The sequence below is a fragment of the Phyllobates terribilis genome, unplaced genomic scaffold (assembly GCF_046119375.1).
Source record: "Phyllobates terribilis strain yellow unplaced genomic scaffold, ASM4611937v1 Scaffold_1__5_contigs__length_1240528914, whole genome shotgun sequence".
Taxonomy (NCBI): Eukaryota; Metazoa; Chordata; class Amphibia; order Anura; family Dendrobatidae; genus Phyllobates; species Phyllobates terribilis.
The window spans coordinates 596,886,083-596,958,171 of record NW_027362761.1 but is presented as its reverse complement, the minus strand read 5'-3'; the positions used below and the strand labels follow the sequence as shown (position 1 = coordinate 596,958,171).

Here is a 72,089-nt window from a genome sequence, read left to right as displayed (position 1 = left end):
CTTCCTACTCCTGTCAGTCTGTCTATGGACCAGCTTGGCCGCTCACCTGGGAGCGCACATCTGCTACCTGCCTGCTAGCCTACCTGGAGGCTCCGCCGTCACGTGCTGTGACCACCTGCTATTCCAGAGACTCCTGCCCGCTCACCTGGGAGCGCTCCTCCGCTACCTGCCTGCTTGCCTACCTGGAGGCTCCGCCGTCACGTGCTGTGACCACCTGCTATTCCAGAGACTCTTGCCCGCTCACCTGGGAGCGCTCCTCCGCTACCTGCCTGTTTGCCTACCTGGAAGATCCGCCGTCACATGCTGTGACCACCCGTTCATCCAGAGACTCTCGCTTGCTCACCTGGGAGCATACATCTTCCATCTGCCTGCTAGCCTACCTGGAGGTTCAGCCATCACAGGTCGTACCTACCCTTTACCCAGAGACTGCCCCGGTCACTTGCCGTGACCTCCAGCCCGTTCATCCAGAGACTGCCCCGGTCACTTGCCGTGACCTCCAGCCCGTTCTTCCAGAGACTGCCCCGGTCACTTGCCGTGACCTCCAGCCCGTTCATCCAGAGACTGCCCCGGTCATTTGCCGTGACCTCCTGCCCGTTCACCCAGAGACTGTCCCGGTCACCTGCTGTGACTGCCTGCCCGTCTTCCCTGGTCGCCACCCGCTCCCTTACAAGGACCGCCCCCTTGTATAGTAGCTCTGAGGTTCCGTCTCCCAGACCCGTTACAGTTTGCTCGGGCCATGGAACCCGGTGGCACCCAAGCTCCCTCGCTCTCGGACCTCTGTCATGAACTGTCCCGTCAGAGGTCCCAACAGGAGTCCATCCTGGGTCACCTGCGGAATGTCAATTCTCGCCTGGACACTCTGACTGCTCCACCAGCAACCACCGCCAGTGCCATGACTCGCAACCCGGCAGCTCCGCTGCCCACCAATACCATGGTATCCTACCCCGGACCCCGGCTTTCTGCACCTCCTTGCTTCGGAGGCGACTCCGCTCAGGCTCGGGGCTTCATAAATCAGTGCACCCTGCACTTTGAACTCCTGTCCCACCAGTTTAACTCCGACCGGGCCAAAATTGCCTTCATCATGTCCCATCTCACCGGGGAGGCCCTGGCCTGGCTAAATCCTCTATGGGAGAGAGGAGACCCCCTGGTGTCCGACTTGCCTGCCTTTCTCACGGCTTTCCGGAAAGTCTTCGACGAACCCGGACGGAAGACCTCATCCGCATCATCTCTGCTACGCCTCCACCAGGGAAATCTCACCGTGGGCCAATATGCCATACGGTTCCGTACCCTTGCCTCGGAGCTGGCTTGGGATAACGACGCTCTGGTGTCTGTCTTCTGGGAGGGTCTGTCCGGCCGTATTAAAGATGAACTTGCCGGTCGAGACATTCCTACCACTCTCGATGACCTAATAACTCTTGCCACCCGGATTGACCTACGGTTCCAGGAGCGTGCCAAAGAGGTCACCCGTGAGAGGAGGTTTCCACGTCTAGCTCCTACTTTTCAGAAACCCGTCACTCCCTCCGTTTCTCCCCAGGTACACTCTCCTGAGCCTATGCAGGTCGACCAGACCAAGATGGTCAAAACCCGTCAGGACTTACGCCGTGCCGAAGGGAGCTGCTTCTACTGTGGCAGTAAGGAGCACCGGATCCGTACCTGCCCGGAGAGGTCGGGAAACGCCTGTGTCTAGGTTCGCTCAGAGAGGTCGACCTAGACAAGAATAAATCCTCTCCATCTCTGCTACTGTCAGTCTCTATTATCTGCGGGGAGAATCATTATTTCGAACTAGCCTAACTTGACTCTGGAGCGGCCGGGAATCTTATTTCACAGTCCCTGGTAGAAAAATACCGCATTCCCACCAAACCTCTGGCTGTACCATTATCTGTCGCTGCTGTGGATGGGGGCCTCTTACCACGTCCCATCCAACTCATCACCGAATCCATAACTCTGCAGGTGGGAATGCTGCATTCTGAGAGCATCTCTTTTCATGTTCTGCCTGGACTCTCTCACGCCCTCTTACTAGGTCTACCTTGGCTCCAGAGACATACACCCGTGCTTGACTGGCAGACCGGAGAAGTCCTTCGCTGGGGACAGGACTGTCATAAGACTTGTTTGGTTCCTGTTCATCCCGTCCTCCTACCCCAACTAATCTACCTGGACTTCCGATTCCCTATTGGTCATTTGCTGATGTCTTTAATAAAAAGGAGGCAGAGACATTACCCCCTCATAGACCATACGACTGTCCTATCGACCTGTTACCCGGTACTACTCCTCCCCGTGGGCGTATTTACCCATTGTCCGCTGCTGAGACCCGGTCGATGTCCGAATATATTGAGGAGAATTTGGCCAGGGGATTCATCCAGAAATCTACCTCCCCGGCGGGAGCAGGCTTCTTCTTCGTAAAAAAGAAGGGCGGCTCTCTCCGTCCCTGTATAGACTATAGAGGCCTTAACCAGATCACGGTGAAGAATAAGTACCCCCTTCCTCTCATTCCAGAATTATTTGATCGCCTGAGGGGGGCTAGAGTCTTCACCAAACTGGACCTCCGTGGGGCGTACAACCTGGTCCGTATCCGTCAAGGGGATGAATGGAAGACTGCATTCAACACCCGGGACGGCCACTATGAATATCTGGTAATGCCCTTTGGTTTCTGTAACGCTCCTGCCGTCTTTCAAGAGTTGGTCAATGACATCTTCCGGGACCTTCTCTACTCCTGCGTTGTGGTGTACCTGGACGACATCTTGGTCTTCTCTCCGGATCTCCAGACTCACCGGAGGGACGTTCGTCAGGTCCTGCTCAGGCTCAGGCAGAACCACCTCTTCGCTAAATATGAGAAGTGCCTCTTTGAGCAGACCTCGCTTCCGTTTTTGGGCTACATTATTTCTCAGACCGGCCTACGAATGGATCCAGAGAAACTGTCTGCCATCGAGAAATGGCCCCGACCGGAGGGGTTGAAGGCCATTCAGCGGTTCCTGGGCTTCGCCAACTACTACCGCCTCTTCATACCACACTTCTCTTCCCGGACTGCCCCAATTTCCGCGCTCACCCGTAAGGGTACTAATCCCAAGGAGTGGCCGTCCGAAGCAGAGGAGGCCTTTCTTTCCTTAAAACAGGCCTTCTCTTCCGCCCCGGTGCTGCATCGTCCGGACGGCAACAAGCAGTTCTTTCTGGAGGTTGACGCCTCCTCCTCTGGAGCCGGAGCTGTACTTACTCAAAAATCTTCTTCCGGGAGGATGGTAACTTGCGGCTTCTTCTCCAAACTCTTCTCCTCTTCTGAGCGCAATTATTCCATAGGAGACCGAGAGTTATTGGCCATCAAGCTGGCATTGGAGGAGTGGCGTTACCTACTCGAGGGGGCTCTTCATCCGGTAATAATTTACACTGACCACAAGAACTTGGCTTATCTCCAGCATGCCCAGAGACTTAATCCGCGCCAAGCCCGGTGGTCCTTGTTTTTTGCTCGCTTTGATTTTGTTCTACATTTTCGCCCGGCTGACAAGAACATCAAAGCGGACGCCTTGTCCCGATCCTTTCTGGTATCTGACCTCGAGGAAGAACCTAAACATATCATCGATCCCGCCAGAGTAATGCAGGTGGCTCCCGTGAGTCTAAATCGTCTCCCTCCCGGTAAGACGTTCGTATCGGTACCTGATCGGGAGAAGGTCCTACACTGGGGTCATTCGTCTAAACTAGCTGGCCACGCCGGTCAGAAAAAGACCCTCCAGCTTATTACCCGGCACTACTGGTGGCCTAACCTGCACAAGGATGTAATAGACTTTGTTTCTGCCTGTGTGTCCTGCGCCCGCAACAAAGTTCCGAGACACCTGCCAGCCGGTCGCCTCCTTCCTCTGCCAGTACCTGCTGCCCCCTGGCAGCATATAGCGATGGACTTCATAACTGATCTTCCCGTCTCTGCCGGTTGTACGGTCATTTGGGTGGTCGCTGACCGCTTTTCCAAGATGGCTCACTTCATTCCCCTGCCAGGCCTCCCGTCTGCACCCGAGCTGGCTAAAGACTTTATCCGCCACATCTTCCGTCTTCATGGCCTGCCCCGTCACATCGTGTCGGATCGTGGGGTACAGTTCACTTCTCGTTTCTGGAGAGCCACTTGTAAATTGCTAGACGTCACCCTGGACTTCTCCTCCGCTTACCACCCACAGTCTAATGGTCAAGTGGAGCGGATCAATCAGATCCTGACCAGTTACCTCCGGCACTTCGTTAATGCCCACCATTCTGACTGGGTGGATCTCCTGCCATGGGCCGAATTCTCGTACAACAATCACGAGAGCGAATCTTCCTCCAAATCCCCGTTTTTTGTAGTCTTCGGTCAGCATCCTCGGATCCCGTTTCCCGTCTCCACCTCGGTGGACAATCCGGCTGCGGAATCTCTTGTTAACAAATTTTCCTCCATATGGGAGAGTACCCAGTCCGCACTCCTTCTGTCATCCGAGCGTATGAAAAGACATGCTGACAAAAAACGTCTGGATCCTCCTCAATTCCGTCCAGGGGATAAGGTCTGGCTCTTGTCCAAGTATGTCCGGCTCAAGATTCCTTCCTATAAGTTAGGGCCTCGGTTCATCGGTCCTCTGGAGGTCATCAGTCAGATCAACCTGGTGGCCTATAAATTGAAACTCCCGGCCAACTTGCGGATCCCTAACTCCTTCCATGTATCTCTCCTCAAGCCTGTGGTACTTAACTCTTTTTCCAAGTCTACAGGCACGCCTCCTGCTCCGGTTTCCGCTGAAAACGAATTTGAAGTAGAGAACATTCTGGCCACCAAAAGGGTAAGAGGGAAGACCTTTTTTCTAGTAGATTGGAAGGGGTTTGGTCCTGAAGAGAGAACGTGGGAGCCCCGGGAGAACATCCATGCCCCTCTCATCCTTGCTAAATTTCTGTCTGGCCTAAAAAAGGGGGGGCCTAAAGGGGGGGGTACTGTAGCGTCGGCGTCCCTGCCCTCTGCTAGGCAGGGACGCTGTTCCCCTCACCTCTCTGCTCCGAGCCCGGCGTCCTCCTCCCGCTCTGCTGGCAGCGCGCGCTCCTTCCCGGCCACTGTGCTTAGGGCGCGCGCGTGCTCCCTCCCTCTTAAAGGGGCCGCGCGCGCCGTCCTAAGGAGTCCCCGGCCAATGGCCGGAGGACTTCACCATATATAAGGCACCTCCTCCAAAATGGAGGTGCCCGAGCAATGTTGTTGCACTGTTCACTACTCTGCTTCAGCCCTCAGGTCCCGTTGCCAGTTACCTGTCAGTTACCTGCCTGATTCCTGCCAGAGTCCTGCCAGTTTGCTGTCTGTTTCCTGCCTGATATTCCTGCTACCTGCTTGCTAGCCTGAGGTCCGACGGTCTGCCTTCCTACTCCTGTCAGTCTGTCTATGGACCAGCTTGGCCGCTCACCTGGGAGCGCACATCTGCTACCTGCCTGCTAGCCTACCTGGAGGCTCCGCCGTCACGTGCTGTGACCACCTGCTATTCCAGAGACTCCTGCCCGCTCACCTGGGAGCGCTCCTCCGCTACCTGCCTGCTTGCCTACCTGGAGGCTCCGCCGTCACGTGCTGTGACCACCTGCTATTCCAGAGACTCTTGCCCGCTCACCTGGGAGCGCTCCTCCGCTACCTGCCTGTTTGCCTACCTGGAAGATCCGCCGTCACATGCTGTGACCACCCGTTCATCCAGAGACTCTCGCTTGCTCACCTGGGAGCATACATCTTCCATCTGCCTGCTAGCCTACCTGGAGGTTCAGCCATCACAGGTCGTACCTACCCTTTACCCAGAGACTGCCCCGGTCACTTGCCGTGACCTCCAGCCCGTTCATCCAGAGACTGCCCCGGTCACTTGCCGTGACCTCCAGCCCGTTCTTCCAGAGACTGCCCCGGTCACTTGCCGTGACCTCCAGCCCGTTCATCCAGAGACTGCCCCGGTCATTTGCCGTGACCTCCTGCCCGTTCACCCAGAGACTGTCCCGGTCACCTGCTGTGACTGCCTGCCCGTCTTCCCTGGTCGCCACCCGCTCCCTTACAAGGACCGCCCCCTTGTATAGTAGCTCTGAGGTTCCGCCTCCCAGACCCGTTACACGGAGCTACTACACGTGCAGGGAAACCAACCCAATCTTATGGAGCATCGCGTTCTGGTGTTTGTTGTAGGATGTGTGAGGACGTAGGGCTCTGTGTCTCTCACTGATTTCCCTGATTGCCAGGCAATGCAGGATGGTGCTGTGTCTGGCACTAGGCAGTGGTGGGATTGTTTCCAGTCTGCTGTTCAAGCTAGCAGGGAGTGGCTGTTTGGGGATGATTGGGAGGTATTCAACACCTGATCATTAGGTGAGCTATTTAATCCTGTTCCCTGCTCAGTCCTTTGCTGTTTATTGCAGTTCCTATGTGCTCTGGTGTTGAGTGGTGCTAGCATTAGTGTTGCTATCTTTTCAGGGGTTTTCTCATTTTCTCTTCTGGTTACACTTCCTGGGGTTCTTGCAGAAGTACTCACCTGGTTTTTAACTAGGCACCAGCCGCGACAGTGGTCCTGGGAAGGGCTCTGCCAAAGTCCCCCTTCCATTTACTGGGAGCTGGGTGAAGAGTATTCCCGCCCCTCAAGGACTCGCCTAGCTGGGCTGCTTGTGCCAAGTTCATCTGTCGCTGCACCTTTGCTGGTTTGGTGTCAGTCTTTCAGGGTCCCTCTGCAAAGCGCATAACGCACAGACAAAGAAGTCAAAACATAGATGTCCATAAATTATGTGTAACAACGAGAAATGACACAGGGAAAAAATATTGAACACATGAAGAAAGAGAGGAGCAAAAAGCCATGGAAGTTCTTACACTAGATGAAATCTATCAGTAATTAGAAAGCAATTCTGCCACTTAGTGACAAATAATATCAGCTGATGGCTTATAAAAAGGTGTCTCATTACCAAGGTGCCACACAAGAAATATCTCATGATGGGTAAAACCAGTGAGCTGTCTCAAGACCTTTGCAACCTTATTGTTTATTGGTTACAGAAGAAATTCTAAGCTACTGAAGGTTCCAGTGATCACTGTTGGGGCCATAATCTGAAAGTGGATACAGCATAATTTCACCATAAACATTTCAGACAGAGGAGTGAAAATATTTATTATAAGAGTTGTACAAGACCCAAGGACCACATGTGGAGAGCTACAGAAAAATCTGGAATCAGCAAGTACAATTGTTTCAAAGAAGATTTTAAGTAATATACTCAACCTCCATGGCCTGTATTGAGGTGGCCACTCGCATGCCTACTAAGCGCTGTCACACTCACTGCGTATTTCACTCGGCTACACCCAGTACCTGTTCATCATTCTGAGCTGCCCTGTGCTATCTTCCAGCTCGGCTGTTTGTGAGTCATAGGGGGGCAGCCGAAGTCTGCAGGAATTGTATCCATTCTGTCCTGCAGAGATCTGCTTCCCCAACCTATTACCTGCCAGCAGGTGATATATCAGGTGACTCCACCCTCCATTCCTCACCTGAACTTAGGTTCTTAGTAGCTCTGTCTCTAGTTCCTGTAGTGCCTTATTCCTGTTTTGTCTCACCTATTATTGACCCGGCTTGTGTTCTCATTTATCCTGATCTGTCCGCTCCTGAACTCAGCTATGAATTCTGCACTTGTGCTGCCGGCCCCAATATCGGACAGTGTGAATTCACTTTTTCTCGCCCACCTGTACCCAAATACCTGAGTCTCTGACCCTCCGGTCAGCTGCTGCAGTACCGGGGACTGCACTGGAGGGGTACCTAGTGTCTACCGGTGGCCCAGCCTGTTACCACTATCAGAGGCTCTAGTGTATACACAGTAGACACTTAATCACTCCCCTCAAGGGTAAGCCCGGCCCATGGCACAGTGAGTCTACACCCACCAGAGTTACAGCCTGTATGGACGCTCATCAAGCAAGACCGGAGAATCCAGTGAAGCGGTGTAGGAAGACCGGCTTCTTCTATCTGGGGGAGTCTGTAGGTGGGCATTTCGGCTGGAACCGCCACCCACTGCCACAAGAGAAGGGAATTGTGAGAGCAGGAGTTATTTATCTATCCTGACTCCATCTTGGATATTCTAAGTCCATCTTCTGCTTTCCGAAATGCAGTTTGAGCCATCATGTGTGTTTTCAGATAAGGGGTCCCTTTGGAATTTCTTTGTCTAAAGACTTAGAGAAAACATAGGAAAGAGAAATGAAACCTAAGAAGTAGAGTTGCATCTAGACTTCAGCTGGGTGTAGACAGAATTAACTTTACCCAATGAGATGTATGTATGCTAATGCCAGCATATGTTTAGAGATAAGCTGAGCCAGTTATATTGTTATAAAGTATGAATAATAAAAACCCATATAAGATGATGTCATGAGAAAATATAGAGAGATATGCCCTGTTGCTCAATGTATCAGTGTGGCTCTTCCGTGCACGTATTTGGATTTTACATTTTAATTTGGAATAGGCACGTCATCTCAGAACATCCCACATTATGTGGCGACGATAATAGTCGGGTCGTATGAGACTAAAATGTAACTCTTTAGATGTCAAAATACACACCATGTTTGGAGAGCAAAAGGCATTGCTTATTACCCAAAAAACATCATACCAACTGTGAAGTTTGGCGGTGGGAACATCATGGTGTGGGGCTGTTTGTCAGCATACGGCACTGGCACAATGTACCAAAGCAATCTGCTGCCATCTACTGGGATGATTAAGATGAAACATTTCAGCAAGACAATGATTCTAAAGCTACAGCCAAGAAAACTCTCGATTAGTTACAGAGAAAATAAATAAAGCTGCTAGAATAGTCGAGCCGATCACCGGACCTAAATCCAATACAAAATGTATGGAAGGAACTAAAGCTATGAGTTCTTAGAAGTAGCCCACCAGACCTTCAGGACGGGAACAGTGTTTGTGTGGAAGAATGTGTCAAAACTCACACTTGAGCATTGCCTGCGACTAGTTTCTCCATACAGGAGGCGTCTTGAAGCTGTTATCACCAACAAATGCTTTTGTACAAAGTATTAATTAAATTTCAGTAAGCATGTTCAATACCTTTTCCCAGTGTCATTTCTCATTATTACACATAACTTAATTTATGGACATCTATGGTGATTTCTTTGTGTGGATTGGATGGGTGGTTAATGACATCTGGTGAGAATTTCATGTCAATAGCACCTTTAGAAATAGATTTACTTAGAAAATTGGTGACGACGTGTCCAATAGTTATTTTACCGGCTTTGTACTGTATATTCATGAGTACCTATGTATTAATGACTATTTTGTCTGTATACATTGAGCAAACCTCTGCCTACTTTTTAATTTGTACTGTAATTATTTTACATCTTTATGTATTTATTTCATAGCCCGTAATCAAGGTCCGATGTGGACCAAAACATTGGTCACTATATGTTTTTGGAGTTATGTGTGTGGTAGATCAGCTCACTCAGATGTTCATGGAGGTAGACACGGGAACACTGTCTCTAAATTCTTCCCAGGTTTATTTTACAGGCGGCATAAACTGTGGTGAAGTAAAAATAAACACGGCCCTTTGGGCAAAAACAGGAATACATCCGGGTATACTGGAAGCACCCATCAGGTGTATAGAAGGCCGTCTTCTTGGCCTCTCAATAAGCTCATCAACCTGGGGCATCAGATATGCGTCAAACTTGGACACCTCATTTAGCTTCCTGTAGTTGTTACAGAAACGGCATCCGACTTCGGCACTAGGGCAATGGGGCTGGACCAGCCGCTCTTTGACTCCTCGATGACGCCCAGGCTCAACATTCTCCTCACCTCCTTGGAGATCACCTCGCAGCAGGCTTCGGGAATCTGATTCTGCTTTTGGTTCACCCTCACATGCGGTTCCGTCAGGATTTCATGCTCGACCACCTGCGTACAACCTGGCAGCTCTGAAAACAGGTCATGGCACTACTGAAGCAGCTCTAGGCACTGTTGCTTCTGGACCGGTGACCGTGTCTGTGCTACTGTGAAATCCTCAACTCGGGCTTCAGGATGGGCCCCCAGGCACGTAGCTCCCAACGGTTCCCTGTCTCGCCAAGGTGAGCAGGTTAATGTGGACACCTGATACAGCTTTCTTCTCCCTGGTTGTGGACCTTGTAGTTTACGTCACTCAACTTTTCGACCACCTCGTAAGGCCCTTGCCACTTGGCCAGGAACTTACTCTCCACCGTGGGGATCAACACCAACACTCGGTCTCCTGGACTAAACCGTCTCAGTCTCGCCAACCGACTGTAGACCCTTGCCTGGCCCTCTTGTGCTTGAAGGACGCTCTCTCTCACAATCGATATCACCCTCGCGATCTAGTCCTGCATCTGGCTCACATGTTTGATGACGCTTGGGTGATGTGTTACCTCCGCTTCCCAGGTCTCCTTTGCAATGTCCAGAAGTCCCAGAGGGTGCCGTCCATATAGCAGCTCAAAGGGTGAGAACCCCGTAGAGGCCTTTGGGACTTCTCTAATGGAGAACAGTAGGTACGGTAGTAGGCAGTCCCAGTCTCGGCCATTTTTCTCCATGACCTTCTTAAGCATAGACTTCAGGGTCTTGTTGAACCGCTCTACCGGGCCGTCCGTCTGCGGATGGTACACCAACGTCCGGAGTTGGGTAATTTGGAGAGCCTTACACAAATCCCTCATTAGCTTGGGCATAAAAGGAGTCATAGAATCATAGAATGGTAGAGTTGGAAGGGACCTCCTGGGTCATCTGGTCCAACCCCCTGCTCAAAGCAGGATTCACTAAATCATCTCAGACAGATGTCTTTCCAGCCTCTGTTTCAAAACGTCCATTGAAGGGGAACTCACCACCTCTCGTGGCAGCCTGTTCCGCTTATTGATCACTCTAACTGTCAAAAAGTTTTTTCTAATATCTAATCTGTGTCTCCTCCCATTCAGTTTCATCCCATTGCTTCTAGTCTTTCCTTGTGCAAATGAGAATAAAGATGATCCTTCTAGAATGTGACATCCCTTGAGATATTTGTAGACAGCTATTAAGTCTCCTCTCCGTCTTCTTTTTTGCAAGCTAAACATTCCCAAATCCTGTAATCGTTCCTCATAGGACATGGTTTGCAGACCGGTCACCATTCTGGTCGCTCTTCTCTAAACTTGCTCCAGTTTGTCAATGTCTTTTTTAAAATGTGGTGCCCAAAACTGAACACAGTATTCCAGATGAGGTCTGACCAAAGAGGAGTGAAGTGCGATAATGACTTCATGTGATCTAGACTGTATACTTCTGTTAATACAGCCCAGAATTGTATTTGCCTTTTTTGCTGCTGCATCACACTGTTGACTCATGTTCAGTCTATGATCTATTAGTATACCTAAGTCTTTTTCACATGTACTGTTGCTTAGCTCTATTCCTCCCATTCTGTATATGCTTTTTTCATTTTTATTGCCCAGATGTAGTACTTTGCATTTTTCCCTGTTAAAAACCATTCTGTTAGTTGTTGCCCACTGCTCCAGTTTATTTGGGTCTTTTTCAATCCTCTCTCTCTCTTCTCTAGTATTAGCTATCCCTCCTAGCTTTGTGTCATCAGAAAATTTAATCAGTTTACCCTCAATTCCTTCATCTAAATCATTGATAAAGATGCTGAACAATACAGGTCCCTTGATCCATGAGGATCCCCTTCGGCAGGCCAGTCCGGGAGAAGATATGGACTAGCTCTCGCGCTATTCTCCTGGTGGAGAAGTTTCTCAATGGTACCACCTCTGGGTATCATGTTGCATAGTCCAACACCACTAGGATGTACTGGTGGACTTAACTAAGGGTCTTACAAGGTCTTTGGCAATTCGGTCAAATGGGGCCTCTATATTAGGTAACGGGACCAGGGGACTGCAGAACTGGGACACCGGAGCAGTTAACTGACACGTAGGACAAGACCGGCAATAAATAAACTCCCGGTGGCACGGAGGCCCATAGAATCTTTAAAAGACCCGCTCTTGGGTTTTGTCTACGCCCAGATGCCCCCCCAAGACATGAGAATGGACTAGGTCTAGTACCCTACGCCAATAAGGTTCTGGTACTAACATCTACTCTAATATATCCCCTCTTTGTTTAGTGACCTGATATAGCAAATCCTCATTAGCTGCAAAATAAGGAAACCTGGTGTCAGCCCCTGGCTCTTGGGCAACCCCATTCATCACAGTCACATTGTTCCATGCCCCTTTTAACGTAAGGTCCTCCATTTGTGCAGTTTCCAAATTTCTCCCAGAAACCGAATTCAGGAATCTCATCTCAAAGGTCACTGTCTTGTCAGCAAGGACACACAGGAGGAACTCATCCGCCTCTGACTGTAATGGGTGTCTTTCATGGACCAACCGGCTCCGGTCTGAGTTAGTGGGCACCCCCGCCTTTCCCCACAAGTCCCAGAACAGCCTGAAGTCCCGCTCGATTATCACTGGGTGTAGCTAGTCTTTGACTACTCAGACCTCATGGGACTCAGTGCCACGGTTCGTTTTGATAGTCACACTGGCGACGGGGTAGTATTTGGTGTCCTCGTGGATACAGCAGATGCCCACGTGTTTCCCTGGGATCAACTGGTGGGGGAGTGTGGCCCTGACCAGGGTTACCTAACTTCCTGAGTCCAGAAGTCCTGACCCTAATACTCCTCCTATGGTCACGGGACAAGCCTGTGGCCCCTCACCGGGCTGATATTCCACGCTGCAGGTGGGATAGGCATAGTATGAGCACTGCCTCCCTATGCTGCAGTCCATTTGTTTGGAGGATATAGGACAATCGGAGGCTATGTGTCCAGGACCGAAACATCTCCAGCAGAGCAAGTCTTTCCCAGCGTTTTTTGGCAAACCATTGGGACCTCAGACTTCCCCCAGTGGTGGGTCTACTACCCCTCTTTTGGGACTCTGGCTCCCTCTGGGTACCCCAGTATGAGGATGCAGCACCAACCGGCTTCCCTAGGGACCTCTCGACCACCTGGTATCTTGCTACAAGGCATTCTGGGAGTCTCCCTGCGCAACCCAGGTCTGCACCAGCCTTGGGAGGGAGTGAATACATCTGTCCATCACGACCCACTCTACCATCTCGGCTGGGTTGGAGGACTCCGACTGCAACCACTTCAGTACCAGATGCAGCCGATCGAACATTTTGGAGCAAGAGGGTTTATCACTGCAATGTGCCCAGTGGTGGACCCTTTGAGCTAGGACAGACATAATCACCCCTGAGCGTGCCAGTGTCTCAGTCTTTAACTTTGAATATTGCTGGGTATCGTGTAAGGCCAGATCACAATAAGCCTTTTGGGGCTCACCAGTCAGATAGGGGGCCAGCACATCCACCCACTGCTCCGGCAGCAGCTTTTCCCACTCTGATACCATCATGAACACAGTCAAAAACGCCTCAACATCATCTAAGGTAATTTTCTGCATGGTTTGTGTTATCGCCTTCCGGATATAGTCATCACCTGGAGTTGGGGGAGGGGCTGCCAGCCTCCCACGAACCGCCTCTGCGAGCACCTCCATCTCCTGCTGCTGTCGGAGCTGGTGTTGTTGCTGCTGTTGGTGGATCTTTTGCATAAACAGCTTACTTGTCTCCTGCTGGGCTTTCACAAGGTACTTGATCAGGTCCTCCATGCTGTCTGTCATTATTTCCTGGCTTATAGAAGACTTTAGCCAGGACATGTGGTTTGTCCTCAGCCACTACACGTGCCTCCTGGGGATCTTGTCCACTTTCTCCACCACCTGTGGTAGATCAGCTAACTCAGCTGTAAACGGAGGAAGACACTGGAACACTGTCTCTTTAAATTTTTCCCAGGTTTATTTTACAGGCGGCATAAACCGTAGTGAAGTAAAAATAAACAAGGACCTTTGGGCAAAAACAGGAAAACAAACAAAACTAAGTGGTAATACCCAGTACAGTTTGGTAGCGGGGATCTACCCACTCAGGGTTCAGCAAACACACTGTTCAGGTTTAGCTCAAACCAAACATCTCCTGTCAGGAGCTAACCTCTCCAGACCTACTGAACACTGAAGGCCTCAGCGGGCCACCTATTTAAACCCCAGAGCACACCCTGGAGTTGAGATATGGTGAACGACCTCCCACCCGCTCTATGGTCGTTCACAAAAAAACAGCCCTTTTAAAAAGGCTGCTTAACCCATTGCCCCATTTAGTGTGCTGGAGCAAAACGTCTGGGTTTCAAATCACTGAAGCTAATAGCCTCAGTGAAACATACCTCCCTTACAGCACATTGCCAGTGACTTTGTTACAGCTGATGATTCAATAAATCAAGTAAAGCCTTCTCATTAATTCAAATCTGCAAAAACAGTGACATAATAGCTGCCAACCTTTAAAAACATAGAATACTGATTGAGTAATATAATAACAAAACCGGAGAAATCAAATAGGCAAGAAAGAGTTTAATGGCGGATAGAGAATCTATTAAACTCCATTAATTGCAGGAGAAATGCTGGGGAAGCTAGAAGAACCTGTCTCTTTAAGCAGACGGGAACCTACATACATGGCATAGGAAGTGGCAACCAATTTTCAGGGATACAGCAGCTAAATTTTTCTATACACTGATTTGCACATTTAATGTTTGTCACCAATAGTATTAAATAAGAACACGTTGTCTGAATGTGACCATTTAACCCATTAACAATTGAAGACAATTCAAAAATATTCTTAGCTTCTTCATTACCTGCATTACATCCAATTTTCACTTACTGAAATCCGCCCTTGTTTAGGAGCGCTAATTTGGGACAGGTCAGATACTGCTGTGGTGCTTGGTTTAAAGTCTAATTTCACCAAGATGAACCACTTCATCTAAATCACATTGTGGGTGTTTATATGTACGTCAAGCTGCGATTCCCAAGTAAAACATTTTCCACATTCTTTACACAAGTATGGTTTCTCTTTGTGAATTATCTCATGTGAAATTAGAGCTGACTTTTGAGTAAAACACTTTCCACATATAGTACATGAGTACGGCTTCTCCCCTGTGTGAATTCTTTGATGTCTAACAAGATCTGATTTATGGGTAAAACATTTCTCACATTCTGAACATGAAAAAGGCTTCTCTCCTGTGTGAGTTTTTATATGTGCAACAAGCTGTGAGTTCCGAGTAAAACTTTTCTCACATTCTGGACATGAGTACGGCTTCTCCCCTGTGTGATGAGCTCTTACATGTACATCAAGACTTGATTTACTGCTATAACTTTTCCCACATTCTAAACATAAAATAGCCTTCGTGCCTGTGTGAGTTTTCTGATGATCAACCAAATATGAATTCTGACTAAAAGATTTCCCACATAGATTACACGAAAATGGCTTCTCCTCTGTGTGAATTCTCATATGCCTGACAAAATTGTATTTGTGAACAAAGCGGTTTCCACATTCTGAACAAGAGAACGGCTTTTCCCCTGTGTGAGTTTTTAGATGTATAGCAAGCTGTGCTTTTCGATTAAAACATTTCCCACATTCTGAACATGAAAAAGGCTTCTCCCCCGTATGAATTCTTTCATGGTTAATGAGACCTGATTTCCAAATAAAACATTTATCACATTCTGAACATGAAAATGGCTTTTCCCCTGTGTGAGTTCTCTGATGTACAATTAGAGCTGTCTTTTGTCTAAAACACTTTCCACATAGGGTACAAGAAAATGGCTTCTCCCCTGTGTGAGTTTTTTCATGCTTTACAAGATCTGATTTCCAAATAAAACTTTTGCCACATTCTGAACATGAATATGGCTTCTTCCCAGTGTGAAATCTCTGATGTACAATTAAAGTTGTCTTTCGTCTAAAACACTTTCCACATAGGGAACAAGAAAATGGCTTCTCCCCTGTGTGAATTCTTTCATGGTTAACAAGTTCTGATTTATGGGCAAAACATTTCTCACATTCTGAACATGAAAATGGCTTCTCCCTTGTGTGAGTTCTTTGATGTACAATCACAGCTGACTTTTGTCTAAAACACTTTCCACATAGTGAACAAGAAAATGGCTTCTTCCCTGTGTGAATTATTTGATGTCTAACAAGATCTGATTTATAGGTAAAACATTTCTCACATTCTGGGCATGAGTACGGCTTCTCCCCTGTGTGAGTTCTTAGATGTTCAGCAAGAGTTGATTTTCTGCTGTAACATTTCCCACATTCTAAACATAAATTAGGCTTTGCTTCTGTGTGAGTTTTCTGATGGTCAACCAGAGATGAATTATCAGTAAAACATTTCCCGCATTCTGAGCATGAATACGGCTTCTCCCCTCTGTGAGCTCTTTCGTGTTGAACAACCCTTATGTGACTTTCATTTCGCTCAACATTCTGCAGTGAATCAGGAGATAGGACTTGTATAAAAGCATGAGATGACAGATCTTGGGTGTGAAAGGCTGAAGTTATATCTGGGATAATGGCATGCTCTTCATATGTACGATGTATACCACAACTACCTGTAAAAAAATAATGAAAAAAAACTTTAAAATCTGCTTTTCACTGGTAAACTCAGGCTCTTGACAGCAGTATCATTGTACTTGCCAAATAATAATGGTCTTATTACCAAGATGACTCTTCTATAATTCCAAAGTGAATTCACATAGAAAAGTAGTTGATAATAATATAGATTAATATCTCACAGTCAGTATCACAAGAACAGTGTCCATGACTGCTCTACATGCGGCCATGTAAGTGGAATAATATTTTATGATGCCAAAAACTAAGTGTCTAAAGACTCTATAATGATGGAGGAAGCAACAGAAATGTTTAACCAAGAACATATTTCCCACATTTGGCCCATTGGGATTTAAACAAAAAATACCAACATCTGTACATTTCCTGTACAAAAAGAATGTCAAAAAAATGTTAGGTTATCTACTTTCAAAGATGATATCCTGTGCTTTCTCCTGATGAAATGACTTTAGCAGAAGCATCATCCTAGAACCCCCTCAGCCCTAATTTCATTAATTTCATCACATTTCTGGACCCAAACATACTGACAGCAGATAATAGGAAACAGAACTAGGCCTTATTCACATGGACAGAATTCATATCCATCTATAATATAAAGGCGCTACCTGTGTTATCACCTGTATCGGTATCACATTATCATTGAGGTTTATTTTGTATTCTTAATGAAGGAATTAATATTTTTAATTTAATAAAATTTAATTTGGTGACTGAGAGGAATCTGTGACTTCTCATCTTTTCCCGCGGTCACCACTCACCTGGGCGGTTATCTGTAGGGGGCTCCTCTTTACACTGCTGATCGCCCCTCACATTTCTCTCTGGAGCATTAATATTGTTCAGATCTTTATCCCGATCCAAAAGCTGCAAAACAAATATTGTAAAAGTCCCCGATGATTGGAGAAGTCCCCGGGAATAATGGTGAGAAGATCCGGCCATGTCTGTGGTCAGCTGTGATCCTGCCGTCTCCACCGCTCTCATTACACAAGTATAAAACATCTAATACTGGAGGAGAAGACAAGACTGAACACAAGGCGGTCACAGCCATCTACACATCATAGGGGAGATCTCCATCTACCTGATGGTCCTGTGCAGGAGGAGGAGCGGGACATCTCTCTGGGGTTGTCCTCTTACTGGAGAGACCTGCAGGAGACACAGACAGGACTGACATCATTATTACATACAGAGAATTATAGGCCGTGTGGATTTAGTCCTGTCTATTACCTGGTGATGTGCGGGGCCGGTGCTCCTCCATCATCACCTCCTTGTACCGATCCTTGTGTCCTTCTAGATACTCCCACTCCTCCATGGAGAAATAGACGGTGACGTCCTGACACCTTATAGAAACCTGACACACACAATGATACCGTCATCACCCAGAATCCTCCAGTGCCGTCCTGTATAATGTCCCAGCATTCCCAGCAGTGTCACCTCTCCAGTCAGCAGCTCAATCATCTTGTGGGTGAGTTCTAAGATCTTCTGGTCATTGATGTCCTCATGTATCCGGGGGTGAGGTGGAGGCCCCGGGATTGGGCTCAGGGTTCCTCCCCGTCCTTCAGACACAGGGGCCTGACAGCGATCACTAGAGGTCTTCTTCACTACTGTGTAATCCTGAGTGTGGAGACATTAATAATATCACTACAGACATTTCCAGAGTCCATCACCTCTCCGGTCATATCACCTGTTATTCCCATAGATAATGATGTCATGTGATGACATCACAACCTCTCACCTCTCCGGTCATATCACCTGTTATTGCCATAGATAATGATGTCATGTGATGACATCAGAACCTCTCACCTCTCCGGTCATATCACCTGTTATTCCCATAGATAATGATGTCATGTGATGACATCACAACCTCTCACCTCTCCGGTCATATCACCTGTTATTCCCATAGATAATGATGACATGTGATGACATCATAACCTCTCCGTCATATCACCTGTTATTCCCATAGATAATGATGACATGTGATGACATCAGAACCTCTCACCTCTCCGGTAAGATGGAAGATTATCTTCAGGGTGAGGTTTATTATCCTCTCCGCCATCTCGTCTCTGTCTTTAGTCATCTTTGATGGGTCAAGCAAGGAAAATCTCCTATTTAGAAAAAATCAACAGAAGATCCTTTGTTCTAAAGAGGATCAGAAGATCTTAAATATAAACAAGTAAAAACACAAAAATTAACTGGAGATAATAAATGGAAACATTTGAGAGGATAAAGTGGTGCTTGAAAGTTTGTGAACTATTCAGAATTTTCAATATTCCTGCATACTTTTGCCTTAAATTTATATTAGATTTTAGTCCTAAAAGTAGATTAAGAATCAAATTAAACAAATGAGTCAAAAATATTAAACTTTGAAAATATTCCAGTATCTCATATCTGTGAGTAGCTAAAGTATGTGAAAATTTAGGATTAACAACTAATTTGAAGGTGAAATTAGAGTCTGATGTTTGCAATCAATGGGATAAAAATCAGATGTGAGTGGCGGACGTCTTCAATTTAAATATCAGAGATCTATCAAAGTCTGATCGTCACAACATGTTTGTGGAAGTGAATCATGGAACAAACAAAGGAGATTTCTTAAGACATAATAAAAAGAGATGTTGATGCTCAGACTGGAAAACGTTGCAAAACCATCTCTATATGGTTTGAACCAATCCACCGTCAAACAGATAGTGTACATATGGAGGACATTCAAGGCCATTATTACCCTCCCCAGGAGAGGACGGCCAACAAAGATCACTCCAAGAGCAAGGTGTATAGTGGTCCATTGTTGCAAAGGAACCCAAGGTAACCTCTCAGCAACTAAAGGCCTCTCTCACATTAGCTAATGTTAAAGGGGTTGTCCACTACTCGGATAACCCCTCCTCAATTACGATACTAACGCATGTAAAATAAAATTAACCTGAACTCACCTCAAGTTCCGGCATTGGGTGCTCATGTCACATGAGCTCTGCAGAAGATCAGCGGCCGCTAATGAGCCACTTCACTCATTTCCAATAGACTAAACTGACATCTAGAGGTAGTCAAGACTGCTGCTGCTCTCTCATTTTCTCCGCATGTCAGTTTCGTCTGAAGGAAGTGAGAGCATAGCGGCCCGTTAGCGACTGATGACTGGCTGCAGTCAAAGTTTAGGAATTGCCAAAGTCAAAGTCCTGACTTTATTTTTATAGAACGTCATGTGTTCAGTTCTGTAAATTTTTCCCTGGCGGCATTAGATCATCGTATGACTTTAGGATGTGCGGTCCATGTCTTCTCTACAGCTATGGGATATTTACCAACTGTTTTTGTTATTTTTTTAACACATATTCATCTTACGTAATTGTTTACAGAGAAACAAAGCAATTACATGGTCATAAAGAGCGAGATTTATGGAATAGACCAGCAGAAAAGCCGTGACGACTTGTGTTAGACATATTGTATTAATCTGCTGACCTGTGACACTTGATAAAATATGTCTTCTATAGATTCACACCGCAGATGTGATCACAGGACTCCAAGAGACCGTGACTTTTTGATCTACTGAGAAACAATGATTTCTTCTTCTTCATCACTGGAATCAATTGTTGCATGTGAATTACTTTGTAAAGACGCCCGAGGGTTGAGCTGCCGGGTATAAATAACCGCTGACTAATGGATTGTCCCAGTGCTACAATACAGTATTACTAATCAGACATGATATTATTCAGCATGGAGGCCGCTCACAATATACAACCTCTTCACCAAGGTATAATATAAAGAACCGTCACTTTGGACACCTCCTTTCCCTGCTCAGTACGGTCAGCATCCTGCCCATGTCCTTTACCCGAACTCCACCACACACTGGAAAAAGAACAATCCCGGAGCCTCCATGTATATTGTGTCATCCTGATAAGGGACTGCAAATAATGTTCAACGGTAGAAAGGTTCCTCCCCGTAATGGGTCACTACCTGAGCCTCCATGGGTAGTGCAGGGTCTGTCGCTCTCTCTCCTCCATGTGTAGTGCAGGGTCTGTCGCTCTCTCTCCTCCATGTGTAGTGCAGGGTCTGTCGCTCTCTCTCCTCCATGTGTAGTGCAGGGTCTGTCGCTCTCTCTCCTCCATGTGTAGTGCGGGGTCTGTCGCTCTCTCTCCTCCATGTGTAGTGCAGGGTCTGTCGCTCTCTCTCCTCCATGTGTAGTGCAGGATCTGTCGCTCTCTCTCCTCCATGTGTAGTGCGGGGTCTGTCGCTCTCTCTCCCCCATGTGTAGTGCGGGGTCTGTCGCGCTCTCTCCCCCATGTGTAGTGCGGGGTCTGTCGCTCTCTCTCCCCCATGTGTAGTGCAGGGTCTGTCGCTCTCTCTCCTCCATGTGTAGTGCAGAGTCTGTCGCTCTCTCTCCCCCATGTGTAGCGCGGGGTCTGTCGATCTCTCTCCGCCATGTGTAGCGCGGGGTCTGTCGCTCTCTCTCCTCCATGTGTAGCGCGGGGTCTGTCGCTCTCTCTCCCCCATGTGTAGCGCGGGGTCTGTCGCTCTCTCTCCCCCATGTGTAGCGCGGGGTCTGTCGCTCTCTCTCCTCCATGTGTAGCGCGGGGTCTGTCGCTCTCTCTCCTCCATTTGTAGCGCGGGGTCTGTCGCTCTCTCTCCTCCATGTGTAGCGCGGGGTCTGTCGCTCTCTCTCCTCCATGTGTAGCGCAGGGTCTGTCGATCTCTCTCCTCCATGTGTAGCACGGGGTCTGTCGATCTCTCTCCTCCATGTGTAGTGCGGGGTCTGTCGCTCTCTCTCCCCCATGTGTAGTGCGGGGTCTGTCGCTCTCTCTCCCCCATGTGTAGTGCGGGGTCTGTCGCTCTCTCTCCTCCATGTGTAGTGCGGGGTCTGTCGCTCTCTCTCCTCCATGTGTAGTGCGGGGTCTATCGCTCTCTCTCCTCCATGTGTAGTGCAGGGTCTGTCGCTCTCTCTCCCCCATGTGTAGTGCAGGGTCTGTCGCTCTCTCTCCTCCATGTGTAGTGCAGGGTCTGTCGCTCTCTCTCCTCCATGTGAAGTGCGGGGTCTGTCGCTCTCTCTCCCCCATGTGTAGTGCAGGGTCTGTCGCTCTCTCTCCTCCATGTGTAGTGCAGGATCTGTCGCTCTCTCTCCTCCATGTGTAGTGCGGGGTCTGTCGCTCTCTCTCCCCCATGTGTAGTGCGGGGTCTGTCGCGCTCTCTCCCCCATGTGTAGTGCGCGGTCTGTCGCTCTCTCTCCCCCATGTGTAGTGCAGGGTCTGTCGCTCTCTCTCCTCCATGTGTAGTGCAGAGTCTGTCGCTCTCTCTCCCCCATGTGTAGCGCGGGGTCTGTCGATCTCTCTCCGCCATGTGTAGCGCGGGGTCTGTCGCTCTCTCTCCTCCATGTGTAGCGCGGGGTCTGTCGCTCTCTCTCCCCCATGTGTAGCGCGGGGTCTGTCGCTCTCTCTCCCCCATGTGTAGCGCGGGGTCTGTCGCTCTCTCTCCTCCATGTGTAGCGCGGGGTCTGTCGCTCTCTCTCCTCCATTTGTAGCGCGGGGTCTGTCGCTCTCTCTCCTCCATGTGTAGCGCGGGGTCTGTCGCTCTCTCTCCTCCATGTGTAGCGCGGGGTCTGTCGATCTCTCTCCTCCATGTGTAGTGCAGGGTCTGTCACTCTCTCTCCCCCATGTGTAGTGCAGGGTCTGTCGCTCTCTCCTCCATGTGTAGTGCACGGTCTGTCGCTCTCTCTCCTCCATGTGTAGTGCGGGGTCTGTCGCGCTCTCTCCTCCATGTGTAGTGCGGGGTCTGTTGCTCTCTCTCCTCCATGTGTAGTGCGGGGTCTGTCGCTCTCTCTCTCCTCCATGTGTAGTGCAGGGTCTGTCGCTCTCTCTCCTCCATGTGTAGTGCAGGGTCTGTCGCTCTCTCTCCTCCATGTGTAGTGCACGGTCTGTCGCTCTCTCTCCACCATGTGCAGTGCAGGGTCTGTCGCGCTCTCTCCTCCATGTGTAGTTCGGGGTCTGTCGCTCTTTTTCCTCCATGTGTAGTGCAGGGTCTGTCGCTCTCTCTCCTCCATGTGTAGTGCGGGGTCTGTCGCGCTCTCTCTCTTCCATGTGTAGTGCAGGGTCTGTCGCTCTCTCTCCTCCATGTGTAATGCGGGGTCTGTCGCTCTCTCTCCTCCATGTGTAGTGTGGGGTCTGTCGCTCTTTTTCCTCCATGTGTAGTGCGGGGTCTGTCGCTCTCTTTCCTCCATGTGTAGTGCAGGGTCTGTCGCTCTCTCTCCTCCATGTGTAGTGCAGGGTCTGTCGCTCTCTCCTCCATGTGTAGTGTGGGGTCTGTCGCTCTCTCTCCTCCATGTGTAGTGCAGGGTCTGTCGCTCTCTCTCCTCCATGTGTAGTGCGGGGTCTGTTGCTCTCTCTCCTCCATGTGTAGTGCGGGGTCTGTCGCTCTCTCTCTCCTCCATGTGTAGTGCAGGGTCTGTCGCTCTCTCTCCTCCATGTGTAGTGCAGGGTCTGTCGCTCTCTCTCCTCCATGTGTAGTGCACGGTCTGTCGCTCTCTCTCCACCATGTGCAGTGCAGGGTCTGTCGCGCTCTCTCCTCCATGTGTAGTTCGGGGTCTGTCGCTCTTTTTCCTCCATGTGTAGTGCAGGGTCTGTCGCTCTCTCTCCTCCATGTGTAGTGCGGGGTCTGTCGCGCTCTCTCTCTTCCATGTGTAGTGCAGGGTCTGTCGCTCTCTCTCCTCCATGTGTAATGCGGGGTCTGTCGCTCTCTCTCCTCCATGTGTAGTGTGGGGTCTGTCGCTCTTTTTCCTCCATGTGTAGTGCGGGGTCTGTCGCTCTCTTTCCTCCATGTGTAGTGCAGGGTCTGTCGCTCTCTCTCCTCCATGTGTAGTGCAGGGTCTGTCGCTCTTTTTCCTCCATGTGTAGTGCAGGGTCTGTCGCTCTCTCTCCTCCATGTGTAGTGTGGGGTCTGTCGCTCTTTTTCCTCCATGTGTAGTGCAGGGTCTCTCGCTCTCTCTCCTCCATGTGTAGTGCAGGGTCTGTCGCTCTCTCTCCATGTGTAGTGCGGGGTCTGTCGCTCTCTCCCCCATGTGTAGTGCGGGGTCTGTCGCTCTCTCTCCTCCATGTGTAGTGCGGGGTCTCTCGCTCTCTCTCCTCCATGTGTAGTGTGGGGTCTGTCGCTCTCTCTCCTCCATGTGTAGTGCAGGGTCTCTCGCTCTCTCTCCTCCATGTGTAGTGCGGGGTCTGTCGCTCTCTCTCCCCCATGTGTAGTGCGGGGTCTGTCGCTCTCTCCCCCATGTGTAGTGCGGGGTCTGTCGCTCTCTCTCCTCCATGTGTAGTGCAGGGTCTGTCGCTCTCTCTCCTCCATGTGTAGTGCAGGGTCTGTCGCTCTCTCTCCCCCATGTGTAGTGCGGGGTCTGTCGCTCTCTCCCCCATGTGTAGTGCAGGGTCTGTCGCTCTCTCTCCCCCATGTGTAGTGCGGGGTCTGTCGCTCTCTCTCCTCCATGTGTAGTGCGGGGTCTGTCGCTCTCTCTCCTCCATGTGTAGTGCGGGGTCTGTCGCTCTCTCTCCTCCATGTGTAGTGCGGGGTCTGTCGCTCTCTCTCCTCCATGTGTAGTGTGGGGTCTGTCGCTCTCTCTCCTCCATGTGTAGTGTGGGGTCTGTCTCTCTCTCTCCCCCATGTGTAGTGCGGGGTCTGTCACTCTCTCTCCTCCATGTGTAGTGCGGGGTCTGTCGCTCTCTCTCCCCCATGTGTAGTGCGGGGTCTGTCGCTCTTTTTCCTCCATGTGTAGTGCAGGGGCTGTCTCTCTCCCCCATGTGTAGTGCGGGGTCTGTCGCTCTCTCTCCCCCATGTGTAGTGCGGGGTCTGTCGCTCTTTTTCCTCCATGTGTAGTGCAGGGGCTGTCTCTCTCCCCCATGTGTAGTGCAGGGTCTGTCGATCTCTCTCCTCCATGTGTAGTGCAGGGTCTGTCGCTCTCTCTCCTCCATGTGTAGTGCAGGGTCTGTCGCTCTCTCTCCCCCATGTGTAGTGCAGGGTCTGTCGATCTCTCTCCTCCATGTGTAGTGCGGGGTCTGTCGCTCTCTCTCCTCCATGTGTAGTGCAGGGTCTGTCGCTCTCTCTCTTCCATGTGTAGTGCAGGGTCTGTCGCTCTCTCTCCTCCATGTGTAGTGCAGGGTCTGTCGCTCTCTCTCTTCCATGTGTATTGCGGGGTCTGTTGCTCTCTCTCTCCTCCATGTGTAGTGCGGTGTCTGTCGCTCTCTCTCCTCCATGTGTAGTGCGGGATCTGTCGCTCTCTCTCCTCCATGTGTAGTGCAGGGTCTGTCGCTCTCTCTCCTCCATGTGTAGTGCAGGGTCTGTCGCTCTCTCTCCTCCATGTGTAGTGCGGGGTCTGTCGCTCTCTCTCCTCCATGTGTAGTGCAGGGGCTGTCTCTCTCCCCCATGTGTAGTGCGGGGTCTGTCGCTGTCTGCTCTATGTCTTGTGCTGCGATTATGAAGGTTAACCCTTTCACCTAGCATTTTTGGCGTGCTTGACAACACGAGCTGGTGCGGCTGCATGTGTCGCAGTTTACAGCCGCGGCAGCTCAAACATAGTTGTCGAACACGCCAAAAATGCTCGGTGAAAGGGTTAACCAAGCATGTTCGATCATCACTATCCTCCATTATTATTATTATCTTCCTATATCTCACAGGGTGATGGGGTGACAGTGGCTATAAATAGGGCGACTCCCTGTAGATCGGGGTGAGGAGAGCCCACACATACCTCCACCTGCAGAGCCGGCACCGCCGTGTGCTGCCAGGACCTGTGTGACGTCACCATCATGTGATCAGTCACATGATCAGGGGCGGAGCTCCAGGGTTCTCTGCTCAGTGTCTGCAGGACTCTGCTGTGCTGGATGATGTATAGCAGGGGTCCTCAAACTTTTTAAACAGGGGGCCAGTTCACGGTCCCTCAGACCATTGGAGGGCCGGAATATAGTTTTTTAAAAAAACTATTTACAAATTCCTATGCACACTGCACATATCTTATTTTGTAGTAAAAAAAACAATACAGGAACAAATACAATATTTAAAATGAAGAACAAGTAAAGTTAAATCAACCGGTATTTCAATAGGTAGGTAAATATCCCCAATAGGCAGCATAGGTCCCCAATAGGCAGGTAAATGTCCCCAATAGGCAGGCTGTTTCCCCCTTATAATGCCCTATGCAGGATTTCCCTTTCTCCCACCATAGAATGCCCCGTGCAAGATATCACTCCCCTGTCTTTATAATGCCCCATTCAGGATGTCAGCCCCCCCCCATATAATGCCCCATTCAGGATGTCCCCCCCCCCTATATAATGACCCATGCAGGATATCACTCCCCTGTCTTTATAATGCCCCATTCAGGATGTCACCCCCCCATATAATGCCCCATTCAGGATGTCACCCCCCCATATAATGCCCCATTCAGGATGTCACCCCCCCATATAATGCCCCATTCAGGATGTCACCCCCCCACACCCATATAATGACACATGCAGGATATCACTCCCCTGTCTTTATAATGCCCCATTCAGGATGTCACCCCCCCCCCATATAATGACCCATGCAGGATATCACTCCCCTGTCTTTATAATGCCCCATTCAGGATGTCACCCCCCCATATAATGCCCCATGCTGGATGTCACCCCCCATATAATGCCCCATGCAGCATGTCAACCCCCATATAATGCACCATTCAGGATGTCACCCCCTCCATATAATGCCCCATGCTGGATGTCACCCCCCATATAATGCCCCATGCAGCATGTCACTCCCCCATATAATGCCCCATTCAGGATGTCACCCCCCCATATAATGCCACATGCAGGATGTCACCCCTAATATTATGTCCTATGCCTCCATACATAAAAAAAAAAAAATACAATACTCACCTCCCTCCTTGCCTGCTGCCGCTGCTCACGTCCGGACTCCAGCGTCTCCGGCGTTTTCCCTCTCTGCGCTACATGTGATGGCTCAGGGGAGGGCGCGGTGAAAAGACGTCACCGCACCCTCTGACCTGAGACGTCACAGGGAGCGCAGACCAGGAAGACAGCGGATCTGCGAAGGCACGGGGAGAGGTAAGTATCGGGCTGCCGGGGCTCTGAGAAAGCGGGGGGAAGGGCGGGCGCTGACACCGCTCTCCTCTGCCCACAGCCCGGCGGGCCGGATAAAAGTCCTCCGTGGGCCACATGTGGCCCGCGGGCCGTAGTTTGAGGACCCCTGATGTATAGTATTAGGCCGCAGCCCCACTATCAGTATTCGGTCAGTATTCAGTCAGTATTTGTCCTCAGGAGTGGGTGATAAATGGAGAATTGGTGACTTGTCTCTATTAGACCTTTTCTCTGATTGTTCCTCTCTGGGTGAAATGCTGGCAGGGGGACATTCAGGCAAAATCAAAACTCTGCTTGACTCCTTGTGAGGGTGAATATTTGTTTGGACCTGCCCTGGATGATATTCTGGAGAAGGCAGGTGACAACAAAAAAGGATTCCCCAAGCTGTCCATTCCATCCTATAAAAAGTCCTTTTGGAGAAGATTTGACCAGAGGAGACCCCCCATTGATCAGGATAGATGGGAGGTTGAATGGAAAAGGGTAGAGGCTTTCTGTTTGGAGCTCCCACCCATGGCGGCAAAAAAATCTTCCCAGTGACTCGTGTTCCTGGGTGGGAGGGAAGGCTATTCCCCCTTCTTCCTTGCCTGGGAAAAATTTTTTACAGAAGCAACTGGATTCTCAGCCTAGTAAAAACAGCCTTAGGGTTCTCTCTCACTTGCGATTAAATTGGACCGATGCAATCCGATAAAAAATCAGATTGCATTCGTACCAATTTAATCCTATGATGGTGTGCACAGTGGCGTTTTTTTTTTCTAGCTCTGATTGGATTGTGACCGGGCTGAAAAAAAATCGCAGCACGCTACGATTGCATGCTGGATTCGGATCGCACGCATCCATATAAGCCTATGGGTGCGTGTGAAACATCGCACTGCATTGGGATATCACCCAAGTGCAGTGCGATTCCCACCGACGCCAGCAACAGAGGAGATGGAGAAATTAATTTCTCCATCCCCTCCGCAGCTGTGTTGCGATCCTCTCTGTGCGAGAGGATCGGAGCACAGCCCACTGACACTCGGCTCCCTAGGAACCTAGTCTTATTCGCATATGGCATCCGATGCTGTCGCTACGGATGCCATATGCTAGTGGGACCCCGGCCTTAAAGCTGAAACTCTAGTCAGTTCCCCAAACAAAGTTTACCCTGACTCCCCCACGGTCCTCTCCAGAAGACCAGCTGGCCTAAGAATCCAAAGTTCTGTTTTTAGTGGAAAAAGTGGTCTTTTTAGAAGTCCCCATACGAAAAAGAGGCGAAGGATTTTATTCCCCTCTTTTTTTGGTAAGAAAGCCAGATGTGACTTTCAGGACTATAATCAGCTTGAAAGCTTTGAACAAATTCCTAAAAATTCAGTCTTTCAAGATGGAGTCAATAAAATCAACTATAAAAATACTCCAAATACTTCCAAAATTGTTTTATGGCTGTCTTGGACCTGAAATATGCGCCTATTATCACGTGCCCGCACACAGGGATCACCAGAAGTTCCTCAGGGTAGCTGAATCCAGGCACTTAAAATATAGAACCCTTCTGTTTGGCCTAGGAGTGGCCCTTTGGATATTTCCAAAACTAATCGCAGAGTTAATGGAGCACCTGCGGGAAAAAGACGTACTGATTGTCCCTTATCTGGATGACTTCTTAGTTGTAGGCCATTCTATCCACCACTGCAGGATTCAGCTAGAATGGATCATGGCTTCCTTAAAAGACTTAGGTTGACTCTTAAATCTGAAAAAGTCAAGACTAGAACCAAGGATAGTACAGGAGTTCTTAGGTCTCAGGGTGGACAGGAGTGTCTTCTTCCAGAAAACAAAATAGAGAAAATTGTCTGTCAGATAACACAGGTATTAAGGACTCCCACCATGTCACTCAGGAAAACCATGTCCCTTCTGAGTTTCTTGACCTCATGCATCCTGGCAGTATTGTGGGCCCAGTTTCATTCCAGGGAATTACAATGGGACGTCCTGAGAAATGAAATCACCCTGGAAGGGCATCTAGAAGGAAAGATGACACTATCTCCAATGACAGCACATTCCCTCAGTTGGTGGCTAAGGATAAAGAATCTAGTCAGGGGAGTGCCTTGGGTGAATAAAATTACTCGTGTTGTGACTACGGACACAAGCCCCAGGGGATGGATGCTCATCTAGGAGATATCATAGTCCAGGAGGTCTGGGCAGGGGACAAAAAAGAAGGTTGATCAAGCTTGCAGGAGTTACTAGCAGTGGGGCACGCTATGGGAAAGCTCTTATTGTCCCTTTAGGGTCACCATGTAAGAATCCTTTTGGACAATCAGGTAGTGGTGGCCAATATAAATCACCAAGGGGGAACCTGGTCCAAGCCTTTGATGGAATTGGCAAGGAGCATTTTTCAAGTAGCAGTAGACCATCTCCTTTCACTAACAGGTCTCCACATAAAGGGCAAAGAAAATTGCAGAGAAGATTTTCTGAGCTGGAATCAGCTAAAATAGGGAGAATGGGTGTTGAATCTGTCAGTTTTCAACCAGATTGTGAGTATGTGGGGCTTCCTGGACATAGACCTGTTTGTGAACAGACAGAACTGGAGGATGAAAGAATTTTTTTCCTTAGGTCACTCTGCTAGTGGATGCCTTCTTGATTGCTTGGGATTACAATCTGGCCTATGCATTCCCCAGTTATTCTACTCCCTGTCGTCCTGAGGAAGATCAGAGAGGACAGGAGAAGAGTTATATTAATTGTTCTCTTTTGGCCCAGAAGGCCATTGTTTTCCAGGTTGAGGGTTATGTCTGTCACCGATCCTTGGGTGCTTCCAGAAATTCCGGATCTTCTCTCCCAGGGGGCGGTGCACCATCCCCAACTTGACAGTTTGCATTTGACAGCATGGAATTTGAGATGGCATTATTGAGAGACAAAGGATTTTCTCCTAATTTAATTTCTACCTTACTTCAGAGAAGGAAGGTAGTCACTATTAAGATTTATGGTAAGGAGGAAATTTCTAACCACCTCAGGAGGAAAGGAGGAAGCCTGGGTTCAAATTAGTGCCATCTTAGAGTTCCTAGAAAAAGGTCTAGAACGGGATCTTTCTACCAGTACCCTTAAGGTCCAGGTTTCTGCTCTATATACAACCCCTGGCAAAAATTATGGAATCACCGGGCTTGGAGGATGTTCATTCAGTTGTTTAATGTTGTTGAAAAAAAGCAGATCACAAACATGGCACAAAACTAAAGTCATTTCAAATGGCAACTTTAGGGCTTTAAGAAACACTAAAAGAAATCAAGATTAAAAATGTGGTACTCAGTAAGGGTAATTTTTTTCAGACCAAGCAGAGGGAAAAAATTATAGAATCACTCAATTCTGAGGAAAAAATTATGGAATCACCCTATAAATTTTCATTTCCAAAACTAACACCTGCATCAAATTAGATCTGCATCTAAAAAGGAGTGATCACACCTTGGAGAGCTGTTGCACCAAGTGGACTGACATGAATCATGTCTCCAACACGAAACAAAGGAGAGGATTATCAAACTCTTAAAAGAAGGTAAATCAATTAATTTTCATTGAGTAAGGCCACACATGTCTAGTCAGCTTGTAAACGTATGTATGTAAATCGCTGGCATGAGAGAATCCTGACAGTGTGCAGTGCGCACTGTGAGAATTCAGAAGTCTGCAGTCACATAAAATGACTACAGACTCATCACAAACGTTGACAACCCCTTTAATAAAAACATGAGCATTAGTCAGCATCATAAAAAAATATTTACATCTAGGTACCTTATATATGACGTTGTCTCTGATTGGAGTCGTTCGCTTTATTTTCTTCCTCTTGTCCAGATTCCATGATGACTTTTCATATCCACAGCTATTCTCTGCAGACTTCCATCTTCTCCAGTCTTCTGCAGCAAATCCCCACACGATGGCCTTAAAGATAGCAGTGTCCTTCTAATGCTCCTGAATGCTGAGCCGCTGAATAAATGATTGCCCCTAACTATATTCCCTACACAAAATATCACCCCCACACTGAAAGACGCGAGTACAATTGAACACTGGGAGCCAGTGCCCTGCAGCTTCTGTGAACTGGCTGTCAGCTTGACAGCCGGCTCAGAGAACTGCTGGCTCACAGTCCGGGGGGTGGCAGAATTCAGCAGCCGGGGAAGACACTTCGGATAGACGCATTAGGTGGCCCGACACCGGCCCCCTGCCGGCTGCGCACAGGGCAAAAGCCCTGGCTGCCCCGCCCTAGATACGCCACTGGTCAGCAGGCCCCCCTTTCACACAGATCCTGGAAGATAAAGTCATTCTAAAACCATACGCGGCTTATCCGCCCAATGTAGCTTTCAATAGGTCTCAGGAGGTCCTCGCATCTTTTTGTACCAGCCCAAAAAATTCTAAAGAGGAAAAGCTTCATAGGCTGGACGTGAGGAGATGTCTGATTAAGCATCGGTCAGTCACACAGGCCTGGAGAAAGGTCATTATTTGTTTCCTTTCAGGGAACTGGCAAGGGTTTAAGGCAAAATGAAGGTTAGCTAGGTGGATTAGGAAGGCCATCGATTTAGCCTGCTCGGTGAGTGGGAATATTATTCCAGAGGGGTTAAAGGCTCACTCCACAAGAGCTGTGGCGACCTCCTCAGTGGAAAGGTCGGATGTGTCCATCGAACAAATTTGTAAGGCAGCAACATAGTCTTTTCCCTCAACTTTCTATAGACACTATAGGTTGGATTTGGCTTCCTCATCTGAGCTCACCTTTGAGATTAGGGTTCTGCAGGCTGTGGTCACTCCCTGAATACTTATTCTCTGTAATTCTCTCCATGGTGCTGTCATGTGTGAGAGAAAAAGACGTAATTAAGTAGCAGTAATGGGATTTTTCAGAACCAATGGCAGCACCCTTCTATTCACTCCCGTCACTTGTGGATGACCAAGCTTTTGACTTTGGTGCCAGGTCACGCATTGCTTAAGGTATTATGGTGTTGATGTTTGAATTGTTATAATAACCATTGGAGGTCCTATTGTACTGTGCAATCCAAATAATGCGGGGGTGGGGGGGGGGGGGGAAGTACCGCCCTTTTATCCTGTAGGTTTCCTGTCCTGGAAGGGCAGATCCCCTCTCTCCTTGGTGCTGTCATGGATTCTGAAAAATCCCATTAACGGTAAGTAATTATAACTTTTCAGAATACGTTGATTTTCTATATCACAATGTAATAGATACCAGATATACACTGACTCTAGGGATCAGATATTGTCCTGTCGCAGTATCGTTCCTTTTGGACACCTTCTTTCTGAGGTTGACAGATCTCCAGTACTAGCTACCCCCTGGGATATAACTACTGATTCTTCTTGATGAGACACAGCGACATCATCCTTCAACCTCAGACTCTTTTGCTAGTAGGCAAAACTAAGGATCATTTTCAAAAATAGTAAGTGTTCTAAAAATATTAACAAAGTTGTATATTTATACACAATATGCCAACAAGCTAAATCTCAACTCCTCGGGTTCTGATGCAATATCGTACCATAAAAAGGAAAAGACAAAAATACACCCACATATACAGTAAGTACCGTATTTTTCACTTGATAAGACGCACTTTTTCCCCCAGATTTGGGGGGGAAATAGGGGTGCATCTTAAAAAGCTAAATGACCTTACCGGCTGCAGTGGAGCAGGTCCCGGAGATGCAGACGGGTTGCTGGAGATGCTGCAGGGTCAGGACAGAGTGTTCAGAGGCGGCTGCGGGCCCCATGCTGTCTCCCAAGTTCTGTGCTGGAGGTGTCTGGTGGTGCGAAGGCTCCGCCGGCATATTGTGGCAGCCTTAGCCCCGCACCTTCCATACGGCGATGGACTCTGGGAAAATGGCCGCCGGAGGCATCGCATAGGACAGTATGGAAGGTGCGGGGCTCCGGCTGCCACAAGATGCCGGCGGAGCCCCCGCACCACTGGACACCTCCAGTTCAGAACTTGGGAGACAGCATGGGGCCCGTAGCCACCTCCGAACACTCTGTCCTGACTCTGCAGCATGTCCGGCATCCCGTCTGCATCTCAGGGACCCCGCAGCATCTCCAGCCTCAGCCAGCGGCAACCCTGGAACTCCGCTCCACCAATGCCGCCCCTCAGGTATGCTGATTAAAACATTTTTTTCCTATTTTCCTCCCCAAAATTTGGAGTGCGTCTTATAAACCGGTGCGTCTTATAATCCGCAAAATACGGTATACAAATTTTAAAACAAAAGCTTATTGTTAACAAGTTTTAGGATACAGTTATACATTAATGTCCAATAATCTGTGCACCAGGTTGATATATCAATGTTATCTGGTTTACACTTGCTGTTTAGATTCTAGATGTTTATTGACAACTGCATACAGATTCATCATCTTTTTTATGAAATAGGACTTTACCTTAAAAGTAACTGTTGTATTATTTCTTGCACTGTTTCTCAATGAAATAGTTTAAAAAAATGCGAGAATTCATTAATGATTAAAAAGATTTGATTGGTGGATATGTTTTTTCCACGTGAGTTCTCTGATGTGAAGTCAGAAGCGACTTTCACTTAACACACTTTCCACGTAGAAAACATAAAAAATAGCTTCTAACCTAGATGAATTCTGAGATGTCTAACAAAAGCGGATTTGTGAACAAAACATTTCCCACATTCTGAACAAGTAAATGGTTTCTCCCCTGTGTGAGATTTTTGATGTACATCAAGCTGTGATTTCCGATTAAAACATTTTGCACATTCTGAACATGAGTACGGCTTCTCCCCTGTGTGGGTTTTTATATGTACATCAAGCTGTGATTCCCAAGTAAAACATTTTCCACATTCTGGACATAGAAATGGTTTTACTGTGTGAGATATCTGATGTGAAATTAGAGAGGACTTTTGGTTAAAACACTTTCCACATAGAGTACATGAGTATGGCTTCTCGCCTGTGTGAATTCTTTGATGTCTAACAAGATCCGATTTATGAATAAAACATTTCTCACATTCTAAACATGAAAATGGCTTCTCCCCTGTGTGAGTTTTTATATGTGCAACAAGCTGTGAGTTGCGAGGAAAACATTTTGCACATGCAGGACACGAGTACGGCTTCTCCCCCATGTGATGAGTTCTTATATGTACATCAAGATTTGATTTACTGCTATAACATTTCCCACATTCTGAACATAAAATAGCCTTCGTGCCTGTGTGAGTTTTCTGATGGTCAATCAGATATGAATTCTGAGTAAAACATTTACCACATCGATTACATGAAAATGGCTTCTCCTCTGTGTGAATTCTCAGATGTCTAACAAATGTATATTTGTAAAGAAAGCATTTTCCACATTCTGAACAAGAAAACGGCTTCTCCCCCGTGTGCGTTTTTAGGTGTACAATGAGCTGTGATTTTCGATTAAAACATTTTCCACATTGTGAACATGAAAATGGCTGCTCGTCTGTGTGAGTTTTTTGATGTTTGAAAAGATATGATTTGTGGATAAAACATTTACCACATTCCTGACATGAGAATGGTTTTTCTCTGTGAATTCTTTGATGTACAATTAGACTTGTCTTTTGTCTAAAACACTTTCCACATAAGGTACAAGAAAATGGCTTCTCCCCCGTGTGAATTCTCTCATGGTTAACAAGATCTGATTTCTGGGTAAAACATTTCTCACATTTTGAACATGAATACGGCTTCTCCCCCGTGTGAGTTCTTAGATGTTCGGCAAGAGTTGATTTACTGCTATAACATTTCCCACATTCTAGACATAAAATAGGTTGCACCCCTGTGTGAATTTTCTGATGGGCAACCAAAGTAGAATTCTGAGAAAAACATTTCCCACATTCCGAACATGAATACGGCTTCTCCCCTTTGTGAGTTATTTGATGTTCAACACTCCTTAAGTGACTTTCATTCTGTTGAACAGTCTGCGGTGAATCAGGAGATAGGACTTGTTTAAAGGCATCAGATGACGGATCTTGAATGTGAAGGGCTGAGTATATATCTGGGATAATGACTTGTTCTTCATATATATGTTGTATAACACCACAATCATCTGCGTAAAAAAAGGATTATGTAAATTTTAAAGCTTGTTTTTCACTTGTAAACTTGGTCCCCTAACTGCAGTATCGGTTGTACTACCCAGATAAACATGGTCTTATTATTAAGACGACTCTTCTAAAATTCCCAAGTGAAAACACAAAAAAATTAGTTGATAATAATATGAATTATGGCCTCAGTAGGTACCACAAGAACAATATCCATGTTTGCCATAAATGCGGCCACGTAAGTGAAAAATACTTTATGATGTGAGAAACGAAGTGTCTTAAGAATGTATAAAAACAAAGGAGTCAGCAACAGAAATGAACAACCAAGCAGATATTCCACACATTAAAGCTTCTTGGGATTAAAAAAAAATCCCCAAATCTGTACAATAAAAAATTCAAAATGCTGGAAATACTGTATCCTTTTTCCTATTTTCAAAGCTGATAGTCTGCACATTCCCCTGATAGTCTGCACATTCCCCTGATAGTCTGCACATTCCTCTGATAGTCTGCACATTCCCCTGATAGTCTGCACATTCCCCTGATAGTCTGCACATTCCCCTGATAGTCTGCACATTCCCCTGATAGTCTGCACATTCCCCTGATAGTCTGCACATTCCCCTGATAGTCTGCACATTCCCCTGATAGTCTGCACATTCCCCTGATAGTCTGCACATTCCCCTGATAGTCTGCACATCCCCCTGATAGTCTGCACATTCCCCTGATAGTCTGCACATTCCCCTGATAGTCTGCACATTCCCCTGATAGTCTGCACATTCCCCTGATAGTCTGCACATTCCTCTGATAGTCTGCACATTCCCCTGATAGTCTGCACATTCCCCTGATAAAATGACTCTAGCAGAACAATCCCTCTAGAAAACCGTCACCAATTTCAACACATCTCTGGGCCCGAGACATCCTGCCAAACCGAGTGACTCGTCTTTCATGTAACCATGAGCTTTGTTATCTAATGTATACTTACCTGGATCTTCACATCCTGTTTCGTCCAGATGTGTCCGGATCCCAGAATTCTAAGCGGCGGAAGTTCGCAGACCGCCATATTGACACACTCAAGTGATGGGTGTCTCAATATGGAAACCGCTGGTGGTACCTGCCTCTTGCGTGGTACCACCAGCGGAACATCGTCGCACCACACACACACTGTATGCGACGTACTCACCACACACACACTGTATACGCCGTACGCACCACACACACACACACACTGTATACGCTGTACATACCACACACACACACACACACACTGTATACGCCGTACGCACCACACACACTGTATACGCTGTACATACCACACACACACACTGTATACGCCGTACGCCGTACACACACACACTGTATACGCCGTACACACCACACACACACTGTATACGCCGTACACACCACACACACACTGTATACGCCGTACACACCACACACACACTGTATACGCCGTACACACCACACACATACTGTATACGCCGTACACACCACACACACACTGTATACGCCGTACACACCACACACACACACTGTATACGCCGTACGCACCACACACACACTGTACATGCCATACGCACCACACACACACACTGTATACGCCATTCGCACCACACACACACACACTGTATACGCCGTACGCACCACACACACACACTGTATACGCCGTACGCACCACACACACACACTGTACATGCCATACGCACCACACACACACTGTACATGCCATACGCACCACACACACACACACTGTATACGCCGTACACACCACACACACACACTGTATGCACCACAGACACACACACACTGTATATGCCGTACACACACACACTGTATACGCTGTATGCACCACACACACACACTGTATACGCCATACGCACCACACACACACACACTGTATACGCCGTACGCACCACACACACACTGTATACGCCGTACGCACCACACGCACACACTGTACATGCCATACGCACCACACACACACACACTGTATACGCCGTACACACCACACACACACACTGTATGCACCACAGACACACACACACTGTATATGCCGTACACACACACACTGTATATGCCGTACGTACCACACACACACACTGTATACGCCGTACACACACACTGTATACGCTGTATGCACCACACACACACTGTATACGCCGTACACACCACACACACACTGTATACGCCGTACACACCACACACACACACACTGTATACGCCGTACACACACCCACTGTATACGCTGTATGCACCACACACACACACTGTATACGCAGTACGTACCACACACACCCACTGTATACGCCGTACACACACACACTGTATACGCCGTACGCACCACACACACACGGTATACGCCCTACGCACCACACACACACACTGTATACGCCGTACGCACCACACACACACACACTGTATACGCCGTACGCACCACACACACACACACTGTATACGCCGTACGCACCACACACACATTCTGTATACACCGTACGCACCACACACACACACTGTATACGCCGTATGCACCACACACACACACACACTGTATACGCCATACGCAACACACACACACACACTCTGTATACACCGTAAGCACCACACACACACTGTATACGCTGTACGCACCACACACACACACTGTATACGCCCTACGCACCACCACACACACACTCTGTATACGCCGTACACACCACACACACACACACTGTATACGCCGTACACACCACACACACACACACTGTATACGCCGTACGCAACACACACACTGTATACGCCGTACGCAACACACACACACACTGTATACGCCGTACGCACCACACACACACACACTGTATACGCCGTACGCAACACACACACACACACACACACACACTGTATACGCCGTACGCAACACACACACACACACACACTGTATACGCCGTATGCAACACACACACACTCTGTATACGCCGTACGCACCACACACACACACTGTATACGCCGTACGCAACACACACACACACACACACTGTATACGCCGTACGCACCACACACATACTGTATACGCCGTAAGCACCACCACACACTGTATACGCGGTACGCAACACACACACACACTCTGTATACGCCGTATGCACCACACACACACACTGTATACGCCATACGCCGTACGCAACACACACACACACACACTGTATACGCCGTACACACCACACACACTCACACACTGTACATGCCATACGCACCACACACTGTATACGCCATACGCACCACACACACACACTGTATACGCCATATGCACCACACACACACACACTCTGTATACGCCGTACGCACCACACACACTGTATACGCCGTACGCACCACACACACTGTATAAGCCGTACACACCACACACACACTGTATACGCCGTACGCAACACACACATACACTGTATACGCCGTACGCAACACACACACACACACTGTATACGCTGTATGCACCACACACACACACAGATTGTATACACCGTACACACCACACACACACACTGTATACGCCATATGCACCACACGCACACACTGTATACGCTGTATGCACCACACACACACACAGATTGTATACGCCGTACGCACCACACACACACTGTATACGCCGTACGCACCACCACACACACTGTATACGCTGTATGCACCACACACACACACTGTATACGCCGTACGCACCACACACACACGGTATACGCCCTACGCACCACACACACACTGTATACGCCGTATGCACCACACACACACTCTGTATACACCGTACGCACCACACACACACTGTATACGCCATAAGCACCACACACACTCTGTATACGCCGTACGCAATACACACACACACACTGTATACGCCATACACACTGTATACGCTGTATGCACCACACACACTGTATACGCCGTACGCAACACACACACTGTATACGTTGTACGCACCACACACACTGTATACGCCGTACGCACCACACACACACGGTATACGCCCTACGCACCACACACACACGGTATACGCCCTACGCACCACACACACACACACACACTGTATACGCCGTATGCACCACACACACACACTGTATACGCCATACGCACCACACACACACTCTGTATACACCGTAAGCACCACACACACACTGTATACGCTGTACGCACCACACACACACTGTATACGCCGTACACACCACACACACACACACTGTATACGCCGTACACACCACACACACACTGTATACGCCGTACGCACCACCACACACTGTATATGCCATACGCACCACACACATACTGTATACGCCGTACGCACCACCACACACTGTATACGCCGTACGCAACACACACACACACTCTGTATACGCCGTACGCACCACACACACACACTCACACTGTATACGCCGTACGCAACACACACACACTGTATACGCCGTACACACCACACACACTCACACACTGTATACGCCATACGCACCACACACACACACTGTATACGCCATATGCACCACACACACACTCTGTATACGCCGAACGCACCACACACACACTCTGTATACGCCGAACGCACCACACACACACTCTGTATGCGCCGTACGCACCACACACACTGTATACGCAGTACACACCACACACACTGTATACGCCGTACGCACCACACACACACACACACACTGTATACGCCGTACACACCACACACACACTGTATACGCCGTACACACCACACACACTGTATACGCCGTACGCACCACACACACACACACTGTATACGCCGTACACACCACACACACACTGTATACGCTGTATGCACCACACACACACACTGTATACGCCGTACGCACCACACACACACACACACTGTATACGCCGTACGCACCACCGCACACACTGTATACGCTGTATGCACCACACACACACACTGTATACGGTGTACGCACCACACACACACTGTATACGCCGTACACACACACACACACACACTCTGTATGCGCCGTACGCAACACACACACACACTGTATACGCCGTACACACACACACTGTATACGCTGTATGCACCACACACACTCTGTATGCGCCGTACGCACCACACACACACTGTATACGCTGTATGCACCACACACACACACTCTGTATGCTCCGTACGCAACACACACACACTGTATAAGCCATACACACCACACACACACACACACTGTATACGCTGTATGCACCACACACAAACTCTGTATGCGCCGTACGCACCACACACACTGTATACGCCGTACGCACCACACACACACTGTATACGCCGTACATACACACTGTATACGCTGTATGCACCACACACACACACTGTATACGCTGTACACACACACACACTGTATATGCCGTATGCACCACACACACACACTGTATACGCCGTACACACCACACACACACTGTATACGCCGTACGCACCACCACACACTGTATATGCCATACGCACCACACACATACTGTATACGCCGTACGCACCACCACACACTGTATACGCCGTACGCACCACCACACACTGTATACGCCGTACGCAACACACACACACACTCTGTATACGCCGTACGCACCACACACACACACACACACTGTATACGCCGTACGCAACACACACACACTGTATACGCCGTACACACCACACACTGTATACGCCATACGCACCACACACACACACACTGTATACGCCATATGCACCACACACACACACACTGTATACACCGTACGCACCACACACACACACACTGTATATGCCGTATGCACCACACACACACTCTGTATACGCCGTACGCAACACACACACTGTATACACTGTACGCACCACACATACACACACACACACTGTATGCACCACACACACACACACTGTATACGCCGTACGCACCACACACACTGTATGCACCACACACACACACACTGTATATGCCGTACGCAACACACACACTGTATGCACCACACACACACACACTGTATATGCCGTACGCAACACACACACTGTATACGCCGTACACACCACACACACACGGTATACGCCCTACGCACCACACACACAAACTCTGTATGCGCAGTACGCACCACACACACTGTATACGCCGTACGCACCACACACACACACTGTATACGCTGTATGCACCACACACACACACTGTATACGCTGTATGCACCACACACACACACTGTATACGCTGTATGCACCACACACACACACTGTATACGCCGTACGCACCACCACACACTGTATATGCCATACGCACCACACACATACTGTATACGCCGTACGCACCACACACACACACTCTGTATACGCCGTACGCACCACACACACACTGTATACGCCGTACGCACCACACACACACACACACACTGTATACGCCGTACGCAACACACACACACACACACACACTGTATACGCCGTACACACCACACACACTTTATACGCCATACGCACCACACACACACACTGTATACGCCATATGCACCACACACACACTGTATACACCGTACGCACCACACACACACTCTGTATACGCCGAACGCACCACACACACACACTCTGTATACGCCATACGCACCACACACACACTCTGTATACGCCATATGCACCACACACACACTCTGTATGCGCCGTACGCACCACACACACACACTGTATACACCGTACGCACCACACACACACTGTATACGGCGTACGCACCACACACACACTGTATACGCCGTACACACCACACACACACTGTATACGGCGTACGCACCACACACACACACTGTATACGCCGTATGCACCACACACACACTCTGTATGCGCCGTACGCAACACACACACACTGTATACGCCGTACACACACACACTGTATACCCTGTATGCACCACACACACACTCTGTATGCGCCGTACGCAACACACACACACACTGTATACGCCGTACACACCACACACACACTGTATACGCTGTATGCACCACACACACAAACTCTGTATGCGCCGTACGCACCACACACACTGTATACGCCGTACACACACACACTGTATACGCTGTATGCACCACACACACACACTGTATACGCCGTACACACACACTGTATACGCTGTATGCACCACACACACACTGTATACGCTGTATGCACCACACACACACACTGTATACGCTGTACACACACACACACTGTATATGCCGTATGCACCACACACACACACTCTGTATACGCCGTACACACACACACACTGTATATGCCGTATGCACCACACACACACACTCTGTATACGCCGTACGCAACACACACACTGTATATGCCGTATGCACCACACACACACACTCTGTATACGCCGTACGCAATACACACACACACACTGTATACGCCATACACACACACACACACTGTATACACTGTACGCACCACACACACACTGTATATGCCATACACACACACACTGTATGCACCACACACACACACTGTATACGCCGTATGCACCACACACACTGTATGCACCACGCAACACACACACTGTATACGCCGTACGCACCACACACACACACTGTATACGCCGTACGCACCACACACACACACTGTACATGCCATACGCACCACACACACACACACTGTATACGCCGTACACACCACACACACACACTGTATGCACCACAGACACACACACACTGTATATGCCGTACACACACACACTGTATACGCTGTATGCACCACACACACAAACTCTGTAAACGCCATACGCACCACACACACTGTATACGCCGTACGCACCACACACACACACTGTATACGCCGTACACACACACACTGTATACGCTGTATGCACCACACACACACTGTATACGCCGTACACACACACTGTATACGCTGTATGCACCACACACACACACACTGTATATGCCGTATGCACCACACACACACACACTGTATACGCCGTATGCACCACACACACGCACACTGTATACGCCGTATGCACCACACACACACACACACACACTGTATACGCCGTATGCACCACACACACACACTGTATACTCCATACACACACACACTGTATACGCCGTACGCACCACACACTGTATATGCCGTACGCAACACACACACTGTATATGCCGTACGCAACACACACACTGTATACGTTGTACGCACCACACACACTGTATACGCCGTACACACCACACACACACGGTATACGCCCTACGCACCACACACACACTGTATACGCCGTATGCACCACACACACACACTGTATACGCCATACGCACCACACACACACTCTGTATACACCGTACGCACCACACACACACACTGTATACACCGTATGCACCACACACACACACTGTATACACCGTATGCACCACACACACACACTGTATACGCCATACGCACCACACACACACACACTGTATACGCCGTACGCACCACACACACACGGTATACGCCCTGCGCACCACACACACACACACACACACACTGTATACGCCGTATGCACCACACACACACACTGTATACGCCATACGCACCACACACACACACTGTATACACCGTATGCACCACACACACACTGTATATGCTGTACGCATCACACACACACGGTATACGCCCTACACACCACACACACGTACACACCACACACACACTGTATACGCCGTATGCACCACACACACACTGTATATGCCATACGCCCCACACACACACTCTGTATACACCGTACGCACCACACACACACTGTATACGCCATACGCACCACACACATACTCTGTATACGCCATACGCACCACACACACACACACACTGTATACGCCATACGCACCACACACACACACTGTGTACGCCATACGCACCACACACACACTCTGTATACACCGTACGCACCACACACACACGGTATACGCCCTACGCACTACACACACACACACACACTGTACACACCGTACGCACCACACACACACTGTATACGCCATACGCACCACACACACACTGTATACGCCGTACGCACCACACACACACGGTATACGCCCTACGCACCACACACACACACACACTGTACACACCGTACGCACCACACACACACTGTATACGCCGTATGCACCACACACACACTGTATACGCCATACGCACCACACACACACACTGTATACGCCATACGCACCACACACACACTGTATACGCCATATGCACCACACACACACACTGTATACGCCATACGCACCACACACACACACTGTATACGCCATACGCACCACACACACACACACTGTATACGCCATACGCACCACACACACACACACTGTATACGCCATACGCACCACACACACACACTGTATACGCCATACGCACCACACACACACTCTGTATACACCGTAAGCACCACACACACACTGTATACGCTGTACGCACCACACACACACTGAATACGCCCTACGCACCACACACACACACTGTGTATACGCCGTACACACCACACACACACTGTATACGCCGTACGCACCACCACACACTGTATATGCCATACACACCACATACATACTGTATACGCCGTACGCACCACCACACACTGTATACGCCGTATGCAACACACACACACTCTGTATACGCCGTACGCACCACCACACACACACTGTATACGCCATACGCACCACCACACACACACTGTATACGCCGTACGCACCACCACACACTGTATACGCCGTAATCACCACACAGACACACACTCTGTATATGCCGTACGCACCACACACACTGTATACGCTGTACGCACCACCACACACACACTGTATATGGCATACGCACCACACACACACACTGTATACGCCGTACGCAGCCTCTTGCGTGGTACCACCAGCGAAACACCGTCGCGTACATGCTGCACAAGCCGCCGGGATCAGCCGAATGCTCTCCCCCTTGTCTGCTCTCTCTCTCCACCCCTGTGCTGTCTTCTTCCCTCATGTGTTCTCTCGTTTGAGCTGTCTCCCCGCGTAGTAAATCAGACCGCCGCCATCTTTGTACAGGAGGAGCGCATGCGCAGTTTTAATGTGACCGCCACTATCTGCCTGCACAAAGATGGCGTCAGTCTGATTTACTGCGCGGGGAGACAGCTCAAACAAGAGAACACATGAGGGAAGAAGACAGCACAGGGGTGGCGAGAGAGAGAGAGCAGACAAGGGGGAGAGCACATGGGGTAGACAGGTCAAAGAAGAGATCACATGAGAGGAGAAGACAGCAGGCGGGGGAGAGAGAAAGCGCACATGGGGAGAGAGACAGAGCACAGAGGGGAGAGAGACAGAGCACAGAGGAGAGAGAGACAGAGCACAGAGGGGAGAGAGACAGAGCACAGGGGGGAGAGAGACAGAGCACAGGGGGGAGAGAGACAGAGCACAGGGGGGAGAGAGACAGAGCACAGGGGGGAGAGAGACAGAGCACAGGGGGGAGAGAGACAGAGCACAGGGGGGAGAGAGACAGTGCACAGGGGGGAGACAGCTCAAATGGGACAGCACATGAGGGGAGAACATGAGATGGGAGAAGTCAGCACATGGGGGAAAGAGAGAGTGGATGGGTGGGTGAGCACATGGGGGGGAGAGATTCTCAACGCTGCAAAGCCTGCCCCCATCGTGACATTACTGCCCTCCCGATGCCATAGCATCAGGCCTCCATCTAGTGTGATAATGACGATCTACCATCTCTGTCTCTTCTGAGCCCGTGGTGAGCAGCATTACTGACACTCAGAGCTGTAATCTCCCATCCTCTCCTGTTATTTGGGGGGACGTCTCCATGTTCTGTATTCTGTCAGTAAACACTAACATGAGTTTTATAGGAGCTAATGGTTTCTGAGTCCCTAAATTTGGCAAATACCTTTACCTCATCAGTACTGATAGCGGATAATAGGAAACAGAACTAGACCTCATTCACACGGGCAGAATTCATCTCCAGCTGGATTTTTCATCTATAATATAACTGCACACCCCGTGTTATCACCTGCACCGGTATCACAGATTCATTGATATATAATTTGTATTTTGAATGAAGGGGTTAATACACTGCTGGAAAAAGTGACAACAAAGAGCATAAAAAATTGTTTCCTTCAGTGACTGAAAGGAATCTGTGACTTCTCATCTTATTCCACGGTCACCACTCACCTGGGCGATTATCTGTAGGGGTCTCCTCTTTACACCGCTGATCGCCCCTCACATTTCTCTCTGGAGCATTAATATCGTTCAGATCTTTATCCGGATCCAAAAGCTGCAAAACAAATATTGTAAAAGTCCCCGATGATTGGAGAAGTCCCCGGGAATGATGGTGAGAAGATCCGGCCATGTCTGTGGTCAGCTGTGATCCTGCCGTCTCCACCGCTCTCATTACACAAGTATAAAACATCTAATACCGGAGGAGAAGACAAGACTGAACACAAGGAGGTCACAGCCGTCTACACATCATAGGGGAGATCTCCATCTACCTGATGGTCCTGTGCAGGAGGAGGAGCGGGACATCTCTCTGGGGTTGTCCTCTTACTGGAGAGACCTGCAGGAGACACAGACAGGACTGACATCATTATTACATACAGAGAATTATAGGCCGTGTGGATTTAGTCCTGTCTATTACCTGGTGATGTGCGGGGCCGGTGCTCCTCCATCATCACCTCCTTGTACCGATCCTTGTGTCCTTCTAGATACTCCCACTCCTCCATGGAGAAATAGACGGTGACGTCCTGACACCTTATAGGAACCTGACACACACAATGATACCGTCATCCCCAGAATCCTCCAGTGCTGTCCTGTATAATGTCCCAGCATTCCCAGCAGCGTCACCTCTCCAGTCAGCAGCTCAATCATCTTGTTGGTGAGTTCTAGGATCTTCTGGCCATTGATGTCCTCATGTATCCGGGGGTGAGGTGGAGGCCCCGGGATTGGGCTCAGGGTTCCTCCCCGTCCTTCAGACACAGGGTCCTGACAGCGATCACTAGAGGTCTTCTTCACTACTGTGTAATCCTGAGTGTGGAGACATTAATAATATCACTACAGACATTTCCAGAGTCCATCACCTCTCTGGTCATATCACCTGTTATTCCCATAGATAATGATGTGATGTGATGACATCAGAACCTCTCACCTCTCCGGTCATATCACCTGTTATTCCCATAGATAATGATGTGATGTGATGACATCAGAACCTCTCACCTCTCCGGTCATATCACCTGTTATTCCCATAGATAATGATGTGATGTGATGACATCACAACCTCTCACCTCTCCGGTCATATCACCTGTTATTCCCATAGATAATGATGTCATGTGATGACATCACAACCTCTCACCTCTCTGTTCATATCACCTGTTATTCCCATAGATAATGATGTCATGTGATGACATCAGAACCTCTCACCTCTCCGGTAAGATGGAAGATTATCTCCAGGGTGAGGTTTATTATCCTCTCCACCATCTTGTCTCTGTCCTTTTTCATCCTTGACAGATCAATGAGGAAGATTCCCGCAGAGACGTTATCAGCAGAGGATCTTTTATCGTAGGAAACTGAATGGAAAAAAAGATGTAATCACTAAGCTGGAGCCTCTTGTGAAGACAGAAGGGTCTATGCACACAACGTCCTTTTCAGGCTGGCGACCCCACTGAGATTTTCAGCGTTTGATCGTTTCCTGAGCGCTTTTTCTACATTTTTAAACTTCAATGTTTTTACTTAGCTTTTTATCAGTTTCTTTGCAGTGTTTTTTTCTTTTTTTACTTTATTGAACAATCAATGAAGAAAACTCTCAGTTGTTCAACCAAAAATGTTGGCAAAACAGTCAGAGTCGATCGGGTGTGGGTTTCTTTTAACTTAAAGTACAGGGTTTAGAGAGTAAAACACCTAGAGATCGGGGTGAGGTGTCGTTTACAGCCATCCGGGAGCCACCTGCAGCCGACGCCATCACTCATGGACAGGTCTCGCTCACTGATGTCCTCAGGCGCTGATCTGTATCCAATCCTTTGCGCAGTATATACACGACCGCCGAAGACCCTCAAATGCCATAGTGGTCATCTCACAGCAGTAAGGTAAAAGTAATCCGCAACGACGCAGCCTTTAAGAAATACAACTCATTCCACAAATAAAAACAAAAAAGCAATAAAAAAAAATGTTCAAAACCTAAAGGGTTAATAATCCCGGAGCCAAGGGGAACACGCACATACCTCCACCTGCAGAGCTGGCACCGCCGTGTGCTTACAGGACCTGTGTGATGTCACCGTCATGTGATCAGTCAAATGGAGGGGAGGAGTCCCATAATCAGGGACTGCAGTCCTTAGAAGCCTTGAATAGCAGAAACCGACCAGTTCTTGGAATTAGCGCCCTTCCGGCTGTAAGAGGATCAAGCACTTGAGAGTAGTTTTTGATGAACTGGTGGTAATAACTTGCGAAGCCTCGGAATCTTCGGAGAGCTTTGAGACAAACAGCGTTGCGGCTAATGCAACATAGGGGAAACTTTTTCTGGATCCATGCATAGACCTCTAGATTAGATAATGTATCTGAGGAATGGCAGTTCATCACGCTTAAAGAGATATTTCTCCAACTTGGCATAAAGGTGGTTTTATCACAGTATCATCAGTGGACATGGAGACCATGTGAGTCTAAATTTCTGTAGAAGCTGTCATCCAGATGAAGATGTCATCCAGAAGAAGATGTCATCCAGAAGAAGATGTCATCCAGAAGAAGATGTCATCCAGATAGACTAGGACATTAGAAAGATCTCATTCACTGGAACACTGCTGGTGTGTTGCATAATCCAAAAGACATAAGTACATATGTATAGTCAGGGCCGCCATCAGGGCATTACTGCCCTCACTGGTGATTGGCCTTCGGCTGACGTCAGCGCGCATGTCTCTGGCGTATGATGTCATGGGGGCAGGATGGGGGACATTGGGGTCAGGATGAAAACATTGGGGGCAGAAAACATGGGGGCAGAATGTGATACATTGGAGGCAGAATGGAAACATGGGGGTAGAATGGAGAGAAATGGGGGCAGGATGGAGAGACATGGGGGCAGGATGGAGAGACATGGAGGGCAGAATGGAGAGAAATGGGGGCAGGATGGAGAGACATGGGGGGCAGAATGGAGACATGGGGGGCAGAATGGAGACATGGGGGGCAGGATGGAGACATGGGGGGCAGGATGGAGACATGGGGGCAGAATGGAGACATGGGGGCAGGATGGAGAGACATGGGGGCAGGATGGAGAGACATGCAGAATGGAGACATGGGGGCAGAATGGAAACATGGCAGGATGGAGAGACATGGGGGCAGGAGGGAGAGACATGGGGGCAGAATGGAGACATGGGGGCAGAATGGAAACATGGGGGCAGGATGGAGAGACATGGGGGCAGGAGGGAGAGACATGGGGGCAGGATGGAGAGACATGGAGGGCAGAATGGAGACATGGGGGCAGAATGGAAACATGGGGGCAGGATGGAGAGACATGGGGGCAGGATGGAGAGACATGGAGGGCAGAATGGAGACATGGGGGCAGAATGGAAACATGGGGGCAGGATGGAGAGACATGGGGGCAGGATGGAGAGACATGGGGCAGAATGTGATACATTGGAGGCAGAATGGAAACATGGGGGTAGAATGGAGAGAAACGGGGGCAGGATGGAGAGACATGGGGGCAGGATGGAGAGACATGGAGGGCAGAATGGAGAGACATGGGGGCAGGATGGAGAGACATGGGGGGCAGAATGGAGACATGGGGGGCAGGATGGAGACATGGGGGCAGAATGGGAGACATGGGGACAGAATGGAAACATGGGGGCAGGATGGAGAGACATGGGGGCAGGATAGAGATACATGGTGGCAGGAAGGAGAGACATGGGAAGCAGAATGGAAACATGGAGGCAGAATGGAGACATGGGGGGCAGAATGGAAACATGGAGGCAGGATGGAGAGACATGGGGGCAGAATGGAGAGACATGGGGCAGAATGGAGACATGGGGGGCAGGATGAAGACATGGGGGCAGAATGGAGACATGGGGGGCAGAATGGAAACATGGGGCAGGATGGAGAGACATGGGGGCAGGATGGAGACATGGGGGGCAGAATGGAGACATGGGGACAGGATGGAGACATGTGGGCAGGATGTGGGACATTATTACTGTAGGGGTTAATTATGGAGGCAGGATGGAGAAATGGAGCCAGGATGTGGGACATTATTACTGTAGGGGCTAATTAAAAAATATTATTACTGCTGTGATATATTTTATTTCTGACTATACTGTTTTCAGTGGGGTGGGGGTCCTGTTTCTGTGCAGGGTGACACTATGTCACTTTTTTTCTTCATCTGGTGTAGTGTAGAAGTTGGGAAAATTGGGGAATGTGCTCTGTAAGCTGTTCTATATAACTGTGTTATTTTATGCAGAGACGAGTCCTGGCTGGAAGAAGTGATGGCGGTCTGCGCTGGATGAAGAGGATAATCAAAGATGAAAGACTTCAACTAGAAACATCACCGGTGAGTCAGTGTGTTATCTGTACACTGACACTCTCTATACTATGTACAGAGATCCTGTGTGTAATGGTACTTATGGTAATATTAGTATTCTGTTTTTTTTTGTATTGTTTTGTGTTGTAGTATTCGGTCACTATGTGGTGGTAATATGTGATCTGGTCATGGTGTGGTGGTATTTGTCCCTTGTATGTGGTATTATTCGGTCACTATGTGGTGGTAATATGTGATCTGGTCACGGTGTGGTGGTATTTGTCCCTTGTATGTGGTATTATTCAGTCACTATGTGGTGGTAATATGTGATCCGGTCATGGTGTGGCAGTATTTGTCCCCTGTATGTGGTATTATTCGGTCACTATGTGGTGATAATATGTGGTCCGGTCATGGTGTGGTGATATTTATCCCTTGTATGTGGTAAAATTGGTCATTTTAAGAAATGTATGTGACATATTCCCATAAATAAAAATATACCTAAAAGAGTATTGGGTATTATAAGAAATGTTTAATCGGTTAGAGTAGAGTAGGGTCCAGCCAGAAGAGTCTCCTTGTCGTGGTGGCGGCTTAAAAAAACTTTTGGCCAAAACAAAAGCTGCTGGCTATGTATGCGATCTGGTGTTCGATGGGAACTGTTAATGTGTGATTGGTGAAGACGTGGTGCAGAAGAGTTTTTCCAAGAGTGGGCGGTGGGACTGTGGACAGTTTGAGGGGTGGAGGGGGAGCTGGGGTGGAGCGTGGGCGGAATCTCAAGGGGGCCCAAAAATCTTGCCAGTATGGGGCCCCGAAATTCCTAGTGGCAGCCCTGTACATTGTGACCATTGCGTGTATTGAACTTTGTCTTCCATTTTTCATCCTTTTTAATGCAGATTAGATTGTAAGTTCCAAGCAGGTTTAGTTTGATGAAAATGGTAGGTTCTCTTCAATGTAGTTGGTATATTTTATTGTTAAAACCCTTAAAACTCCGTTTTCCTAGTATTTTCTCTTCAGTGTAGGCAGGCATTACCTCGGTCTCTGAAGAGATAGACGATAAACTTTACCACTGGGTGGTTCTGTGACTGGAAGAGGGGGAATGACACAGTCCTACAGATGATGAGGAGGTAGCATCTCAGCCCTCTCCTTGGAAAAGACATCTGTGAAGTTCTGATAGGGAGATAAAAGGGAGGGAGAAGATGCAGAGCAGAGTTTCAGAGAAGATGGCTGAGGTTGAGCTTTGAGGCAGTTACAAAAACAGTATGATCCCCATTGGGTGATCTGGTTGGATGACTAATCAATAGCCATGGAACCGGTGTCAGAAAGTTGCAAAAATTAAAAAACAAAATGTCCTCAACGTGCGCCAATTTAAAGAGTAACCTTCTAAGTCCAAAATTATATATGACCACCAGGAATTATGGAGCCATTCGCAAAGATTAGCATAGAGGACCCACAATGAAATAAAATTAATTTTCATCCTTTTGGCCAAAGTGAAACCCACTTGTCCTGTGAATACAGAACGACCAAAGGAAAGAGACATACGCAATAGCAGTTGGTCTTTAATGGAGGATAGAATTAATCCCAAGGCAAGATACTACCTTCTTTGCATAGGGTCTGACATTTCCCTGTTTGGCCTTCAGTTTGCAAAAGTTTATACCACAGTGATCCAATTCACCACAAAGTAAACAAAGTGCTTCATTATGGCTATGGAATCTTTCGGACAATGGCATTCTCTTGTGACCGATTTGCATGGGTTCTGGTACGGCCACTCTGGGAGGAATTCCTTGACTGCTCTTTAACACGCAAGTCCACTCGAGTGGAAAGGGATATCAAATCATCACAGGAGGATGACAAATCTCCACCCACAAGTTCGTCTTTGATCCAACTAGTTAGGCCAGCGAAGAAGACATCCAGGAGAGCATCATTGTTTCAGACCTTTTTAGCAAACAAGGTACAGATCTGAATAGCATAATGTCCCACAGAGTTAGTCCCTTCTCTGAGCCGCAGTATGGAATCAGCACCTGAGTGGACAACCTGGTTCGTAGAAACTCTACAGAATGCAGACAAGAAGGATGTCAGACAATGCTTCATAGGATAGTCATGTTCTCATAGTGGTGCTGCCCATGACAAAGCTTCTCTGGTTAATATAGGAAAAATGTATGCCAGCTTAAACCAGTCAGAATTGCTTGATACATAACCCAAAGTGTACAGTTCATTGATTCACAAAGCCAAGCAGGCTGTAAGATCTTCATGAAAATATCCCAGCAAATGTCGAGATGTTACCCATGTAGAATGTCCCAGGTGATTATTAGGCTGTGTCAGGAGTTGAGGAGCTGGTAGTGAAACTGCAGGAGTGTGAGGCAGTGCGTCCATTGAGGTTGAAAGATCTTGCACAGCCCGGACAAGGTACAGTTGGCACACAACGAGTTGGAAAATCTGTCTGATCAAATATTCTGCATCCCACAGCAACAGAGTTCTAGTGACGCGCCCCCAGGGCCGTGGAGTACTCGGCAGCCGGGCCTCTGGATGCCGATGGGGGATATCACGGTTGCTGGCCCGGTCCGTGACCCAGGGCGGTCAATCAAAAAGGGGGGGACTTATAAGGGATTCGGAAAGTTCGTGACACCACCTGTGGATTGCGGCTAAAGGGAGCTGCCGCTGCGGAGCAGTCCTCTGGAGCTGGTGTTACGGCAGCAGGGATGGTGTGGCTCTCCACAGGTAGAGCTTAGCTCCAGGGCAGTGTAGTTAGTATAGGTTGCGCTGGGCGTTGTAGTGCCGGGAGGGAGAGATGGCGCAGATGAAAGAATGGACGGAGACGGTGCGGTGCAGTCATCCGAGTTTTTACTCACAGTTCTTATGACAGTTCCACTGGTGCACTGTACAGGTGTCAGCCTCCCATGTCGCGCTGCGTTCACCTGGCAGGGGTTCAGCACTTCCTCAGGCAGATTAGGAGTACCTGACAGAACCCCACTTTCTCATGTTCCTAGCTAGACCGTCTTCACGCTGGGTCTTTCTCCCTCCTGCCCTGCGCTTCCCACTCTCAATCCCGCTCGGGTGCTCTGAAGTCCCTCCTGTCTTGTCGGAGTTCCCGGACCTGCTTGACCCTCACGGGGATTAGAATGAGGCTCCGGCAACTGACTATATAAGCCAGAAGCCTCCGGTTTTCCCAGCCGAGACTTGGAGTAACACGGCTGGCCCAGGGGCCGGTCCCCTTCTTGCGGCCTACGATCTCTCTGTCTTCTGGCAGATTCGGGGCGTACGTTTGCCGTCCTGCACTCGCCGTAACCCCTAGGATCCCTTCTTTAGAACGGAGCCTACTCCTCTGCTCCCCGAGAGCACAGGAAAAAAGACGAAAACAAAGCCTCCAAATTTTGAAAAAGATTATGACAAAATTTATTACAGATCATCAATTAGGCATACAACAGGGGTAAGTGCAGATAATATGTGAAGCTTTAAGATAACCCTCCCCACATAGCGACCTCCAAAATAGATCCTACATTACACATGATAAAATCATCCCTGCTCCACGTGCGTACCATCCATATAGACCCCCATATCTTCTGACTGCCCCGTGATTGCCCGACATCCCTGGTATGTATACAGTGGTTGTTTTGTGGACCATATATGAGCTTAAGGCAGCGAGTGGTAGCAATAATCATTCAGTGGTTCCATCTATGATATCAGGACATTGCAGTGGACATCTTTTGTTCTAAATTAGTATAATTAATATAGTTATGTTTGTTATGGTATGAACATATATGGAGATGCTATCCGCTGCTACTACTCCATGGTGATGGTCCCTCTATTTTGCTATATATATATATTTGATATCAACGATTTTATCATGTGTAATGTAGGATCTATTTTGGAGGTCGCTATGTGGGGAGGGCTATCTTAAAGCTTCACATATTATCTGCACTTACCCCTGTTGTATGCCTAGTTGATGATCTTTAATAAATTTTGTCATAATCTTTTTCAAAATTTGGAGGCTTTGTTTTCGTCTTTTTTCCTGTGCTCTCTATGTCTATTTTTGACGATGGAGCCTATTTAGTCCACAATAAGGTAGTATTGAGCATAATATTATGGTGATTTAAAACATACATTTGAATTGTGGTGTATATACTACCTCTTCCATGAATTGTGTCTATATTCCTCTGCTTCCCACCTGGGCCTCTAGGACTGGGCCCTACTTGCGGAGCAGAGCTCCTAGAGAGACTCTGCTCCCTGACTGTCCTCACTCACTCGCTCCTCTTACTCGACTCAACTCCCTAAAATGGCTTCCCATTATATACCTCACACTATAGTGCTCCCCTAAACTGCTTCCTCCACCCACACCCACTACTGGTTCCCCCTACCTTTGGGTTCCCCCCACTCCAGTCAGGGTCAGGGCTCAGCAGGAAAACACATTGCATCTAGCCCTTCCAGCCGGCCTGAAGCAGTGTAGTGTTGGATGAAGGTGTTGGGGTTCCGGGCAGCACTCCCTCCTTACCTGAGAGAAGGAGACACCACACCTCTGGGTGAGGTGCAGTACCTCTGTGGCGACCGAACCCTCAGGGGCGCCACACTAGCAGAGCCCCTTTGAAATCCATGGTCTAGGTACTCTGCTAGGTTAACCTGGTGAGGTGGACTCATGAAGCCACAGGTCAGGGTGAACACATGGACTCACCGAGTTGGTGCAGATGGCTGAAGGGCACATAGAGGAATAAAGACTTGGACACTCTGGATCCACAGGATTAGGAGAGCAGATGAAGAGGGAAACGGAAAATCACAGTGGAAGGCAGAGGAACCACAGGCATATTTATCCAGAGTCCAGTTTGTTAGCTTACTGCAACAAGTGGGATAATCAGGAAGATGACCAGCAGAGGATTAACTGGCAAGACTGGGGGTATGCAGGATCACAGAGGTTTTGCAAGATGAACACACAATATGAAGAGATGGTGGAGCTTGCCAAAAACGAACTGGTCATTAATCGGCCTAAGGAGATGATGTCACAGACACGCCAGACAACTTGCGAAACTCGTTGTGGAATACAGCAAAGGGTGGCGGTCATTTGGAAAGGGTGCACGCTAATATGGAGCAATGCAAGCATGGTGGAACAAGCCAAATGTAGGGAAGAAGCTGTTCTTGAGTGGCTGGGGGAAGATCACAGGCAGAAGGAGCAGTGTACTCGATTTGGTAATCCCAAATCTACGAGTGAGAACAGATTGCCAGTCATGGGAGTCCATCAACTAAAAGATGAGATTCAACACTACTTGGATTACAGACAAGGAAAAAAAAAGGGTATATAGTCCAGCACCCAACCATGGAAAAATCAGGAAAAAATTAAAAAACAACCTTTATTGCAACAATAGATTAAAAATTCACGTTGAATAAAAACACAAGTTCTGTATCAGATGCATGCACTGACGCATTTCGAACTATGAAAGTTCTTACTCCTCGTATGCTACTTGGATTACACATTCCTGCAAATCTACTCCAAGGAAAATATCAACCCACAAGGACTGAGACTAAGCTTTGATTCTTTTTTAAAAAGACAGTGATTTTGCCCAAAACTGGGATACTTATCTGCATGAATGTGAGGTGGGTAGGGTTGAACAGAGAAGCAAAAAGTGTTTTGATCTGTTTAATGACTGTAGTGAAAAATAGCCGTCAACCTGACCTAATATCTCCACTTTCCCACGCACATATCTAAAGTAGCAAGAGCAGCATACTGTAGAGTAATATTTTTGTGCAAAGCATTTTTATTTAATGCATTCCCCATCGGCTTACCAATTATGCTACCTACAATATTTATTATATACCTTGTGAATTATGTTTAGACTTTTTATTATGGACTTAAACTTTTTCTATTAATTCTAATTTTGTTAATTTTACTAACTATATAAAATGTTTTTATGATGATTTTTTTTTTAATTTTCTTTTATCTGACAGCAGTGTAATTTGTCCATTCACAGATCCATGAAAATTATGGATCCAAGAAAAAATTCAGATCCAATGTTAAGGATTAGAATAGGACGCAGAAAGTGTGTCTGTGTGCTGTCCAATAGGAAATTGAGCAGCACACGGACTTTCACACAAAAATGTATGAATGCACACTCCCAATGATCCATTTACACAATTGGAGGCACTAAATGACTGCTGATCGGTGGTCATTTAAAATCCTGTTTATTCAGGCAGATGATGGTGAACGATGTGCAGTGAGCGATTTGTAACAGTTCTGTAATAGAACGTCAGTGCTCATAGTCTGCCACATTGTTCTTGGCAGCATGAGCCCCGTACAGGTTGATGTGCTTCCGAGGACGATGATCTTTTGCATCATGTCACCCAGTGAATGAGCGTTCTATAGATGGTGAAGCCTGATTGACTGTGAGTTACATCTATTTCCACCGACTCTCTCCTCCTACACCTGCTTCAGATCCTGCTCAACAGACATGACAGTATCACTAAGAGCCACAGGGCACAGTGAGGGTATGTGCCCACGATGCAGATTTTAAGCAGAAAACAATGTTTGTGTTTGTTTTCACTCTCACCCCCTTAATCCTTCACCTTTTCCAACCACCCCTAATCCCTACACCTGGTAACGAATTCTTCATCTCTCCCTCCATTCTCCCCACCCATCTCACCTCCTCCTCAGAGCTATTCCTCAACATACAATCCTTTGTCTCCAAACACAGACAGCTACCTCATGCCCTCTCCTGCTCCCACCTGCTAACACTTTCTCTGCTCCTCCTCACTGCCGGCGACATCTCTCCACATCCAGGCCCTCCTCACCACATCCCTACAATCACTTCCACCTCCTACCCACGATCTATCCTGAACTCTCGTAACCCTTCTAACCTTATACCCATCCGCCCAGCCCCCGCTTCCCCAGTCCCTCTAACAGGAGCTCTATGGAACACTCGCTCTGTCTGCAACAAACTTTCCTACATTCACGATCTCTTCATCACTAACAAGCTTTCCTTCCTCGGCATCACTGAAACCTGGCTCACCACCTCCGACACGGCCTCTCCTGCTTCTCTTTCGTACGGCGGATTCCACCTCTCCCATACCCCTGCCCCACCAGCAAGCACGGTGGAGAAATAGGTTTCCTCCTCTCAGATAACTGCTCCTTCACCCATATCCCACTGCCACCCTCAATTACTCTCCCCTCTTTTGAAGTGCACTGCTTGCACATCTACTCCCCCTCCAAACTCCAACTGGCTGTCATCTACCGCCCCCCAGGATCAGCCACCACTTTCTTTGACCACTTCACCACTTGGCTACTTCATTTCCTCTCCATTGACATCCCCACTATCCTCATGGGCGACTTCAACATCCCCATTGACACTTCCCTCTCAGCTGCCTCTAAGCTTCTATCCCTTACTTCCTCCTTCGGTCTTACCCAGTGGTTTTCCACACCCACCCACAAAGAGGGCCACACGGTGGACCTCATCTTCACCCAACTCTGTTCCCTATCTAACCTCTCTAACTCACCTCTCCCTCTCTCTGACCACAACCTACTTACATTCTCTACCCTCTCATCTCCAGGGCAACAATCCCCACTCCACAAACTTGCATACCCTCGCAGAAATCTCAAATACCTTGACCAACACTCACTCTCTGAATCCCTTCTCCCTCTTACAGACATTAGTTCATTACACCATGCAGATGCTGCTGCCGCTTTATATAACTCCACAACAGCTGCAGCTCTCGATTTAGTCATCCCCCTCACACATACCAAAGCTCACACAATCAACAGACAACCCTGGCACACCAGCCTAACTAAAGAACTGCGACGGGCCTCGAGGGTTGCTGAGCGTAGATGGAAAAGGTCCCACTCCAATGAGCACTTCATCACATTCAAACAGTCCCTCACTACCTTCAAGTCCACACTCACTGCAGCAAAACAAACATACTTCTCATCTCTCATATCCTCCCTGTCTCACAACCCCAAACAACTATTCAACACCTTCAATTCTCTCCCCCCCCAGTGCCTCCTCCCTTTCCTCTTATTTCAGCCGAAGACTTTGCCTCATTTTTCAAGCAGAAGATTGACACCATCAGACAAAGCTTTTGCCTAAAGCCCCCACAGCCCCTCACCACACCTACTCAACCCTCCTCCTCCAAAACCACATTCTCCACCATTACGGAAGATCACCTTTCCTCTTTACTCTCCAAATCACACCTCACCACCTGTAAACTTGACCCAATCCCGTCCCACCTCATCCCAAACCTTACCACTATCTTCATCCCACCCCTAGCCCACCTCTTCAACCTGTCTCTAACAACTGGTGTCTTCCCCTCATGCTTCAAACATGCCTCAATCACACCAATCCTCAAAAAGCCCTCCCTTGACCCATCCTCTCTGTCTAGCTATCGCCCCATATCACTTCTCCCCTATGCCTCAAAACTACTAGAACAACACGTCCATTCTGAGCTGTCCTCCCACCTCTCCTCCTGCTCCCTCTTCGACCGCCTACAATCTGGTTTCTGACCGCACCATTTTACTGAAACTGCACTGACTAAAGTCACCAACTACCTAGTAACCACCAAATCTAAGCGACACTACTCTGTCCTCCTCCACCTAGACCTGTCATCTGCCTTCGACACAGTGGACCATTCCTTCTTACTACAAACTCTCTCATCTCTCGGCATCACAGACTTGGCCCTATCCTGGATCTCCTCATACCTAACAGACAGGACATTCAGTGTCTCTCACTCACAGACCACCTCCTCATCTCGCCCCCTATCTGTCGGTGTCCCCCAAGGTTCAGTTCTAGGACCCCTGCTCTTCTCCATCCACACCTTAGGCCTGGGACAGCTCATAGAGTCTCATGGCTTTCATTATCACCTCTATGCTGATGACACACAGATCTACCTCTCTGGACCCGATATCACCTCCTTACTAACCAGAATCCTACAATGTCTGTCCGCTATTTCATCCTTCTTCTCTGCTAGATTTCTAAAACTTAACATGGACAAAACAGAATTCATCATCTTTCCGCCATCTCATTCAACCCCTCCCAACTGACCTATCCATCATAGTCAATGGCTGCCCACTCTCCCCAGTCCCTCAGGCTCGCTGCCTTGGGGTAACCCTGGACTCTGAACTCTCCTTCAAACCACATATCCATGCCCTTTCCACTTCCTGCCGACTCCAACTCAAAAATATCTCCCGGATCCGCACATTCCTCAACCATGAATCTGTAAAAACAGTAGTGCATGCCCTCATCATCTCCCGCCTTGACTACTGCAACCTCCTGCTCTGTGGCCTCCCTTCCAACACTCTCGCACCCCTCCAATCCATCCTAAACTCTGCTGCCCGACTAATCCACCTGTCCCCCCGCTATTCCCCAGCCTCTCCTCTCTGTCAATCTCTTCACTGGCTCCCCATTGCCCAGAGACTCCAGTTCAAAACCATAACCATGACATACAAAGCCATTCACAACCTGTCTCTTCCATATATCTCTGACCTAGTCTCCCACTACATACCCGCACGCAACCTCCGACCCTCACAAGATCTCCTTCTCTACTCCCCTCTAATCTCCTCCTCCCACAATCGCATACAAGATTTCTCCCGTGCTTCCCCCCTACTCTGGAACTCTCTACCCCAACACATCAGACTCTCGTCGACCGTGGAAACCTTCAAAAAGAGCCTGAAGACCCACCTCTCTTGACAAGCCTATAACCTGCAGTAACCACCACACCGCTGTACGACCAGCTCTACCCTCACCTACTGTATCCTCACCCATCCCTTGTAGACTGTGAGCCCTCACGGGCAGGGTCCTCGCTCCTCATGTACCAGTCGCCGTCACATTGTGTTCAAGATTATTGTAATTGTTCTTGTATGTATACCCCTTCTTCACATGTAAAGTGCCATGGAATAAATGGCGCTATAATAATAAATAATAATAATAATTTGCCATTGAGACAACCTGACACACTTCAGAAAACATAGTTTCACCGACTGAATAGCCAGGTTCAGTCATACATAGACTTTCTCAGATACCCTGAGCCCCGATTCTATGGATTTCTGGGTCAGCAGTTTGGACTAATGGCAAGAACTGTCCCAGTTTGCTATCAGCGTACGGTAATTTCCAGCCTCCAATTTAATGTCAGAGAGGTTATTCATGTTACCATATGGCTTCTGCCGCTTTACAGCAACAACAGCCACACAGCTCCTGGCTGTAGCCCAATGTTTTTCATAGTGCTAGACTCTACTGCCGATGCATGGACTGCCATTACTGGCCCACTGTGCAGGACATTTCCTTGCCCGCCAGTCCTAATGCCCAAAGCAGGGGCTCTGTCGCTGCCACTGCACAGCCACGCATCTGTCTTGCACACTGTCTTTTATAGTGATAGACTGTACTGCTGATGACTAACATAATTTCCTGAGAATACACAAACGGCTCACAAAATAGGGCTAATTTTTTTGAAAGGCTTGTTGACAACAAACCATTGCTTCTTCACTTTGAAAAAAGCTAGCCTGCTCCAGCTCCCTAAAAAAATCGATAATTTTTGGAAGGCTTGATAAAAAGTCTTTGTAATTGTTTACTCATTTTAAAAAATAGCAAATCTGTTGTGAATTCCAACAAAGGAATTATTTTTTCACTTCTAGTTGAGAAACCATTAATTAAATTTTAAAATTAGTGAGCACACCTATTTTTGCCCTTTAATAAAGGGATTATTTTTGGACGCCTTATGAATACGATTTTGCTTCCTAATTTCGCAAAGAAACTCCAGAAACAGGGTTAATTTTTGCACCACCCCTTGTGAAAAAGGCATGGCTTCTTCTGTTTCCTCTGCCTGTGTATAAACACCAGCAAGGCAGGCATTTGCTCCCAAAATGGAATCATTTTTGAACCTTTTCTACAATTTAAGTAATTTAACAAGTCTGATACTGCAGTGTGTTATTAAGTAGCCTGTTACAGGTTACCATCCATTTCCACTTAGCGAGATAGGTTATAGTCACTTAGACATTTATCAGGCTGTGTTTGCATTAAAGAGCTCAAAAGAAGTTCAATACAGTCCTAGGAGACCTCTGAGTGTTATACAATTATTTTCAGGACAACTAGTTCGCCTCAAATTGTATTTCTGAGAAAAGAATTGGCAAAGTTGGCAAATTTGAATTTCAAATGTTTTGATCATTTCTAATAGTGACCATTTAAACAGTCAACAGAGTAACTCTATTTAAAATATGAATTACCTTCTTCATTACCTACTTTTAATTTCCACTTACTTAAAACTACCCTTGTTTAGGAGTGCTCATTTGGAGTAGGTCAGATACTTCTGTAGTTCTTGGTGGAAAGTACTTGAGCGTTTTTTTTTTTAAGTGTTAGAACCACAAAACCTAACCTTACTTACAGTGGGGCAAAAAAGTATTTCGTCAGCCACCAATTGTGCAAGTTCTCCCACTTAAAAAGATGAGAGAGGCCTGTAATTGACATCATAGGTCGACCTCAACTATGAGAGACAAAATGAGAAAACAAATCCTGAAAATCACATTGTCTGATTTGGAAAGAATTTTTTTTTCAAATTTTGGTGGAAAATAAGTATTTGGTCAATTACAAACAAGCAAGATTTCTGGCTCTCACAGACCAGTAGCTTATTCTTTAAGAGGCTCCTCTGTCCTCCACTCATTACCTGTAGGACTGGCACCTATTTGAACTTGTTATCAGTATAAAAGACACCTGTCAGCAACCTCAAACAGTCACACTCCAAAATCCACTATGGTGAAGACCAAAGAGCTGTCGAAGGACACCAGAAACTAAATTGTAGCCCTGCACCAGGCTGGGAAGACTGAATCTACAATAGGCAAGCAGCTTGGTGTGAAGAAATCAACTGTGGGAGCAATAATTAGAAAATGGAAGACATACAAGACCACTGATAATCTACCTCAATCTGGGGCTCCACACAAGATCTCACCCCATGGGGTCAAAATGATCTCAAGAACAGTGAGAAAAAATCCCAGAACCACACGGGGGGACCTAGTGAATGACCTGCAGAGAGCTGGGACCAACGTTACACAGGCTACCATCCGTAACACACTACGCCGCCAGGGACTCAGATCCTGCAGTGCCAGACTTGTCCCCCTGCTTAAGCCATTACATGTCCGGGCCCATCTGAAGTTTGCTAGAGAGCATTTGGATGATCCAGAAGAGTATTGGGAGAATGTCATATGGTCAGATGAAGCCAAAGTAGAACTGTTTGGTAGAAACACAACTCGTTGTGTTTGGAGGAGAAAGAATGCTGAGTTGCATCCAAAGAACACCATACCTACTGTGAAGCATGGGGGTGGCAACATCTTGCTTTGGGGCTGTTTCTCTGCCAAAAGACCAGGACAACTGATCCGTGTACATGAAAGAATGAATGGGGCCATGTATCGTGAGATTTTGAGTGCAAACCTCCTTCCATCAGCAAGGGCATTGAAGATGAAACGTGGCTGGGTCTTTCAGCATGACAATGATCCCAAGCACACTGCCAGGGCAACGAAGGAGTGGCTTCGTAAGAAGCATTTCAAGGTCCTGGATTGGCCTAGCCAGTCTCCCGATCTAAACCCTATAGAAAACCTTTAAAGGGAGTTGAAAGTCCGCATTGCCCGACAGCGCCAAGACATCACTGCTCTAGAGGAGATCTGCATGGAGGAATGGGCCAACATACCAGCAACAGTGTGTGCCAACCTTGTGAAGACTTACAGAAAACGTTTGACCTCTGTCATTGCCAACAAAGGATATATAACAAAGTATTGAGATGAACTTTTGTAATTGACCAAATACTTATTTTCCACCAAATTTGAAAACAATTTCTTTCCAAATCAGACAATGTGATTTTCAGGATTTATTTTCTCATTTTGTCTCTCATAGTTGAGGTCGACCTATGATGTCAATTACAGGCCTCTCTCATCTTTTCAACTGGGGGAACTTGTACAATTGGTGGCTGACTAAATACTTTTTTGCCCCACTGTATACTCCATAACCCCATCTTGGTTGCGAATAGCAAACAGGTCAGATGGGGGCCAACACTGTGTATTTTTGCTGTCTCCCGCCTATAAGACTTTTTTTTTACAAATGCTTGAGTTTTTACATCACAAAGTCATAGATGCCAAATGTACATTGATTTTAGACATTAAATATTTTCCAGTCACAGTATTCTTGCCTTTTGGAAACTGTAACAAGGCGGGTGGTGGAACCACTGTGCTGTGGCGTGAGGAACGCCTGGAGGGGGCGTGACTAGGGGGCTCACCTAATCTGACCTCAGATGTATGGCAGCTTGACAAATCCATGATCCGAGGAGAGACAAGGGAGGTGCTAACCCAGGTGCTACTCCAGGACTGACCTCAGGTTGATGGCAGCTGTCCCAACAAGGGACGGGAGGCAGGGGCAGGCTGCCACGGCTGGTGGACAGGCAGGCTGGCGGACAGGCGGACGGGCATGGCTGGTGGACAGGCAGGTGGGCATGGCTGGCGGGCAGGCACCTGGGCATTGCTAGCGGACAGGCAGGTGGGCACGGCTGGCGGGCAGGCAGGCGGGCATGGCTGGCGGACAGGCAGGTGGTCACGGCTGGTAGGCGGGCACGGCTGGTAAACTGGCACGGCTGATACATACACTGGGAGCTGAGAACTGACAATAGTGACAAAAACCCCTTTCTGACTTGAGCCATAATAATACGTCCCTGTGCCCTGAGCTTTAATGACCAAGTACGTATTATTACGTCTCAGCGATCGCGCCCGCACAGAGGCCGTGTGGGAACGATCGCTGCTGTGTGTCAGCAGATCCTGACCGCTGATACCCGGCACTTTAACCCCCTAAATGCTGTGATCACTGCAATCGCACCATTTAGCGAGCAGAGGGACAAAAGCCTTTCTGCTCTTGGATCGGAGACCCGATCGTTGCCATGGGGACTCGATGTCGTCACCTATATGCTGATGACACTCAGATCTACCTCTCTGACCCAGATGTCACTTCTCTGCTATCCAGAATCCCAGCATGTCTATCAGCCATTTTCTCCTTCTTCTCCTCTCGCTTCCTCAAGCTCAATGTGGACAAAACTCAACTCATCATCTTTTCTCCATATCACGTATCTTTCCCACCTGATCTATCTATCACAATAAATGACATCACGCTTTCCCCTGTACCAGACATCCGCTGCCACAGAGTAACCCTTGACTCTGATCTGTCCTTCAAACCCCACATCCAAGCTCTTTCCACCTCCTGTCACCTCCAGCTCAAAAATATTTCCAGAATCCGTCTCTTCCTCAACCCTCAATCTACTAAAATGCTTGTGCATGTGTGTCACCCTGGCCTGGATGCCACAAATATAATAAAGCTGTGTCTGAGAGCAAGGGGGAGGTTCTCTAGTCAAGCACCATTAGCATGCAGCACCTCCTGTCCCAGACCAGTAGGGAGAGCAGGCTGCCCCTATAAAAGCTGGAGCTGGGGGCAGGGTTAGGGAGAACTGGACGACCTGTCTCTGGATTGAGAGGTGTCCCAGAGCAGAGCAGGGACAGACAGTTGTGTTGCAGCCTAAGAGGACGTGTGGCAGTAGGAGAGCCACGAGCCAGGGACAAAAGGCGAAGTGAGTCTGTCCTGGCAGATAAAGAAACTAATCCACCAGACTTTGGTGTCTGAGGCTGTGAGGATTCCACATCCTACAGCAGATAACCAGTCCGCAGGGGACTGTATGTTCCTTGGCCTAAGAAGCCCGGAGGCTCCGCCACAGCAGAAGGGACCAGCAAAGCCGTACCAGGCCGGGAGTAGAAAGGGACCCATACAGGCGAGAGGACACGGTGAGCTCGGGAACGTGGGCTGTTACACTACAAGGAGGGAAATAGCCAGAAGGAGCACATAGAGTACGGTAGGCCTACACCCTCACCCTGACCAGGGCCAGCTTCCCACTTGTTCTCAGACATCCAGGCCCACTCCTAGCCGGGCCTGTTTCTGGGTCATTTTACCTGTTCTAATAAAGACCCTGAACTGTTTAAGAGGCCTCCGTTTACTGGCTATCGCGGTCGGAATCATCCCCTCCATCATCCATTATATATACTGCCCTGGGGCCATACTCCTCCCGTGGGGAGTTGAACTATTCAGTGCTGCACATTTATATCAGCCCCAGCGGTCTGCACTGCAGCGGCGGTTAGCCCTGACTGCAATCCACGGGTGGCGTAGTCGGACATTACCTACAGCACATCGTAGACTACCACTGGTCTGACCACCCTGAGCCACGGGACCGGGTTGCCACTACTACTCCCAGCATTGCCCTGAAGTCCGGTCCCGAGTGCCCCACGGCCCAGGGGGCGAGTCAGCTTTGGCGTAGTCGGCAGGATAGTAACCAACCCGCCACAAACGGGTATTGCGTGCCTGAAAAAGACTATACATGCACCTGAAAAGAGGTTTCCCGCCATCCGGAGCCGTTTCCCGCCATTTCCAGCCGTCTCCCGCCATCTTCCGTCGGTTCCCGCCATATTCAGCTGTTTTCCCGCCATTGGACGCCATCTTCAGGACGCCGCGCGGGAAGAAGAGGGGCATGGACGCCCAAACCGCGCGAGACCCAAAGCTCCGCCCCACGCACCGACGCTGCACAAGGCCCTGGAAGGGAGAGAGAGCGACGCTAACGTCACCAGGACGCGACGCAAGGTCCTCGTCCGGAGCAGCACCAGCGGAGCCGTGGCCTACAGAAGAGGATCGTCGGAAGGTAGGCCACGCTTAACTAGGGGGGAGGAAGATGTCGGACACGGAGGCGCCCACTACCACCAGCACAGCTGCAGCAGTGGTGGTGCCATTTTCCCTGCCCTACATCCCTGGAGCGGCCTGGCTGCCTAAGTATTCAGGGGAGCCCCATGCCCTAACTGACTTTAAGGAAAGGCTGTTCAGTTTGTTCCAGGTTTACCCCCAGACAGAGGAACAGAGGATTAGCATACTGACAGGGCAGTTAACTGGCGCAGCCCAGCGGGAGGTAAAGTCATGGCCCACTGAGGAGAAAAGGACCGTAAAGGACATTCTAGCCCGGCTGCGAGGTTCCTTTGATACCCATACCTCCGCTGAAATTAAAATGCGGTTCTATGGATGTAAGCAGCGGGCACAGGACAGCATCAGAGACTATGCCCTAAATTTGCAGGAAGCCTTGAGAGCCATCAAACAAGCTGACCCTGGCAGCGTGCAGGATACGGATAAGCTACTAACAGAACAGTTCATAGAAGGTCTGCTGTCTAGCGCCCACAGGACCCAGCTGCGCCTCATGTTCTTTCAGAACCCTGATCTGACCTTTGCCCAATTCAAGGACAGGGCCATAAGGGTGCTCCGTGAACCCACAACAAGTGGCGCTATAAACCCCCGGCGCCCTGCTCTCACCTACCACCAGGAGGCGGCGCCCTCCTCTATGGACTCTGTGGGGGCCGATGCACAGGCCCTGAACCAAGCCCCGTAGAAAGATCTGCACCACCAAGTCCAGGAGCTGACCAGGAGCGTCGCGGCATTGACCAGGACCGTTCAGGCGTTACAAGTGGACCCGTCAAGACCCATCGAGTTGACTTCAAGTCCGGAGAATGTCCCGTGGCGTCGACAGAGGAGGACCCCGTCGTTCCGAGGGAGGCCCACAGACCGCTACGCATAGGATGGACAGCCCATTTGCCGTCGATGCAACCAGCCGGGACACATTTCCAGGTACTGTAATTTAAACGGGTCCAACCTGGGGCAGAGGGCCAACCCCCAGGCATAAGATCACCAGGCCCTTACAATTGGCGTAATAAGTACGTTGGGGGGCGCCCGGTTTTACCCGTGGTGCTGGACGGTATCCCCATGAGCGCCTTGCTGGATACCGGGTCGCAAGTAACCACTATCCCTTATGTACTTTTTAAGCAGTATTGGACTGATGCTGATATAACACGGTATCCAGACAGCGACTTGAGCATCATCGCCAGTAATGGCTTGCCCGTGCCACAGATGGGGTTCAAAGAGATGACCATTAAGATTGGTAAAGTTGAACTGCCGGCACAGGGAGTGATTATTGTGGACATTGACCGTCGTGAAAGTCACCCTAAAATAACTGTGGGTACTAACGTGATTGAAAATTGTCTTTCAGAGGTAATTGTAATTCTACAACAGGTGGCGGTGAATGCTAGTTCCAGCCAACAGAGAGTCCTCAACAAAGAGATAAAAGCCCTGATGAGACGGCAGCAGGTAGAACTGTCTGGTGGTGAGATCGATAGCATAAGAATGAGTGACCCATTCCCCATTTCCATGCCTCCCAAAAGTGAAATGATGATCTGGTGTCGGACTGCAATCGGGTTGAGAGGTAGAGACTACCAAGCCATGGTAGAACCCGTGTACTCAGACAGCAGGCCCACCATTTTGACAGCCCGGGGGGTGGTTGATGTCCGTCATGGGAGGGTGCCCGTTCGCATTCTCAACATTGGGGAGAGGGAGGTACACTTACCCAGGTACGCTACACTTGCCAAACTGTTTGCTGTCGAACACAAAACTATCAGGGCCGTGGAGCCTTTGCCTCTATCTCCACAGGCGGGGGGTAATGGCTCCCGGAAACAAAAGGAGGACTGGTGCCAGAAACTCCATGTGGGTGCTGACTCCACTCCCCTACACCAAAAACAAGGAGTCTACCGGGTGGTCCAGGAGTACGAGAGAGTCTTTAGTAAGCACCCGCTGGACTTCGGCAGAGTAAAAGGGATAGAACACCACATCCCCACAGGGAGCCACCCACCAATAAAAGAGAGACACAGGCCTGTACCCCCTGCACATTATCAGAACGCCAAGGGTATGCTGCGGGAAATGAAAGAAGCTGGGGTCATTAGAGATAGCTGTAGCCCCTGGGCAGCCCCCCTGGTTCTGGTAAAAAAGAAAGGTAAAAAACGGCACCATGAGAATGTGCGTGGACTATAGACAAATCAACCGTATCACCCACAAAGACGCATATCCCCTGTCTAGAATAGAAGAGTCTTTAGCTGCACTAAAATCAGCTAACTTCTTTTCTACTTTGGACCTTACTAGCGGGTACTGGCAGGTTCCTGTGGCAGAGGCTGACAAGGAGAAGACCGCCTTCACCACCCCGATGGGACTGAGCGAGTTCAACTGTATGCCCTTCGGGCTCTGCAACGCACCAGGGACCTTCCAGAGGCTGATGGAATGCTGTCTAGGGCAACGAAACTTCGAGACGGTCCTCCTTTACCTGGACGACGTGATCATCTATTCGAAGACTTACGAGGACCATCTAAAGCACCTGGCCGAGGTGTTCGAAGCCCTGGCAGGCTATGGCCTGAAGGTGAAACCATCAAAGTGTCACCTGTTGAAACCGAAGGTCCAGTACCTAGGGCACGTGGTAAGTGCGGAAGGAGTAGCCCCCGACCCTGACAAGGTCACGGCAATCAAGAGCTGGCCAAGCCCTTCGAACATCAAGGAAGTGAGGCAATTCCTCGGGTTGGTAGGCTACTACCGAAGGTTCATCCCTGGGTTCATTAAGATGGAAGCCCCTATGCAGGACCTCCTGATAGGATAGTCTAAGTCCAGAAGCCAAAAGCCACCCTTCAAGTGGGATAAACCGGAAGAGGAGTCCTTCCGCCAGTTGAAGATGACCCTCACAGGGGATGAGATCCTGGCCTACCCTGATTATGGCCAGCCTTTTATTCTCCACACAGACGCCAGTAATGTGGGACTGGGAGCCGTACTGTCACAAAACCAACAGGGCAGAGAGTGATCGCGTACACCAGCCGGAAGCTGAGGCCCACCGAGAGGAACCCGGAGAATTACAGCTCCTTCAAGCTAGAATTCTTGGCGGTGGTGTGGGCCGTAACGGAACGCTTCAAGCATTACCTGGCCTCCGCAAAGTTCACTGTGTACACGGACAACAACCCGTTAACACACGTAGACAGTGCAAGACTTGGTGCCCTGGAACAGCGGTGGATGGCCCGTCTCTCCAATTATGATTTTGTGATCAAGTACCGGGCAGGCAAAACCAATGCCAACGCTGAAGCCCTATCGAGAATGCCTCACTTACCTGAAGGTGACGAAGACCCAGAAGAGCTGGAGGAGGTAGAACTCCCTGCATTTCACCGGTATGGGGCCGCTCAATACTCCCACCGCGTGAAGGAGGAAGATTTAACAACCGTTATGATCAATCCCCTACCTCACCACAGCTGGGCCGAGACCCAAGATAGTGATCCTGCGATCCGCCTGGTGAAAGATCTGCTGACCCAGGAAGACGCCCGCTTAGATCCGGATGCTCCAGAGGAAGCCAAGCAGCTATGGAAAGAGAAGAGCAAGCTGTTCCTCTATGAAGGCAAGCTGTGCAGAAGACTTGTCAACCACCGGACACACGAGCTCACCTGGCAAGTCGTGGTCCCAAGGCGGGATGCAGCTATGGTCCTGGGGGCTTACCATGACAGAGCGGGGCACTTCGGTTGGAAGAAACTGGAGTTCCTGCTAAGAGGATGGTTCTTTTGGGTCGGCATGAGAGGGGCTGTAGAGAAGTGGTGCAGGGACTGTGGCCCTTGTAACTTAAGGAGAAAAGACCGCACCAGCCAGAAGACACCCTTGAAGCCCATCGTCACCCAGCAGCCTCTTGAGCTGGTAGCTCTGGACCACGTCAAATTGGCTCCAAGCCGGTCGGGATACATCTACGCCCTGACAATCGTGGACCACTATTCCCATTTTCTAGTGGTGGTCCCGGTAAAAGACTTGACAGCCCAAACGGCGGCCAGAGCCTTCCAGCAATACTTCTGCCGTCCACACGGGTATCCGGAACAAGTTGTGACAGACCAGGGTCCAGCGTTCGAGGCCGAAATCTTCCAAGAGTTCTGCAACCTCTATGGCTGTAAGAAGATTCGGACAACGTCTTACAACCCACAAACCAACGGGATGTGTGAGAAAATGAACAATATAGTCATTGATCTCCTGAAGACGTTGCCCCTGGAGGAACGCAGCCTGTGGCCAGAAAAACTGCCGGACCTGATAGACTTATACAACCATATCCCGGTGAATGCTACAAACTGCACCCTGGGTTACCTGATGCGAGCCAGACCAGGTAAGCTGCCCATAGACCTGGAGATGGGAGTCCTAACACCTGAGGACACCTCGCCGGATGCGGACTGGGATACGGAAAGGCGACTGCAGTACAAGAAGATACAGGAGAGTGTGGAGAAGAGCCTGGCCCAGGTGAGAGAAAGGCAAGAAAGACTCTTCAACCAACACGCCCCTGCTGGTCCCCTAGAACCTGGTGAGCAGGTCCTGAAGCGAAAGAGAAGGCTACATAAGTTGGACGACCAGTGGGAAAGGGAACCCTACACCGTACTGCAGTCTGATCACGACAACTCGAAGGTGTGCGTGATCACCAAGGATGGAGGAGAAACCACTAGTACCGTCTCCAGAGACCACCTAAAAAGGTGCCCCGAGCAACTCCGTAGTGCAGAAGAGGGTCAAAGTGACCTTGAACCCGCAGAGGACAAGGAAGAAATGATCAGCACCGTTCTCGGAGAGTTCCCTCAGTCCTGGACTCGAATAAACGATGCCATAGTGGTACCCGTCCTGCATTTCCTGCAACCGGCTCAGCAACAACCTACACCAGAGCCGGAAGGTGAAGAAGAGCAAGCAGTTCCAGAGGCAGAAGAGCCTGTACCAGCAGCCCAGGAGAGTCAACCCTCTGCTGACAGTGAGCCTGCCATGCCTGCGGTAAGCCAAAGGACCCGCAGACAGCTGCCTGCCCTACCTGTACACCAAGCTGGTAACTGTACCCCTAACGCTAGTGGGGAAAGCCAGGTCGGTCCACCACCAGACAGTGGGTTACGCAGGTCAACCAGGAGCGCAAAGGGGCAGATACCCGCTCGCTGGAGAATATAGGGTGCACTAAAACTGTAAATAACCCTGTTGCCAAGTGTTGAAATGTTTGCAAAGTTACATGCATGATTAGTAATTGTGTATTTCAGTTTCTTACAGTTACCGTACGGACTCAAAGGTTATGGACTTTTAATAACCGGGACTTTGTATGGACTGCGTTCGGAGCCTGGCCAAGGAATGAACTAAGACTGTAAAGGACTTGGGGCTAGGACAGACCCCCACCTGGTTAAGGCTCCCCGTTGTGTTGGTGAAATGGACACCCGGTCACAGACCACACTGTGACCTTAAGAACTCAACCTGTGCGTCGTTTGTCTACTGATGTTTTATGGTCATGCATATTGTCTTTGTTTATTGTTTAGTCCCAGAGTACTAAATTTTACTAGGGGGGAATGTGTTACCCTGGCCTGGATGCCACAAATATAATAAAGCTGTGTTTGAGAGCAAGGGGGAGGTTCTCTAGTCAAGGACCATTAGCATGCAGCACCTCCTGTCCCAGACCAGTAGGGGGAGCAGGCTGCCCCTATAAAAGCTGGAGCTGGGGGCAGGGTTAGGGAGAACTGGACGACCTGTCTCTGGATTGAGAGGTGTCCCAGAGCAGGGACAGACAGTTGTGTTGCAGCCTAAGAGGACGTGTGGCAATAGGAGAGCCACGAGCCAGGGACAAAAGGCGAAGTGAGTCTGTCCTGGCAGATAAAGAAACTAATCCACCAGACTTTGGTGTCTGAGGCTGTGAGGATTCCACATCCTACAGCAGATAACCAGTCTGCAGGGGACTGTATGTTCCTTGGCCTAAGAAGCCCAGAGGCTCCGCCACAGCAGAAGGGACCAGCAAAGCCGTACCAGGCCGGGAGTAGAAAGGGACCCAAGTTGCAAGCCATACGGGCGAGAGGACACGGTGAGCTCGGGAACATGGGCTGTTACACTACAAGGAGGGAAATAGCCAGAAGGAGCACACAGAGCACGGTAGGCCTACAGCCTCACCCTGACCAGGGCCAGCTTCCCACTTGTTCTCAGACATCCAGGCCCCCTCCTAGCCGGGCCTGTTTCTGGGTCATTTTACCTGTTCTAATAAAGACCCTGAACTGTTTAAGAGGCCTCCGTTTACTGGCTATCGCGGTCGGAATCATCCCCTCCATCATCCATTATATATACTGCCCTGGGGCCATACTCCTCCCGTGGGGAGTTGAACTATTCAGTGCTGCACATTTATTTCAGCCCCAGCGGTCTGCACTGCAGCGGCGGCTAACCCTGACCGCAATCCACGGGTGGCGTAGTCGGACATTACCTACAGCACATCGTAGACTACCACTGGTCTGACCACCCTGAGCCACGGGACCGGGTCGCCACTACTACTCCCAGCATTGCCCTGAAGTCCGGTCCTGAGTGCCCCACGGCTCAGGGGGCGAGTCACATGCCCTCATCATCTCCCGC

The 72,089-nt window shown here is 48.8% G+C and overlaps 2 protein-coding genes across 2 annotated transcripts; both read right to left on the bottom strand.

Annotated features, from left to right (window-relative positions):
- Positions 1-14,329: 14,329 nt before the first annotated feature.
- On the bottom strand, positions 14,330-45,714 carry LOC141273486 (uncharacterized). Its single transcript, XM_073685424.1, has 7 exons — positions 45,537-45,714; positions 32,992-34,434; positions 18,657-18,687; positions 18,369-18,481; positions 17,458-17,522; positions 17,141-17,243; positions 14,330-16,369 (listed from the first exon to the last, which is right to left on the bottom strand). Exons 1-7 carry the CDS (start codon positions 45,712-45,714, stop codon positions 14,751-14,753), a joined length of 3,552 nt encoding a protein of 1,183 aa, XP_073541525.1. The 3' UTR covers positions 14,330-14,750.
- A 268-nt stretch (positions 45,715-45,982) lies between these two features.
- Positions 45,983-47,649, bottom strand: LOC141273435 (gastrula zinc finger protein XlCGF66.1-like). Its single transcript, XM_073685297.1, has 4 exons — positions 47,576-47,649; positions 46,779-46,924; positions 46,206-46,385; positions 45,983-46,123 (listed from the first exon to the last, which is right to left on the bottom strand). The coding sequence occupies exons 2-4, from the start codon at positions 46,854-46,856 to the stop codon at positions 45,983-45,985; spliced, it is 399 nt and encodes a 132-aa protein (XP_073541398.1). The 5' UTR covers positions 46,857-46,924; positions 47,576-47,649.
- Between the last annotated feature and the right edge of the window lie 24,440 nt (positions 47,650-72,089).

Excerpts from the sequence above, each read along its gene's own strand:
- LOC141273486 (XM_073685424.1), bottom strand. The coding sequence starts at position 45,714 with ATGGCCGGATCTTCTCACCATCATTCCCGGGGACTTCTCCAATCATCG. Across the intron at positions 18,482-18,656 it reads AATATAAATTTAAGGCAAAA|GAGATTTTCCTTGCTTGACC; the intron begins GTATGCAGGAAT and ends TTTTCTAAATAG. Across the intron at positions 17,244-17,457 it reads CTCCTGCACAGGACCATCAG|CTTTTGGATCGGGATAAAGA; the intron begins GTAGATGGAGAT and ends TTTGTTTTGCAG.
- LOC141273435 (XM_073685297.1), bottom strand. The coding sequence starts at position 46,856 with ATGAAAAAGGACAGAGACAAGATGGTGGAGAGGATAATAAACCTCACC. Across the intron at positions 46,386-46,778 it reads TCTTCCATCTTACCGGAGAG|GATTACACAGTAGTGAAGAA; the intron begins GTGAGAGGTTCT and ends CTCCACACTCAG. Across the intron at positions 46,124-46,205 it reads TTGAGCTGCTGACTGGAGAG|GTTCCTATAAGGTGTCAGGA; the intron begins GTGACGCTGCTG and ends TGTGTGTGTCAG.